This window comes from Spermophilus citellus, assembly GCF_964194105.1.
Source record: "Spermophilus citellus genome assembly, chromosome: 12".
Lineage (NCBI taxonomy): Eukaryota > Metazoa > Chordata > Mammalia > Rodentia > Sciuridae > Spermophilus > Spermophilus citellus.
The window spans coordinates 39057490-39129578 of NC_138198.1; the positions used below are offsets into that span (position 1 = coordinate 39057490).

The 72089-nt window shown below is 44.3% G+C and overlaps 1 protein-coding gene across 1 annotated transcript; it reads left to right on the forward strand.

Annotated features, from left to right (window-relative positions):
* Window positions 1-22063: 22063 nt before the first annotated feature.
* LOC308631612 (forkhead box protein N3-like) lies at window positions 22064-47549 on the forward strand (the record flags this gene model as incomplete). Its single annotated transcript, XM_081262996.1, has 3 exons — window positions 22064-22136; window positions 30775-30880; window positions 46963-47549. Coding segments are annotated over 3 exons (726 nt in total), but the record flags the coding sequence as incomplete, so codon positions are not given.
* Window positions 47550-72089: the final 24540 nt, after the last annotated feature.

Genomic DNA, 72089 nt, shown 5'->3' on the forward strand with positions numbered 1-72089 from the left:
CTGGTGGCTTCCCTAAATAGAATTTCTAAACTGCACCTAATGAAAAGCCTGAATAACCAGTTCGGATTTTGAAAGATAGAAGACCCTACCCATTGCTGACTGTGGTTTAATTACATAATGAACCAGCCAGTCCTGTTTTTGTCTGGTTTAGACACTTTGCAAAATTATTTCCCGTAGAATACACTACCCTCTCGTCACATACCTTCTCTCTCGTGTTATGGTTGTTGTTAATCCTCTGCAATAATTTTTTTAAATTCTGCTTTAAAAAAAAAAAGAGAGATGGCTTGCTTTCCCTTCATTGGTGACAATGTTATCCTCGGCAGCAGTGTCTGCCCTGTGATAGGATCAGAAAATGGAATTGTTTGACTCTCAAGGAGCTAGTTATAGGCTGGGATATTTCCTTTTAAGAAAATACTCTACTTAGATAGAAGGCGTTCACTTTTCTTCGTCCCCACTGGACTGAGGGAAAGACACAAGCTGACAGTGCAGAAAACATGGTTAGTTCCCATCCAAGTCAAACCGAGGCAAATCCATTGAAAGGGAGCTTGATGGGGTGGGTCAGTGTGATATGCCAGCCCCGGAAAGGGTCCTTCCCACTGCTCCATCTTTTCACAGCTGTAATTGAGTGAGGACTGTCCCCAACTTGACTTACAAAAGCTGCTGTTGGCTCTCTCTTTGTGCCAGAAAGCAAACAAAATAGTCAGGTTCCCAATTTGGAGAAGCCTGCATTCAGCCCAGGCCCAGGTAGTAGAGCAAATAGACACAAGAGGGCCCAGAGGGGTGGCCCTTCTGTGCAGCCAGGAACGTGGGTCCCTCTATAGAGAAAGCTGGGGCTGGGTCTCCAGAAGGAACCTCATCCATCCTCTACCTGAATGGGGCTGAGAAAGATGAATGATAGAATCACTGATGAGAGAATCTGTTTTAGAGATTGAATCCACCCCCTTATTTTACTGATAAGCAAACTGCCTTATTTAATAGATAAGGAAACTGAGGCCATTTGTGCTAGGCAAACTGCCGAGACTGGCTGGTAGATAATCATCAAAGTTCAGAGAGGGTGTACATTGATGGATTTGTTAATCTAACTTCTTCAGGAATGTTTCACTACTTTTTAATTTGCATGTTGCCCCAAGAGACTTGACTTTTTTTAAATCTTGAAGGATTCATGAGAAAGCTCATTGTTAAAGACCCAGGTGACAACTTGTGGCAGCAATGTGCATGATAGTATCTCCTTTGTTAAGGCAAATAGAAAATTTAGAAGAAGCAGTAGCCTAATAAATCGTTAGGTGCATCCTTGAGCGACTGTGCCACAATTTTTGGTATTACATGTTTTTATCTAGAAACGTGGCAGTTTCGCTGTGGGTGGCAGTCTTGTTATCTCCCCAAAGACACAGGGAAAGGAGGGGACTGACAGTTTTTCTCTGTTTATCTTTAGACCAGTGCCTTGTCCAAAACAAATTTTGAATGTTATTTATCTATATATTTCACCCATCTAAAAAAAAGGGAATGAATTGTAATCACAAAAGTATAAGAAATAATATCAAAAGTCCTCAGTGCAGAATTTTATTTTTTTAGTTGGACACAATATCTTTATTTTATTTATTATTTATTTTTATGTGGTGCTGAGGATCGAACCCAGCGCCTTGCATGTGCTAGGCGAGCGCTCTGCTGTGAGCCACAATCCCAGCCCAGTGCACAATTTTTTAAATGCAGCTGCGAGGGAAGAACAGGAGAGAGGGCCACGATGTAGGGTCTAAGAAAAAGACAGTGATTAGTTCAAAATCCAGCCCTGAGTTTCCCAGCAGTGAAGGCAAAGAGAGAAATGGAGCCATGCAGCAAGCTCTCGTTTCCAGGATAAGCACACACACCCGTGAGGGTAAACACACACACACACACACACACACACACACGGGTGAGGTGTCTGTTTCTTTAATAGAAATTTAGTTGCTGTTGCAAAGATCTGCTCTCCTTACAAGGCCCTTGGTTTACACTCTTGCATCAGAGGCTGGGTCTCACTCCCAAGTGCATCTAAGGACTATATGCTCTCCCTTTGGTGGCGGGAGAGGTGATTTTGAAATCTCTGCAATGCTAGAGAGATGCATGTGCTACAGGCTGAATGTGTGCGTATGTGTTGGAGTCCTAACCCAGTGACACCTGGGGATAGGCCCTTTGGGAAGTGATTACATTCCAGGAAGGGGACTCTCATGATGGGATTAGTGGCCCCAAGAGAAGTCTCCATGTCTCTCTTTGGCAGCACAGAGGAAAGGACACATTGAAAAAACAGCCAGAGATAGCCATTTTCATGCCAGGAAAGGAGTCTTCTCCAGAAACCAAACCCTGCTGGACCCTGACTCTGGACTTCCATCCTCCAGAACTGTGAGAAGGTACACTTCTTTCTGTCCTTTCAGCCACCCAGCCTGTGGTACTTTGCTATGGGCAGCTGGAGCTGACTCAGATGTGTTACCCTTTCCTTTGTACCCACCCCTAAGAGCTGGTTAAAAGCTAAAACCCTTTTCCAGAAACATGCACAAGATTCCAGCATTTGCCCTTTGGATTCCATTTAAATCTCTCCTCCTTGACCATCTCCTGCTTCATCTGTGTGGTGTGAGGGAGTGATTGTTTCCTTTTTCCTGGAAGGTTTTTGTTTGGGCAGTCATCAAGAAGCCGAGGTGCTGCTGATGCTGATCAGGGCCCAGGGCACTAATGAGATTCACTGTTTGGAGTTGAGAACTGTCCACATACTCAGGGAGAGAAATGGTTTCTGCAGTTGCATACCACTGAAGCTCTGATTAAGATCTTTCCTATTACCTTTAGTTAATAAACATGACCAAGATGACTTGCCCACTTTGGAACATGAAGATTGTGATAAAAAAAGAATTTCTTTGGGAAGCTTAATCTCCCAAATTGCTTTAGGTTTGGGTTCTCATCCCTCCAGAAGTGAAAACAGCAGAGAGCAGAACATGTAGAGTGACCTCAGCTGGCTTGGGTGGGCACCATGTATTGCAGACAAAAAGTAATGAAATGGGGGGGGGGGAGAGTCAGATGAATTAACATTTTTCATGTGAAATAGAATCGATAAAATTAAATCCACTTTGGAATTCATTAGCTTTTCTGTTTTGATTTTTTTGTTGTTGTTGTTGCAAAGTGCTTAGATGGAGAAAACAGGCAGCTAGATGGTGGGGAGAGATGTAAAATTTAATTGTGTTCCAGAGTCCAAACTGTAGTTTCCTCTGAGAATAGAAGGAAGAAAGCAAAACAGAGTGAGCTGAACTTGGTACTCAGCAGATGCTGGGCTTTATGATGTGGTTGGAATGTGGCACTTCTTTAAACTGGCTCTGGAAGAGGATGACCCAGCAGAGCTTCTGTCTTTAACCCTTTCTGCCCAGATGCTGACAGATAACGAAACGAACTGTGTGGTTCAGAACCAAAATTTAATTAAAATAGGAAATGATGGTATTTAATTTGCAGCTTGTTTGTGGAAAGTAATGCAGCCAAGGACACTTAAGAATAAATACAGTGGATGCTGATTTACTGAGCAATGAACCAGAGCCCTAGGGAATAGAGCCATTTATTCGCTCGTTCGTTCATTCATTCACTCATTCATTTTAACAGGATGTTTGAATGACCGAAGTCTGCCAGTTCTAGGACTGTGACTAAGAGGCACACATTTTGCAAAATACTTGTGAAGTGTGGCATTGGGTTTCCTCAAAGTAACTATATGAAATTTTCCACGGAGTAACATAAACTTTAGACTTTTTCCACTGAGAAGTTCCTCCTTATCCAGGACTGTGTTAGGACAACTTTATCAAAGCTGTCCCATTGGTGTGTGGGGCAGGGACTTTGCATTGATATGCAAATGCACTGGTCTCAATTAAGTACCTTTGTTGTGATGAATTTACACTTGTTCCTTTGCTTTCTTTTGCTGAACTAAAAGAAAATAGTAGTAAAGTAGTATTTCTGAGTAGTGACACATCTATAAAAGCAGGAAGGCAATTATTGTACTTAAACTCTAGTTTTGGACATCTCTGAATAGAGGCTAAGTTTTTATTTTCTGAATAAAGAAGATTTTACCAATATAGAGAGCCATCATTCACTTCCAGGCTGCTCTATTCAAGAAAAGTCTACTGGTAAAAACTCTATTTCCCAGGACCATTTATTTGAAGCCCATGCCTCCAAGAGGGAATCACCTTGGGGCTGTGTGAATGTTGTGATGTGATATTGTCTGTTAGCCATTTGCAACAGCTTATATCAAACTTTGGAATGTTCTCTAACTCTTTTCAGCCAGGAAGAGATTAGCGAGCGCTGCCATATCTCTCTGCAATTTTTCAAGAATTGGCTGAGGATTTAAAATACTGTTGGAAAGCAGTTGGCTCTTTGTCAGGACGATTTATGGGCTATTGGTGAAAGCTAAGAGGCAGATGCTCCTAAAAAGTGAAATTCAGGCACAGATGAGCTGCCTGGGCTTCGTGTTGGAAGTAGGGACCAGGATTAGCACTGGCCACCAAAGAAGGCGATGGTCACAATTTGGTCATAAAATGTTTTGGATTTTCTGTCATCTCATTTGCTTTTATCCTATGTATTTCTGGACTATCCAGCGAACTTGAAGTGTTTTAGGGTAACAGAAAGCTTACTCTTCCAAACATCCAGGGATGGCAACAGGTACCCAATTTCACCCTAGAGGGGTTGTCATTGTATGGTTAGAGAGGCATTTGAGAGGACTTGTTTCATCTTGTTTAATACGATGAACTGATAACCGTCCTGTATTACAGGATAGAACCTCTTTGATGCATAAGAGACAGGTAAAGAGGGCAATCAGATGGGGCTAAAGATGGGATCAGGCTTGGTTCCTGTCTCCTGTTTAACCCCCTGCCAGCCCGCAGGCTCAGGGAGAGGTCTTTCACTCCTCCAGGCCTGCCTATCCCTTTCCTTGACAGAGGATCTATCTCAGCTCAAAAAATTCTGGCACTTCATGGGCAGAGCTGCCTGCAGTCTGCCAACAAGAAAGTCCAGGTAGGTTTGACTTCCCTGCCCAAGGATTCATTCTAGATCATGATTTGGGCTAATTGGGAAATATTGCTAGATGGAGCTGATTCTAAGATGTAATAAACAGATAATAAATCAGCGTTTTTAAGTGAAGTAGAGTCCCCATACAACTTAACAAAATGCTCCAGTGGAAAGCTGATCAGAAATTGATCTTTTCAGCTTGGTCATTTCATGAATAATTAGACAGTAGAGGCACAGAATTGCTGGCATATTAATTTGAACTGTTGCATTTCCCATTTCTAAAGAGTGTGAAAGCTCTGACCGGTCTGGGTCTTTAAAGAAATAAAATATTTCTCCGTGAAAAGTGATGCTTAGGAAACCCCAAACTGATAGAAAGTTCCCCAGGGAATAAGTGTGGATGTTTGGCCTTGAAGTTCCGTGGGACCGTAGGCTGCCCATCATGTAAGGCTGTGGAGTGAAGCCTGGGGCCTCCTTTTTTGTACTTCTCAGCGGGTAGGCCAGGCCACCACAAGAGGTCAATTTGGACACTATGGTCACATTTTAAAAAGAGAACTGTAATTATGACCTCTAATTATATACAGTTAGGCCCACAGAGTTAAAGATAATGGCACCTCCTGCTTGGGAGTATAAGTTAATTGCCTGCAGGGGTCAGAAGAGTGTGAACATCTGTCCCCTCCCCCAGCCCTCTCCTGGCCTGCGCCAACTGGCCTTCCTGCCATTGAAGCCTCAGGGTTGACACTGGTTTACACATGAGAGTGGGAGGTCAGATTTAACTGTTCAAGAGGGAAATAAAACTTTAGTGAGTCTAGACCTCATCTGTCTGCCCCAGTGGCCTTGTCACAACCCAAGTCACCTGGAGCTCATGTCACAGGCCCTATTTTTATTGACAAAGGCCACATTCTACCTCGCGTACAGTTACTCTCATGTTTTCTGCCACTATTTTCTTCAAACTATGAAAACTTTTTTTATTATAGAATATCTCAAGTGTACTGCAAAAAGAGAACCCAGAGTCCCAAAATTGCCTTCCTGCTGCTACCACCACACCTTGGCACATCGATTTCATGTGTATTTTCCCTCGGTCCTGCCACCTCTACCACCTCCCCACCCCCCAGTAATGGGGATAATTGTATAATTCCTGCACATGTTGCGGTCTGTTATTTAAAAAAATGTAGAGATTCTTTTTAACACAGCCACAATGTCAATAGCGCATCTTAGAAATTTAATAATTACCTGATACTTCATCAATGTTTACATTTTTCCAATTGTTTATAATTCTTTTAAATCCTTTTTTTTAATCAAAAACCAGGCAGCATTCCATACCTTATAATTACTGATCCATCCCTCCTGGTCCCCTCTTTAGGGTCTCCTTCTGTATTTGTCTCTATTTTGTCCTTTTTTTTCTTGACTGCTGATAACGCTATTGTGTTGTTGTAGTTGTAGGTGGACTTCATACCTTTACTTTATTTTCTCATTTTTATGTGGTGCTGGGTATTGAACCCAGTGCCTCACATGTGCTAGGCAAGCTCTCTGCCACTGAGCCACAGCCCCAGTCCCTGGCACTATTATTTTTTAAGAGATTCGGTTGTTTGGTCTATAGAGTTCCATATCATCTGGATTCTGCTGATTTATCTTGCATCGTCATTCAGCATGTTCCTCAGTCCCCTGAATTTTTTAATAAATCAATAATTAGACTTAGAGAAGGTGGTTTAACTTTGGTACTTGATGTTTGGGGCCAGATAATTCTTTGTTGGGGAACAGGAGGGTCTGTCCTGTGTCTTGTAGAACATGTCCCATCAGCACTATTGGCCTCTACCCACTAGATGCCAGTAGCATACAAGTATGGACACACACACTGTTGCACACTCACCAGCCACAGCAAACATCAGTGACTGCAGACATTGCCAGGTGTTCCCAGGAGTACATAGTCCTGCCTCAGAAACATTGCTGTGGAAGCTTGAGGAGATTCAGATGGAACACTAGAGATTTTTCCTGTAAGATTACTTTTAAGTAGGGTGTCCCACCGCCATCAGGTGGGTGAAACATTGTATCTAAGTGTTTCTTCTTGTCATTAGCAGCTCTTTGTGATCACTGTTAGATAAATTCATTCATTGGGGCTGCAAAGTGGAGGTGCAGTTTCATCATTCCTCCTTGAGGTGACCTTGAATACATCGTAGAGAGAAACTTCCCATCCATCACTTAGCCGCGCCTGGTGTACTAAGGAAAGGCAGAGCAGCTGTTTGCCTCTTCCCTTTAGCAGTTTCCAAAAGAATGAGTCAGTTCCCCAGCACTTTCCAAAGACGACCAATGAGTTTTAGCATTCTTTTAAATATCACTGCAGGGGCTGGGGATGTGACTCAAGCGGTAGCGCACTCGCCTGGCATGCGTGCGGCCCGGATTCGATCCTCAGCACCACATACAAAGATGTTGTGTCCGCCGAAAACTAAAAAATAAATATTAAAAAAATTTTCTCTCTCTTTAAAATAAATAAATAAATAAATAAATATCACTGCAAACTTTTGGGTTAAGTATGTTTGATGCGTTTGAATGCAATGCAGTTGTTCTCCTGGTGGGAGCTCAGTTCACCCCATCTTTGGCCAGTGGTAAGGGCTTCAAAGTAGATTTGAACCCTTAGGACAGTAGACTCTGATGGCATCCTCGTCATCAGGTATGACAAAGTCCTCTGGGCTTATCTTATACGGTTTCTGGGCCATATGGAGTGCTTATTTCTTTAGTGGGAAATGACATTCAGAGATGACAGTCTGTTGCCACCAGTAATTTTAATCACATGGTCTTTTGATTTTGTTACCGATCTCAGGCTCTACCAAATGAATTCTTAGTACCCTGATAACACAGAACTTCTTTAGATGAACCTGTTGCTCAGAAGCACACTACATTTTTATATGCTAAGCCCCTCTGGTAGGTGGTGTTTCTTTGACCCTATGAAGTCACTGTTACAGGATGGACCCAGGATATGGAAATGACCTGCTTGAGTTAACCTCAAGGAGGCCTGTATGGTTGAAGAATGGGGTAGGTTCTGGAAGTGGCAGAGCCTAGAAGCTGGTCAGAGTTGTACAGGACTGAGTGGAATACCCTTCAAAATCCATTCCTTGAGGATCAGAAGATCCTTCCTTGTAAGCTGTCCATCAGGTCCAGGAGGGTGGCCATGCTTGTGTGTTGCAAACCCTGTATGCCAGTTCAACAGACTTCTTCCTCCTCTTCTTCATTCTGTGCAGATACCTGAAACTCTGGCTCACTCTGCCCCAGTGTGGGGCAGCCACCTGTGGCTCTCAGTGCTGCTCCTTCTCTTGACTCTAGCATGCTTCCCAAACCAAGAACTCAGTGGCCCAAGGAACACCTTCTTTTCCCCCAGAATGCAAATAAAAAGCATGCTACCAAATTCTTCAGAGCAGTGATGTTGTTCCAGAGGGTGAATTCTTACCAGCTTCCCACAGGTCTGTGGAGAGGGCTCAGAGACCATCAAGTAAGGTCAACCCCTTGGTGAGACTCTGCATACACAGGGCAGGTGACAGTAGCAAGAGCTGAGAACATCTGGGGAGGGGGACACTGCTGTAGGTGGAGGTTTTCAGGAAGGCTTCCTGCATAGTGGCACTGGGCAGCCCCGTGTTCCTTGCCTCAGTGCGTGCAGGCATGGCCAGCTGTCCCTCTACCCTTAGTCCCTCTGATCTCTCCCCTGATCATAATGGCACCAACTGTCAGGTTCCACAAGGGATTTGGGAGCCTTATTTCGAGGAGGTAGTCTATAGGGTTCTCTGAGGAGGTTTGCTCAGGGGGTGCACCAGGCTCCAGGTGTCACTTCTTAGAACAGTCCATTTTTCTCCTTAGTACCATCAGTGGACATGCCAAGCACAGCAAGAGTATGCTTTACCCCACCCTCTACACACCCCCACAGAGTCACACTCTGGAGCAGTAGTCAACTGGGGGGCATTAGGCTGGCAGCAGTAGGCTCCCCCTGCCCACTTGGCCTAGCAGGGTGGGCCAGATGCCTGTCGCCAAGCATCCCAGGGATAAGAGCTCACTGGAGCATGCTCCCTAGGTTTCCTCAGAACACAATGAGCTGGGAAGATCAATGGGCTTAAAAACACAGGCTGAGCTGTCTATCTGAGCTGTCTCACTCACCCCAAAGCCTTACCCTAAAAGTGCAGTAGCCACGCTGTCCTCTGGCACTGCTGAAGCCTGGAGGTTCCTGGGCAGACATTGGGCTCAGCACAAGCTTGTCAAAAAACATGCCAAAACCCTTTCTAGAAGAATCTTCAAAGGGCGGGTGAAGATGCAGGTACCACCTTGGTAGCACTTGGCTGCAGTGGATTTTTTCCTTCTCCGCTTTCTAATTTTCTTTGTCTGGTTTTGTTTGTACAGTATTTGCTGCCGCTTTTTTTTTTTTTCTTTTCCTCCTCTTGTTGAGTAAGGAAATGTGGGTTCCTGGTGAGAAAGCGGGCCCAGCTGCTCTGGTGAAGTAACCTGGCCCCCAGGCCTGCAGAGCTGCCCTCCAGGTGTCTTGGCCCTTCTGCCGCCCCCCGCCCACACCGTCACCCTTGGCTGATGTTACCTTTCCTTCTGGCTGGGTCTGTTTGTCCTGTTATCTGGTGTTTGTCCAACCCTCTTGGCTTTTCCAAAAGCAGTGTGCCCCAGAGGTAAACTGAAAAACCTTTCCTTGGCTCAACGTTTATAATTCTGAGCCAAATACATGGCGTCGGCAGGAGGAGGTCAGGTTTGGCCTGAACTCACCTTCTAAGCGCCCAGCTTCCAGGCCTGGATGGACTTCATTCCGTGGAAAACTCCCTCGTGCTGGTGCTGCTGTTCTGGATGCTTCCCCACTGTCCTAGACAATCCAGGTGGCGACAGCCAAATTCCACAAACCAGGTAGCTTATAAGCAGCAGAAAATTATTTCTCACAGTTCTGGATGTTGAAAAAGTCAAGTCTCCAGCAGACTCCGTGTCTCATGGAGGCCCAAGTCTGGTTCATAGATGGCACCTCCCTGCCGCATCCTGCCGTGGTGGAAGAGGCAAGCCAGCTCTCTGGAGATGATAATCCCATCACAAGGACTTCACCCTTCTTGAGAGGACCTGGTCACCTCTCCAAGACCCACCTCCTAACACTATCACATTGGTGTTTGCGTATCAACACATGAATTCAGAAGACATAAATATTCAGTCCATAGATACCACATATGCTGTGTGGCTGAAAAAAAAGAAAGTCCTCTCTTTATTCTTCTTCTCCTCCTCCTCTTCCTTTTCCCTCTTCTCCTCTTCCTCTCCCCCCCACCCCCAAACACATCCAAAGAAAGAGGGATCCATCAAAGTAGACCTTATAGGCAAAATTCTTATTCTAGGGATGCAGCTTCTCTCAAAAACCCTTCTAGAGCCGGGTGCAATGGTGTCTGACTGTAATCCCAGCGGCTCAGGAGGCTGAGGCAGGAGGATCGAGAGTTCAAAGCCAACCTCAACAACTTAGCAAAGGCCCTAAGCAACTCAGTGAGACTCTGTGTCTAAATAAAATACAATATAGGGCTGGGGATGTGGCTCAGGGGTTGAGTGCCCCTGAGTTCAATCCCTGGTATACACCCCCCCCCCATTTACAAAAACCTTCTGGAAATGTCTCTGGAGGCTGTCTTCAGAACACATTTCCCATTTGCCTGCCAAAAAGATCAGCTTGTTGTTTTATGGTTAAGCTAAATCTTAAACCCAAACTGTTCATTCTCAACTTCCTTGCCCATTGGCTTCCTGGGATCTTCTGCTTCCAAGATGGCAGGATTGGAAGTATGGTGGGCTCCTTCTCATTTCTCTTCCAACAGCACAGTGTTGTGATTAGATCTTGTCTGGTGAAGCACGGAATCCTTTTATTTCCATGTCCTTTATGTATAGTCTTAATCTTGAATCTGTATATTTCCATACCTAACTGTATCTGAAATGAACTTCTCATGAACAGTTTAATGATAATTTTTGTTTGCAAGGATGACGGGTCGTACCACCATCTCTTTGTATCTAGGGGTATGTGCTGTCCAATGAGAGCTGAATGAGTGACACTTGTTATGATCTCCTCACCTACGGTGTAGCCCCTAAGAGAAACAGGTCCTAAGTGCTTAAATTGAGCCCTGCACAGAGCTCAGTGACCTGTAGTCCTGTTGCTAGAATCAGCAGCCTCAGGTTCACTCCAGAATAACAGTGGAGGAGACATCAAGGGTGTCCAGCACCGCTCCTTAGGAGAATGTACCACCGTCATCCCAAGGGCCTGTGAGGTCTTTAGTGTGGTAGACACAGACTGAAGTGGGATAAGGACCCTGAGTTTCTGATGGGACATATGCTTTCCTCTACTTGGGTCCCTCTTTGTAACTGAAGCTCAGGTCTCTAAGGGAGAAAGAGGGGATGGGTTTTCAGAGGACTTGTTTACCAGCGGAAGCCTGGTTGTACTGGGGGCGGTTGTAGTGGCTGGGTGCCTGTTTGTATGTATGTGGGCACACGGTCCTGGGCATCAGGAAGGAGAGCTGGTTGGATCTGTCCCCTTCTGATCCTTTAGTAAGATGACCCAAACAGGGTTTAAGCAACCAGATTCCAAAGCAAATTCTTGGGTGATCTTGTGACTTTTCCTCTGAGAGGAGGTGTGTCTCGGGGCACCGACACCAGGATTCTGAGCTGTGACACCTGCCAGTGTCACTCCAAGATGGATTCTTGGCTCCTGGAAAAGGGGCTTGGCACATGTCCCCAGACAAAGACAGCTAATGAAGTGCAAGTGGAATTATTTAATTGTCAGCGCTTACCAGCGCTGCTACACCCAGCAGGGGCCAGGCCACCATGGGAACCTCTGTCACCAAGGGAGAGTTGGTGCCAGGTTGCCAGCAACCCCGGCCCTTTACAGAGGAGGATGGAGCCTCTGGGTAGGGACTGAGCAGGGGATGATCTTCCCATAGGAGGGGAGAAGTGATGGTGGGTGGGGAGACCTGGGCTCTGGAGAAGGCAGGCCAACAGCGTGGAATCCAGGCATTGCTGAGCCCCCAGCTCTCCCCGACAGTTATTTGCCAGCCAGCTGATGGTCTGACTATCCCTCTGGGGACACTATCTCCAGTGTCTTTCTGGTTCTGACTCTGGCTTCTGGGCTTGGCACTTGCTTCCTCCTAGACACAAGAGTGGCCAGGTTCTGAGGATCTCGGTGCTCATCTTGTTCCTGCTCCAGGGGAAGCTATTGTGCACCCGGGGCTGGTTCCCATTTCTTCCTGGGTGATAAGCTCTGGCTGTATCGCTAGTTGAAGAAAGAAGAAGGTTTTCAAAGAATTCCAGAGCCTGGAGGGCTGCAGCGTGTCTCCTCTGTTTCTCTTTCTGCATCATCCTCCAGTGTCCCCTCTGTTCATGGCTATCAGTTGCTGCAACCCCAGAGAGGGGTGGCCCAGGAGGCAGAAATCAGAGAATGCAGTGAACAGAGATTTACAACTGGAGGAGCTTCAGAGGGGAAGGGCCTTCTGAGGTCTATAAGTCTCTCTCCTACAGGAAGTTAAAAAATTATTAAAAAAAAAAAAACACCAAAGATAAGTACAGCACACCACATCAAATGAGCCAATCAGGACTAACCAAAGAATCTTGCCTCTAAAATAAAAGTCTTGTCCCATGATACATGGGACAAAGACATAACTTGTTCTGGGTCACCTGTTGCCTGTGCCCTGGTCTTCAAGTTCTAAAATTTTAGTTTTAGCCCATATGGCTCCTCTCAGTTGACTCTCAGGTAGCTTCTAGAAAGACTTCCATCAACTAGTCAAAGGTGGTAAAGGGTAGGCAGTCACCATTAGGAAAATTAGACTACCCAGTTTTGGGGAGTCGGGGTGACTCTTCAGCAAAGGGCTGGAGCCCAAAAACAATAGGAAAAAAATGAGCACGTTACGTGGACCTCTCCTCAGAGATGAACAATTAGAATCAAAGGGCCCAGACATCAGAGTTAAAGCAGCTCTTGTGGGAAGAAAACGGAAGTAGGGGGCACCCAGGTGGGGAGTGTCAGCGTGCTCCCCTGCTGCTCCAGCAGAGATGCAATGGCAATAGAGTGTCAGGGAGGCCCAGGAAAAGTCCCCAGCCCCCACCCTAGTGCCAGGTTAGACTTAGGGCTCCTCCGAGACCTCCGGAGACCACAGACCCGGGCATTTGACTCCCAGCCAGGATGCACTTCCTTCCAGGATCTCTTTCTGCAGGAAATGGTGTTAGGGGTAATAAATGGGCCATTGATCCAAGTTAGAAAGACGCCCTGGGTTGGGAGCTGTAATGCATCCCTCATGCGCAGAGTCGATGGTGACTCCGCTCCTCAGGCCCAGTAAAATCCTCATCTGGAGCTCACTAGTCACTCTTTTTAAGCTGAGAGAAACTCAAAAGACTCATGACTGGGAGCCTGATAGCACCCAGCATGCTGCACATGTGTGTGATCCGCCCTCCTTCACCCCAGCAGGACATGGATCACCTTTCTGGTCCAACAGTCAGCTGTTGGTTCCCATGCACTTGATGGTTGGTTCTCACTCTCCTGGTGCCTTCAGAGCAACAGGGAGTTTCAAGTATTCTTTTGGCTCATTTTTTTGGGGCAGACAGGCCATTTTTGGTATTCTCTATATCCAGCTGTCATCCTGAAGAAGATGTTTAAAGTCACAACTGGGCATCTATTTGTGTTGAGTCTTTCATTCGAGAAAACCCTGGCATGCTGAAGCTGTCCACCGGGCTCTATGGTGTCACTTTCTCCCAGTCTCTCTGAGAACCCACTGGACATTTACACATGCATGGTGAATCCTCGCATTTCCCACCTCATCCCTGTTGCTCCTCACATTACAACTTCTTTCCCTTTGGAAGTAGACAGACTGTTGGTGGCCAATGACATTACTAGAGCTCACTGCAGCTCTCCTTTCTGCTTCCTGATCAGAGACAGCCATTTGAGATGTCTTGATCTACTGCAGCAAGAGCCAAAGGGTATGACTCTTCAGTGGTTTCAAAGCTGCAAGTGTAGATATTCTGTCTGTCTTAACTTGCACCTAGGGATCTTGCAAAAAAAGAAGAGTGAAATTAAAGACATCAGCAAGATGAATGGTATTATCTGTTTGCTCTTGATGGTGTTCTATTTGAGACAGTTGTTCCAGAAGCTGTGTTTGCCAACCCTAGCTCATGGATCTATGAGTGTAGCACAGACAGTGCTTGTCAACCTCATCTCTGGACTGGATAGTGTTTGATGGCGCACTCTCCTGCACCCTGTAGAATGCTGGGCAACATCCCTGGCCTCTCCACCCATGAGGTGCCAGGGCTGCACTTCCCCTCTGGCCTAGTCATGACAATCAAAAATGTTTCCAGACGTGGCCATACATCCTTGTGCTGGAGTGCGGAATTTCCCCCGGCTGAGAAACAGTGGCTTAATAAGGTGATGATGGATGAAACCAAGCAGATGTACTCAGGTCCCCAGGAAATGTGCCGCTTGCTTTGTTTCTTTGTTTCATTTGTTTCTTGTCCCCTTGGCCCTAAATTAATCACTTTTTTTCCCTCTTCATTTTTAAGCAAATACTTTCAGATGTATCACTCTTACATGGAATGGTAGAAAATGGAGAAAGATGTTTCAAAGCAAAGAGATCTATCGAAATCATAAATGAAAAAGGATATCAGAGATGGACTTGTCTTCCTTAGTGGATTTCTTTGGATGGTATTCACAGACCCTTGATTTGCTCTTAAAGGTGGTTCTTCACCTTTCTCATGTATCAGAATTCCCTGAACAATTTTTTTTTAAAAACTCTGTCACCTCAGGTTGATCTTTTTTTTTTTTTTTTAATTTTTTTTTAAAGAGAGAGTGAGAGAGGAGAGAGAGAATTTTTAATATTTATTTATTTTTTTAGTTCTCGGCGGACACAACATCTTTGTTGGTATGTGGTGCTGAGGATCGAACCCGGGCCGCACGCATGCCAGGCGAGCGCGCTACCGCTTGAGCCACATCCCTAGCCCTCGGGTTGATCTTATACCCTGAGGTCATCAAACACTTCTCCCCCAGCTTAGTGCTGAGCTTCAGATAGTTAGATTTAGCTGAGCAGCAGATGGGTTGAGCCACTCATCCATTTATTTAATAGCTATTTATCTGCACCCCATTAGGTCCCTAACACTAGGCTAGGTGCTGGGACTAGGAGGAGAGCAAGGAGGAGACATCCTGGCATAGTTCACTTTCTAGGAGAGAACATGGGAGAGAGTATGAGCATCTTAGTATGTGCATGTGCCCAGTGTACCTATGTTCTTATATCTGAAAATTTCCGTCCAAGTGTGTGTCATTGTTTAGTTATTTTGTTTGTTCCTAAATAACTTTTATTCAGTTACATAATGATCTTTTATCATCCTGTAAAACACTTCCTATGTAAAGGAGAGCAGAAAGAGGAAAAAAAAAAAAGAAACACATCAGCCCTATGGGAAACTAAATGATTTCTAGGAAGTAATGGCTGTTGTCTCAGGCTTTCCATATGGAGAATGTTCTGTCATCATTTTGTTGAGTCAGTCAACTCAGAGATGCCAAGGTCGGTCGTCCCTTACATTCTTTTGAGGCCGGCCTATGAGAATTAAACCAGAGACTCCCTGTTGGCTTTCATATTCTTAGTTTGTTAAAATACATGGCCTCTATGAATCACTTCTCTCTGGTACAAAACCCCAGAGGAAGGGGATGAATGTAGACAGAAATCACACCAGGAACCCACAAAATACCTGCACCAACCTGGATGGATGGGTGGCTCTGGACTGGACCTACAGGTGCCCACCATGACAGGCCACAGCTTTCCAGGGACAGTAGTATATTCTCCCAACCTTTCTGAGAGCGTTTGGTGCCTCCAGAGGCTTTGGAGCAGATGGCTCATTTGGTTGGTGCCTCATGGGGCCCCATAGTCCTGGCAGCCACAGATTAGAAAGGGAAGAAGAAGTCAAGGACCATTAAAGGCAGAGCCAGGAAGAGTGTGGAAGGAAATGAAAAACACCAGTCTGGTGCAGATGTGGGACTGGAACCTCCAGATTCTCCTGCCAGGCTGGTGTTGTTCTCATCCTACACACAGAGGAAAAGCCTCGTCCTTTCCCAGAAAGAACCATCTCCACACCTTGGGAAGATGAGGCTGCATGTTTTTCTTAATCCAAAGAGCTGAATCCCTGATTCTGGAACCTTTGTTACCTGCTTCTCTCACTGTAGCATATGATCGTTGTGTGTGTCCATTCAAGAGGAGAGGATTTGAAAACATCTTTAAGGAGTGGGACTGTTTTTCAGTCTTGGACTCCAGGGAAGATGCAATGTGATAAGACAATTGCATTAAAGATGAAAATTGAAATGGGCCACTGGGAACCAGTCCAGAGGAGAAGGAACATTGTCACTGAAGCATGAGCAGAAGAATTTTTTTTAATACAGGAGTTGATATTGGCTCCGTGTTGATGATGGTCACAATAGCATGCTGCCTGTTGTACTAAATTAACCCATAGTAAGTGACTTGGGTTCCTGGACTAGGATGCCAAGTTGGCTACAGTTGGGCGGAATCACCTATCCAATATGAAAGAGGCAGTGCTTCTTTGTTCCCCTGCTCCCCACTCTGGCTCCCCAGAATACCACATAGAGGTCACTCCTGCCAAGTGGATCTTCTTTCCTACAAAGAGTTCTGGGATGAAATATCCCCTCTTTTTTTAATCCTAAACCAGGTTGAACCATCTGGAGAGGTGGCTGGTGGACCACCCTTTAAGCCAGGAAAAATCCTTCAGTCCATCACTTCACTCCCTAGGTGGATGGCCTTTCAGAATCAGCCATGCCTGTGAGGCACAAGCATCCCCCATGCCCAGACAGCTCCTCTGTCCCCAAAAATGACTCTGGCCAATAAACTGCAAAACAAATATTCTCTGTAAAAGGGAGGCTTCTATCAGAATGTACCCCTTCTACCCAAAGAGGAAAACCTTCTCTAGGCTCTCCTGGTCAGAGAGGTTTTTAGGAATACCCAGAGTGTGCTCATGACAATAGCTTATGACCCAAGGTGGGCAGTGGGACTGAGCCCCAGAGAGAGAGTCAGTGGAGGGCAGAGGAGAGAGCTGGGGCCATGCTGGTCTTCACAGGAGGGATGAAAGAAGCAGCTAGAAGGACTGCGTAGAGCCTCTGTCTTCAGGGGTCCCAGGTCTGTGGGAGGAGCAGTGTATTTGGGTCCCGGTTCTATAACCAGCTCAAATTTTTGTTTCTGCCTTTTGATAAATCCACCATCTAAAGAAAAGAGAGCACCCACACAAACAATGAGGTGTGTTTTTATCCGTAAGGCAGCACCCTAGAAAAACTTTAGATAATTATACTAATATGAAAGGTTTGCCAACATTTGTTGTATATATGTATCAGCACCCCTACCCCCTGCCACCTTTTTTTTCTTTTTTTTTTTTTGACACAGAGTCGCTTGGTTGCTAAGGCTGCCTTCAAACTTGGGATCCTCTTACCTCAGCCTCCCAAGTCACAGAGACTATAGGTGTGTGCTGCTGTGCCAAGCTGAAGTGAAAATGATTTTAAAGAAATTTCAGAAAACTGTTTTCCATATACAGTAGTTTCCCCTTAATCTCAAGGCATCCATGATCCCAAATGGATGACTAAAACCACAGATTTACTGGCTCCTGTATATATTTTCCCCTAAACATACCAACAACAAAATTTAATTTATAAGCTAATCACTATAAAAGATTAACAACAATAGCTAAAACCAAAATGGAATAATTATAAAAATGTACTCTAATAAAAGACATGAATTATTTTCTTCTAGGAATGTCCATTCAGGAATTCCAAATGATGGGAAACCAAAGCTTAGCAAAACCATAGCTGAGGGGGAACTATTGTAAACCTGATTTCTAAAAAATAGATTTGTGTGCCTGAGTATAAATCCATGTGTGCTGGCATTCCAGTGACTATACAGAAATGCTTGTTCTTACATAGACAATTTTTGGACATATATAGAAGAAAATATGAGTCTGGAAGTGGGTCCATAGAGAAGGCATGTGTTTCTCAGGAACCACCAGGAACATATTTCTTTATGTTTAATATGCATTATTTTCATGAGCGTTAAAAGGGGGAGTAGAAACTTAGGCCTTTTAATAATATGTAATAATAAGCATTGTAGCAACTCTGGGTAGGAGAGAAGGGAGGTTGTCTACTCTGAGGACTACGGCACACAGAGGGTGTCAGGGTGGGGACCAGCGTACAGGTATGTCACACTGGGAGCCAAATAAAGGCCTTCTGGTATTGACCTAAACAAATCTAGAAGGTCAGTGCTTAGCTTACTGGTTGAGGAAAGAGGTCTGTTGATTACTCCATTTTCATTTATCTGTAAATGTGGGTATTGAACCCAGATAATATTATATTAAGTTCACTAACAAATGAAAACAAAAGATGCCACATAACACATCTTTGCAATCTTGAGGTAGGCTTGATTCCTTAGTGAAGACCCAAAGACAGTAAGCTATAAAAGCACAAATTGGTAAATTTAACTTCATAAGAATTAATGGTTTCTGCTTACTGAAATGTACTATCAGGAAACTGAATAGATAAGCCATGAATGAATATTTATGTATATCACAAATTATGTATATGTATCACAAGTTTGTATTTATATTCAGAATAGTTAAAGAAATCTTATGGTTGAATATTAAATTGAACAACTTAGTTTAAAAAATGGGCAAAAGTCTTGAGCCAACTTTTCCTGTAAGAAGATACACAAATGACTGCTGAGCACATAAAAAGATGCTCAATATAACTTGTTATCAGGGAAGTACAAACTTAAACACAGTTAATTCTATTGCACATTCACTAGATGGTGAAAATTTTTGAAGATCGAATTTCAAGTGTTAGCAAAAATGTTGAAAAATGTTGAACAACTATAACCTTTGCACAGAACATGGTTTAGCAATTCCCTGCAAACATACTCTCACAACAGTTACTCAAGAAAAATGAAAACATGCCCTGGAATCCTGGTACAAAAATTCATAGCAGCTTTTAAAAATAATACCTATACCTGGAAACAAGTCAAATGTCCATTCATAGGTAGCTGGATAAACCAACTGTGGTATGTCCATTCAGTGAAATACTACTAATGATAATTTAAGAATGAACTAGTGACATTATATCATAGATAAGTAACAGAGAGCAAAATAGTGGTTTTCCTAGAGCAAGGACAGGTGTGTTTGTAGTGGGGTACCAGGAAACTTTTTGGGATGATGGCAATGTGTCTCTTTGTTGTGTTCTTAATCTTGATTATGGTAGCATAAAATCTGTTAGAATTTATCAGCTGTACACTTGAAATGGGTGTATTTTACTGATGTAACTCATCACTAAAGAAAGCTTTTTTTTTTTTTTTCCTTAAGAATGGCCCCTGGGGAAGAGCTGGCAGTTAGGGCAGGCATGCATGATCACACACCACCACATGCAGTTCTCATTTGTCAGTTTGCTTGCCAAGATGTCCAGGGGCAAGAATCCCAAACCCTGCCCTCCATTCCATTCTCTGCCTCAGGCTTCTTAGGACTTGGGTCTTTCAGCATAGAAGGTAGGGCTGTAGGAATGCACCTGTGTGCTCCACTTACCTGTGTGTCTGGAGACTGGCCTGAGTATCATGGCGGCATTAGTATTGTTCTCTGTGGAGCCCTGGGGCATGGCATATCTGGTTAGAAGGAAAGATGGAGTTTATCTTCCAGCAACCTGTACTTGTCTACTTGTGTAACTGCCTGGCTTGGCTTGGGTGGTGCGGGTGACACAGGGAGTTGTTGTGTGGGTCTGACAGGCTCCCCAAGCTTCAGTTCTCCTAAAATCCTGTGAATGTTGATGGTCCTCTTCTTTTAAGGTTCTCTTTCTTGCATCATGACTTCTATTAATCTGTGGCCCTCATACTTCCTCCTGTGGTCCAGTGTGTTTTTGAAGAATACAGAGTTTTCATTTACTAGCAAAATTAATAGGAAAGGTTCCTGACGTCTCTGCATTTCCTCTTAGCTGGGAAACTTCCTGGTCTCCCTGGGAGGTGAGACCATCTACTCAGGCCAATGGCAGGTCACCTGTCGCATTTGAATTCTCAGAGAAGGCACAGAACCATTGTTTGGTGAGAAGCAGCAGCTTGTTCTCTTGGCTCCTTTGTGAAAGGAGGGATAGGAGGAGGAAGCCACAGAGCTTGTCTCTCTGGGCTCATGGGTGCCAGCAACACTACTAATAGCAAGACCTGTAGGGAGATGAAAGGAGCCAGGCAGTGGGAGCCTGGGAGCAGTGAGCAGAACTTGGAGTTTTTCGATTAATCATTCTATGTATGTGTGTATGTGCCTGTACATACATGTATGCATGTGGGGGGTATTTCTTTTAGTCAGGAGGGATGACTATTTTAGGAATTTCACCTAAGGAGTTGCCAAATAAGTTTATTTACCTGTTTCTCATACAATATATACTTATTAAAATGAACTTTTACTGCATTATGGAGTATAACTAACAGGCTTCCTGCAGGCAAAGTTAAAAAAAGAAAAAAAAAAAAGGCCTGCAGAGTAAAGTTCCTTTACTTCTTTTTGAGACATTGTCTTCTGAAACCAGCGTCATCCCTATTATTAATCGCTCGTGGGTCTTTATACTGCATCACATTACTCCCTTGGAATTAAACTGCACATATAAAGTATGAAAAATGTACTTTTTAAAACAGTAAAAAAAAAGTAATTTTCTCACATAATACCCAAAATAAAGTGCCATGGAGCCATTAGTAGTAAATTGAATTTTTTGGTATATAATTTGTACAAAAACTGACAAGCACGAGCCCCCCGTCTCCCCCATCATTAGTCACCGGGTTTAGCGGACATGGAGGCGGTAATCTGCAAGGGCAGGCATTTTGATGTCGACTTCAATTGCACACTTCATTTATTTGTACAGGGCACAGGCGGCAGCTTCTGCGAATTTCGCCCCAGGGCAGCTGGGCTGTGCTGGGGCAGATGTTCTTTTCAGCCTATTCAGTGACCATTCTTGGGGGTTGTTTACTGTTGCCATGGTGACCTTCATTTCCATAGCAGCAGCACTGCTGTTTCTCAGAGGAAAATGAATTTAGTTATAAAAGGATAATATTTTTCTCTGTCTCTGTATAACCTGCCATCTGTCAACTGGGGGATCGGTAAGGATTCAGAAACCTATTAAGAATTATAGCAATAAAATAATGGGTATTGTTTTTGGCCCGTATTAAAAGCAATAATAGATGTAGAAACAAGCACTGAGCCCTCAACATCAGAACTTTACATTTTCTTTATATTTTAAGTGCTTTCTTTTAATGCCTCCACCACCACGGCACACACAAACACCTCGTAAATTGTCATTTGCATTCTGCTGACAGTGGAAATGACCACAAAACAAATGTCTTGTTTGTATCTCAGTTGATGCAGGTGTATTTAATGCTTTCTCTCAATGCTGTGAGCTTTCCCCAGTTCATAAAGATTCCTGTGGCTGAACTTGCCATTGTCACTGACTCCCCTGCTCCTCCACCACAGGGTAAAGGCTGAGGGAAAGCACAGATCAGCAACTTACAGGAGCATACAGTGCAAATGGTGACATTAGCAGAATGAGAAGAGACTGTTCTCATCTGGTTAGTGGGAAAAAGCTACTAACATGCTTCTTAAATCTCCTTCTAGAATATGTTTTCTTCCTCTCAAATCCAAATGGTAAGAAAGTCACCTTTGGGACAGCTCATCTAGTTCCCAGATTTCTTCTTCTTCTTCTTCTTCTTCTTCTTCTTCTTCTTCCTCTTCCTCTTCCTCTTCCTCTTCCTCTTCCTCTTCCTCCTCCTCCTCCTCCTCCTCCTCCTCCCCCTCCCCCTCCTCCCCCTCCCCCCTCCCCCTCCTCCCCCTCCTCCTCCTCCTCCCCCTCCTCCTCCTCCCCCTCCCCCTCCTCCCCCTCCCCCCTCCCCCTCCTCCCCCTCCTCCCCCTCCCCCTCCCCTCCCCCTCCCCCTCCCCCTCCCCCTCCTCCTTTCCTCTGTTGCATTCATAAACGGTAACTTACAGGGATGAAAACACACACACACCACCGGCCCCGTTGTAAATAATGTTATTTATTGGTTGATTTTTCCAGATCCTGACATTGATGCTGCCAGTGCCATGATGCTTTTGAATACTCCCCCTGAGATACAAGCAGGTTGTGAGTAGATATTTCTATAGCCTACAGCACCATAGTTTCTGAACTTACCCTTCTCATTTATATCCCAGGCCATAGGAAGAACTAATGCTGAAGCAGACCCTCCCTTGTCATCAGGTTACAAACTACAGCAGTGCGTGGTTACATGCATAAACATACAGACATGTGGCCACGAGCGTGTGTAGATGAATGCACACATGAGGAAGTTCTGATGATAGAATTTCAGGGCTTACAATATGGGGAGAGATAAACAGGCCCCATCATGAATCCCAGTGGGGAGAACTTCCTTTCTCCTGTAGGAATTGTTGCTCTGAGTCGGTAGGAGAGGCTCCTTGAAGCCAGCTTCCCATGTCGGTGCTAAGCAATACCCATTTTTAGACATTCCTTTCCAGGACCTCATTAATGTCAGGCTGCCATTTTGAAAAGTCTGGCCTGTTCAATCTTGAAAATGAGGCCATGATACTCCTTGATTTAGCCAAGCAGGGTTCTTGTCTTCACCTTCTCTTGGCCACTGAGCAATGTCAAGTTTGAGATAACTCTTTTCTTTACTTGGACTTCACTTCTACCTACCACCCAAGGTTTATTCATATCTTTGGAGCTGGACTACTGAGTTCTGGAAGTCTCCTTCCATGAAAATGACCTTAAGTGAAGATATTGCCCCTTCTTTCTCCTGACTTAGGCCCACATTCCACACCTAGCAGACAGATCTGGTCACTAGGATCTACCCAGCTTGTCATAGGGACCTGTCTCATTCCTGTGACTGGTTCTTCTGCGTCCTGAAGGCCTTGTGGCCTCCTGAGCAATGGGAATGCCCCACTTTTAGAGAACAGTGTTGTCTCAGGAATGGTCCATCCCTAAACCCTTAATAGGTGTCATTATGGACTGATGCAGGGATTCAAACCACCTTTCATCGCTCTCTGCTTCTCCCAGCCTTCCTGACAGCTTTAAGAAATTGGACTCGGTTCTTCTTTGTTCCTTTTTAAAGACCCAAGAGACATAGCCAGGGGTTCTCAGAGAAACCTGGTCTTCTGCCTGGGGTCGCCCTTTTTGGCTCCTAAGGGTGCACAACTCCCATTCTGCCCTTGCTGAATCTGACTGCCAGCATTCCTGTCCCTCTGACCAGCAGACCCCACGTCTAGGCAGATGTGTGACTGACATACTATAGCCATTCACCTGAAACATGGCTTTTGAGTGATGCTTTATGTTTCAGAGAAATATATACTTGAAAACCTCTGTTCTCGGGAGGCTTCGTAGAAAAATTACAGCCCAGATTGTAATCAGGTTACGGGCTGAAATGGTTTCTAACATCAAGTTGCATAACCCATCCTAGGGAAAACATTGATGTCATCAGAATCAGTGTGAGGTTCAGGCCGCTTCCCCCAGCACCCCACCACTCTACTTTAAAGATAAACTCTTGTAATGAACTGCTTGCTGGGAGTGAGAGGTACAATGGAGATTCTGGAAAAAGCAGTGGGATTGAGGGAACATTCTCAGATGCTCAGCATCTTCTGTGAAAGGCCAGTGTTACTGGATTCGTGACTACAGATGGGAAAGGAAAGGGGTACTCCTGGTTAACTGAGGGGTTGAGTGTTGTCTTGGCTAAGGGGCAGTCTTTCCTCAGTAAGTAACCTCCAACTACAGGATTCTCTGTAAGCCATAGGCCTATCTGTGTTGGAATGCTGAATTTGATTTTTAAAGGCTTAGCATTCCTGTTTGAAAGGTTTAGGAACATTCTTAGAAAGCTTTCTTAGAAAGCCTTGGCTATTTCCACTGTGGGAAGAGTCCATATGGCCTCAGCTTTCAGGAAGGCCCAAGGCCCTCTAGACGGGAAGAACCAGGATGCCTGCAAAGGTCATAGCGAGAGATACTCTGCAGAAGCTGCTCAGAGAGCTAGGGACACCACCCTTATATTCACCCTTGTATTCCCAAGTGCAAGCGTGAGGGGTGGACAGATGGACAGTAAAGCTCTTAGAGGTGGGAGCTCATGCTCTGTAGGAAGGGAGTGAAGAGACATCCAGACAGCCAGGTGGCCCCTCCTCAACCTCTCCTAGACACCGCCAGCAGTAACTGGCTTCAGCAATGGACCACAGCTTTTAGCCAGCTCCCCTTTCCTTTGCTGCCTCCTTTGGATCTTGCCTTGAGGCCTGAGGCAGTACTTTGCCTCCTTTAGGTGAAGGGTGACAGAGCTAGAACAACAAAGCCATCATTCCCCACCCTGCCAGTGTTGAACCAGGCCTAGAAAAAGTGAGCCTGGGCAAAATGTGTAGAGGCAGTGGCCAGCTGTGGGGCCCTCTGTGGGGCCCTATGCGTGGCCTGGAATAGAGGCCTTCCCCAAGTGTGGGACTCCTGCCCCTGCCCACAGAGCAGGGAGCATGGCTCTGAGAGCTCCCTGTGTTTCTAGTCCGCCCACAGGCTGCCTGGATCCCCTGGGCTGCGTGGCAGGACTGTCTGTAGAGCCTCCTGATGAAGTGCTATTTATAGCCCCCATTTTCACCTCTCAGCTGCCCCAGGCCCTGTCTGAGTAGGAGCTACCTCATGGTAGCTGCCACGGTTCCCTCCCAGCAGTTGGAGGCCAGCCTGGGTGCCTTGAAAGGTTTTTCCTTTGTCATCACCCTTTGTAGCCACTCCACGTTAGGTCACCAGATGGCAGCCACTTAGAGCTCTCCCTCTCCTCCTTCCCTTGCTCAGCATCTGCAGAGCTAGCTCAGGGATGGCAGGTTGGCCACCGTCCAGGGTCTGAGGCTGAGTAGATCGTACAGAGTGAGCTGCTCAAGAAGCTGGTGAGAACCCCCGTCTGCAAGCTTCTTTCTCTCCCAGGGATCCAAACTGCCCAGGGGAGCCCCCCACATCCTGGAATGTTGGAGCTGAAGTCCCAGAGGGTCCCACCACCCCTCATTGCAGTCTGATGCTTCCCTTTCAATAAGGCAGCAGTGTCGATAATAAAAACTCAGCTCCAACAGTTTGTCCCCCTGGCAGCACCCGCAGCCTGTGTGACATTAGGTTTTTTCAGACTTTGCCAGTTTACAGCATGGGACACATTCTGTAAGGAGAGTCCTCAGAGTCCCACTTGCTCCCTGGGAGGCTCCTTGCAGAAGTCAGGTTCATTATCCTCTGAGCTCTGGATTATGCTTTGAGTCAAATCCACCCACCTATCCCACCTGCCCCCCGGAAAGTGACCATGTAGACTGATTTCAGCTTCCTGCATCTCCTTAAGCACCTGTTTGCAGCTCTCCTGTGACAAACCCTGTGAGTCATCTTGAACCCCCCCCCCCCGTGGAGGAATTGTTATTAAGTAGGAGAAGCCAGATCACCATTACTCATCTTCAAAGGCTTATATAATCCCTGGTTGGAATGTTCCCAGAGACGAACTCTAGATAATGGGGGAGGGAGAGAGGGTGTTCTGTAACCCCTCCTGCACTGGGGTGCAGCACAAAAAAAGCAACCAGGAAACAGACTGTGTCCTGCCACACCAGCTCCCTGCTCCCCAGCCTGCTTCCAAGCCAGTGGGTAGGAAGGGCGCCTTTGGGAAAAGGACAGATTATAGGAGTCACCTGCTGCTCAGCTTATGGCCTCTGCCAGAGCTAGCCAGGGCTGCTCTCCAAGGACAGCCGTAGGAGCTCCCAGGTTAATTTTAGAAGTTGTAAAAAAATGAAGGAAGTTCCATATCAAGAGGGAAGTTAGAGAAGTGCTGAGGGGTGACATCATGTGCAGGGAAGTTTGTCCTGTGCCTCAGACTTTTTTTTAAAAAGATTTCCAAGATTGCATTATCACATTAGATTATTACATCTGTAATGAGCGGTACTGCTCAGTTTGGCTGTTCTTATGTATGAGTGTTGCTTTCTTGCTAAAGTCTGAACATTTTAGAGTCACTCTGTAACTTCAGAGAATATAGTTGGCCAGTGGGTGGTCCTAGGCACCTTATCACAGCAACCTGAGGGCCCTAAACCTGTTTAACTTTCCTCTAAGCAGTGCATATTCATATTGAAACATCAGTCAGCAAGAAGCTGATTTCAAATGTGTGGTTCGTAAGTCTTTGACCTAGCTGGAGTTTGGCAACATTTCAGTACATCAGGTGGGGTGGCTTGGCTGCAAGGCATTGGCCTTGAGGTGTCTTGATATGCTTTGAGGAAAATAGTGAAAGGAAGAGCGAGAGCAGGTGCTGATAGACCAGGGGCTGAGAATGGACTCAGGTTCCTGCTGAGTCCCATCATCTGAAAAGTAGCGAACAGTGAGTCTCAGGGTGCATTTCTCAGGCAGAGCCATTTTGACTGCTGTGATGTGTTTTTCAGAAGCCATGTTCTCGACACTTGGGGATGGGGACAGAAAGGAGGAGAGACGTGGGGAACAGTTAAGTGTCACAGCTGGCTTCTGGCAGTCAATGAGCAAATACAGACACATCCACCATCTCAACATGGAGAAAACTGCCAAGGAGGGGACGAGAAACGCCAGGACTGGCAGAGGCAGCTCGCCATCGCAGCTCATCCGAAAACAAGCCCCGGAATCTGGAGGATGAGCCAGTGCATGTGCCAGAGTCTTGTGGAGCTCAGGAAATAGCTCAGGAGCACGTCTTCCATGAGATTCCCTGGAAAGTGTGTGCAGTTCTTTAATTGGGAAGATATATTAATGGGTGAATCAATAGTTAGAGCTCACTACAAAGAAGATAATAGATGGAGAGAAGTTCCCCATGGACGACCTGACACCTTCATAGATGGTTAATAAGAGGTTGCTGGAGAGGGGATGTGGGAAGGTGGAAGGATGGCGATGGTTATGATGGTTATGGCGGTAATGATGGAGATGGCAGTAATGATGGCAGTGATGTCTGTGAGCATGCACAGGCCGTCCAGCCAAGCAGTTGACCTAGCTTACCTGATTTAAGTCTTCAGAACGATCTTACAAGGTGTTTTAGGTCTGCTTTACTGGTGAGGAAATGGAGGCACAAAGGTTAAAGTGTGAGCCCAAAGCCACAGAGTTGACCGTCCTGCAGTCTTAGAACAAAGGCTGTGCTCCTTTCAGCCATTGCAGTATACCTCTTCCACCTCCAGAAGGAGTCCATGAGACAGGGAGCATCCAACACACTGGATCTCCAGTAGGTGCCAGGTGGGGACTGGCTTCCTTCACACTCCTGCCTGCCGGGGTGCCTCTGGGCATTTGGGCAGAGGACCGGGCACCTGGAGCACCATCCCTAGAGCTGCTTTTCTTCTTTGATTGGCCATGCCAGAATGAAGAAGCATGTGTTTTCTGTGACTTGCTATCCTCCTGTTCCAGGGTTTTCTGGTCTTTTCCAATTTTAAGTGCTTGGAGTGTTTGCACGGCAGAGGTGACTGTGACATAACACAAACCAGGGGAACAGGAGCATCACATCAATGGTTGTTGCTCTTCCAGCCCCTCTGTTACCAGGAAGACAGCTAGACCCTTGCTCCTTGGTCTGGCTTTTATCTCATTCCACTTTTGTGGGTTTTCAGCTCCCGCGAAATGCAGAAAGCACAGGACCTCAGGACCCCGCTGAGGATGATGATGGTGTTAGCAATGATGATGGTGTCATGGTAGCTGACATGCCTTTTATTAACTCAGTTCAGCTCCCCAATACCCTGAAAGGTAAATACCACTTTTTGTCTCCCTGCTTACTTGAGGAGTCAACGTGGCTTTCTCAGAGGACCATGGCAGTGTGATGGGACACAGACTCAGGTTGGCTTGACACCAAGGTCTGGCTCTCAGCCACTTTCCTGCTCCAAACCATTAAGTGGTTTTCCCAGTACCCAGGGGATAAAAATCAAATGCATCTCTTTCCTTCTAGGATTATATGTTGTAGCAAAATAACTTAGTTCCTTGTGTACCTGGAGCATTTTTAAATCATTTTTAGGCCTTTATATGCACTGCTTCTGTGCCTTGGAATTCCCGTGTAGATGGCACTTCCTGCAGAAAGTCTTCCCAGATACCCCTCAGTTTGGGTTGGGTATCTCCAGGCCCAATTCCCTAGAACCTACCTCGCTGGGATTTCATTGTATCCAGTTCATTTGCTTCTCTGCACAAGATCCCTAGTGACAGATATGGCAGAATTAGACAACCCATGGCTATCTGAGCATTTCTAGGGAATACTATACAGCAAAATAATTGAAACCCTCCCACAGTCCCCCAGACAGGCAAACAAAAAGCCTATCTTTTGTAAACTGGAGGCCTTATCTACAAACCCTGGAGTTCTCCCGGCCTTTTGTATCAGTCTGTCTTTGAGAATTACGGATATTTTCCTCCTACATTTTCTTCTAGAAGTTTTGTAGTTCTCGTGTTTAATTCTATGATCCATTCAATTAGCTTTTCATATGTGTTATGAGGGTCAAGGTTAGTTTTTTCCAGATGGATCTCCCGGTTCCGCTTGTTCTAACTCTCTCCTTTCCCCTGCTATGTCATTTCCATACCTTTGTCCAAAATCAGTTGAGCACACATGTGAGGGTCTATCTCTGGATTCCGTTTGGTTCTCTTGGTCTGTATTCTGTACTTCTTTTAACACTACATGGTTTCGTTTCCTGTAATTTCATAGGAAGTCTTGAAATCAGATAATATAAATTTTAGACTTTCTTCCTTACAGAGAACTTGTCGACTAAGCCAGATAGAACTAGCTATACGCCATGTTGTAGCAGCTCTGTGCTTTAAGTCTTCCTGCCCTGGGTGACCTCATCTGTCATCTGAAATAAGGCTGCTCACTGAGATGGTGTGAGTTCCTGGTCTGGTTCCACCTGCTCTCACAGTTAGTTATGGAAAGACACTGGGGACATTCGGGAGCCTACGTGGACTTGATTGATAGTCCTGACTTAGGCAAGGATTTCCATTTTGTTTTCCATCTTGCCTTCTGTAAGACCTTCCACAAACCTGGAAGATAAATGGCAAAAAATATTCACAAAAAGTACAAAAGGCACAAGAAATAAGCAGTCTATACGATATCGTGTATTCAAGAGTGAGCATTCACCTTACATAAAGGACCTTTAAAACTTTGGAATATTTCTGGTAACATTCTTAGAGAACTAAACATTATGTAAGTAAAACATCCATAGAGGTCATTTTTTTTAATTGGATGTTCACAACATTACAAAGCTCATGACAATCATATTTCATAGATTAGAATCAATTGGGTTATGAACTCCCATTTTTACCCCAAATACAGATTGCAGAATCACATCAGTTACACATCACATTTTTACATACTGCCATATTAGTGACTGTTGTATAAAAAGTATTCATTTGTACACAAATATGCTGGCTTTAAAAACTGAACGTGGAGACTGATTCTCACTTTTGAATGTATAATTTCCTAGTCTTTTCAATAGTCTGTAAAAGCATTTGCTTGCATATGATACTGTGCCAGGAGCCCCGGGGGGCAGAAGGGGCCTTGGGAGAACACTGTTTGGAGAAGGAAACAAATTCAAGGAATTGTACAAAGTCACACAAGAAGAACTAAGAGCCAGACACAGTAGCACACACCTGTAATCTCAGGGACTCCAAGCAAGACTTGGCAGGAGTATCCCAAGTTCCAAACCATCCTCAGCAGTTTTGTGAGGCCCTAAGCAACTTAGCCAGACCCTGTCTCAAAATTTAAAAAATGAATAAGATTGGGGATGGAGCTCTGTGGCAAAAGGCCCCTGGGTCCAATCCCCAGCGGGGAAAAAATCTAAAATGAAAACCCAGCAGTGCTTTGCTGTAGCAGTTCTCCCTTGGCCCCACAGACTGACAGAAGGTTGTTAGTAGATGTCAGAAGAGACAGAAGATGAGCCAGATGAAATGGCTGTTTGGGAGGTCAAAAAAGGTCAGCTGTCCCTGAAGTTCCCTGTTATGTAATCCCAGGCAAAGTCAGATTGGTGGGAAGCTACACTGAATATGTGTGGAAAACTGACAGGGTCTGAAGGTCGCTGGTGAATTGGCTTCACAGTTAGGGTTAGGGTTGCTCCAGGGACAGGGGATTTAAAAGAAGGCGGGTGCTGAGGGAACTCTCAGGAGACTCAGGGAATCTTTGGGGAAGGAGGAAGTGGGGTCCTCCACAGCAATCTGTGTGTGACCCTTCCCTCCCATCCACTCTTAGGAGGGGTCTTTCCTCTAATGACAAGGTCGTTGTGAGGGTGGGCTGGGCTGCAGGTGCTTGGGAGGTCCTCTGCTGTTATTCCGGGCTGTACCTTTGCCTTGTTGATGAAGGACACATAGGAAGGTGGTCCCAACTCCTGGCCATGACCAGAGAAGCATGAGGAAATGCCTTTGTCCGGTCACCTCCTGTCCTGCTGTGTCAGTGTTTTTTGAGATGACCTTAGGGTCTGACCAGAGATAAGTGCTTACATTTAACAAGTGCAAGAAAATGATGTTTGAAGCCCACTTTTTAAAAACTCACTTTTTTTTTAACCTAGGCAGCAATAATTTATTTGTAAGCTGTTGGTCTGACTTAGTTACTCACCAAGTTAGCTTTGTAGCTTGCGGTCTTGTTCTTCCAGTATATGTTTCTCTCTCTCTCTCTCTCTCTCTCTCTCTCTCTCTCTCTCTCTCTCTCTCTCTCTCCCTCCCTCCCTCCCTCCCTCCCTCCCTCCCTCATATCCAGAATTTCTGACTTAAAACAATATCTTCACAGCAGGATTCACATGTTGTCTTTCTCCTTTTGATTTTCCAGTTTCTCCAGGAGTGATACAAAATGGAGCGCAGGTTCTGAGCCGAGGGCTGTTTCCTGGCGTCCGGCCATTGCCAATCACTCCCATTGGAATGACGGCAGCCATGAGGTAAGGGAGGAGCTCACCGGCCAGGGCCGGCCTGTGGAGGGGGGAGGGCATCACCCCATGGGGCCCCCACAGAGGATGCAGAGGACCAGCCTCTAGAGACTGAAGACAAACCTAGTTGGAATGTTCAACAAAGTCAAGGTCACGTCCAAAGCCCCTGTCCAAATGACAGGCTCTCCTTCTTGGGCCGTCAGGTGATCCTGGTTTCCGTGCAGATGAGGCAATGCAGACAGGTTACACGGGGTTGGGTATTCATTAGATTCCAGGCTGATGGAGCTACCTCTGGACCTAGCCCCCTGGCTTCCCTGTCTGGCTCTGGGCTGGTGTCTGACTCTACGGAGACTCAGTTCCCTCACCCCCCACCCCTGCCACCTCTCGGCAGGGGTTGCTGTGAAACTCAAATGCAAAAGTCACATGTGAAATGCGCTTTGGTAAGTGGTCTATAAATAGCAAGTGGCCTCATCTCCCTGTTTCCAAGAATCAGGTCAGTTGCCAAACCACATGCCAAGCCAGTCTCCTTGGGAGATTCCATTCCTGTGTCCTCTTCATCCCCACTGACAGTCCTGATGAAGGTCCACCGCTAGCTTAGACCCTCTTGTGCAGCAGTGTGGTGGCCTCTTCCTGTTTATCCTGCCTGTTCCTCAGACCAGCTGTCTGCAGAAGCACCTGAAGATTCCCACTTCACCTTGACATCCCCCGGTCTTCCCTTCTTTCGGAACCAAATGTGCTCATCAAATGTATGTGGAATTTGCCCAGAATTTCTGTACAGATTTCCCCCAGCCTCCATGTGACTCCTTGGTGACACTTTTCTGAAAGTGGCCACCCAGCTTGGGACAGATTTTGCTTTTCCCATCGACCCCATGCTTGGATTGTGACCATTTGGTGTGTGACCCTGTCTATTAGTAATTTTTTGGTGTGTGCCTTCTGTTCTCAGTGATTTGCTTGCTGGGGATGGGGAATAGGTCTCGCTCAGTTGACTGATGGCCAGTTGCTCATTGCTGGTGCAGACAACCCCTCTAGAAGGCCTGTCTGTCTGAGAGCGACCCCTCCCAGCAGCAGCCCTTTCCTTTTGTTTGATTTAGGGATCAGGCTTGCACCTGAGGCCATTTTACTCTCATGGTGTTGCATGTCCCTAAGGAAACTGTCCCAGAATCTGTTTAACTGGGCCTGAGGGAGAAGCATGGTAAAATTTGGCTTGCACAGGTCAACCAGGTGGAGATTCTCCATAAACTGTGTCTTTGAACTTTTGCAGCCAACTAGCTTGCTTTTACCAGGAGGGATGTTGCTTAATCTTTAGGGCCGACTCTGGTTATCTGGGACCTGATATTGCCAGATTTTGGTAGGAATTAGAATAGTGATAGATCGTAAAAAGCATATGTCATTCCGACTAACCTGACAGGGAGGTGCCTTCTAAAATTACATGCTGTGGCGCTTCTTCTTATGCTTCTCTGCAGTCCTTCCTGGTTCCCCTTAGATCATTAATGCGTCTTGAGCTCTGAAGTGATGATCATCTTCCAGGAAAGCCAAAATGGCCTTGCCTTACACTGTGAAAGCCACTTGTTTCACTTTCCATTCTTAAAATCTTTCCCATCTCACCTCCTAGTTTACCATTTTGGCTGAGAAGACTTTGAGACTGTAGGCTATTCTTTTCGTGAAGCAACAATGTATTTCCATTAGCAGGTTCTCATATATGGTCTTCACCTTTGAGTGCCTTCAAGAATAGCTTTCGCTGTGAGTCAGCCATTCCTTCTAGAAGACACAGCGGAGCCCAGCAGACACCAGGGTAGCCTTCAGCTGACCCTGTCTCCTGATTTTAATTATTAACCTCATGGTATATATTATTGCAAATTTTACTGATTAGTCCTCTCTAGAAGTATTTTTTTAAATACTGATGGTTTTCCCCCTTGTCATGTTCTCTTGGGAATAAACTCTGCAGCCAAACAATGATGTCTTGTTTCTGTTCAAAGAGCTGTATCTCAACCAGGTGTGGTGTTCACACCTGTAAGCCCAGCTACCAGGGAAGCCCAGGCAAGAGGATCGCAAGTTCAGGGCCAGCCTGAGCAACTTGGCAAGACTCCATTTCAACATAAAAAGGACCGAGGAATATAGCTCAGTGGTAGAATATAGCTCAGTGGTAGAATGCATGATAGTACTCAAGGCCCTAGGTTCAGTCCCAGTTCCAGGGAAGAAGACGAAAAGCTGCCGCTCTCCCATCTGTGAGCACTGCAGTTAAGTTCCTTCCAGAGAAAGCCCAGAAAATAGCTTCTAGGACTGGACCTGTGTGTCAGCTGAGTTCAGCTAGGAGACAACAATCACACCAGGTGTTTGCACAGAGAGCCTCTAAGATAAAAGAACCATTACCTAAACAGAAAGTTATTAACCTGGTAACCAAAAGGATATAAAAAGCGAACCCAAAGTCTCACGGGGCAGGGGGGCAGAGGGGGGGAGCAGGCTCCGCATCAGGCCCAGGGAACATTTGGGAGAAGCTGGAAATGGTGGCCCCATGGAGCTGATGCTTGGGCTCCTGCCCAGAGGATGGTGTCTAGGACATGAGGTCTGGGCTCCCAGCCTCTGAGGAGTGGGTGCACACTGGTGCCCGCACTTCAGAGGGAATAGGGTTCTGCAAACATCTGGAAAACCGTGCACTGGATTCCCCGGCCTACTACAGAAAGGACTGCTGCTGTTGAGGTGCAGAGACGCTGCTGGGAAGACAGGAGCAGGAAACAGAGACTAGAGTCTGTCCCTTCTCCTCTATCACCTCTGCAGTCTCCAGGGTTCCCCCTGTTGGCGGAAGCTGATGGTCAAGCAAAGTGTGGCTTGCACAGCCCAGCACCAGGCCCAGCCCCATCCCAACCCCTGCCCCAGCCCCAACCCAAGACTTTGAATCACTGTAGAAGGGTGAGTTTGAGGCTGATGACAGTAGCCTTGTATTGGCACAGTTTGCTTAATGTCAGTCCTGGAAGCATTCATAATCTAATTAAAAGGGTGACCTTCCTGAGCATCATAGGAGTTTTGAGCAAACTCATTTTGGTAAAATATGCAACCACAGTTTGCAAAAAAAAAAAAAAAAAAAAAAAAAGAAAAGAAAACAAGTTTTCATTTCCGTAAATAGAGATAACTAGTAAAGAAAGCCATAAGTCATGAGCGGTGCATTGTCTAAGTCAGTTCCATCCCTGACCCTTAGTTTTAAGGGAAATTATGGGGAGAGGGTAGAAAGTTTTATAAGGTTAGAGACACTTGCTTGAGGTATCTCGGCCCTCTTTTTATAAGGCAAAAAATAGGTACTGAGATGCTTTCAGGAAAATGAACATAAACCCAGCCATGTGTACTTTTGCAGAACCAGCAAATTTTTTTTTGTAAATCCCACTGACAGGTGATTGGCCGGGAAATCATGTTTTGCTTTTTCACGCCCATTGTAATTTTTAAATTTTTGAATTTGGCCACATGTCAGTCAAATCTGAGGTTGAGAGGAATGTGAAGGAACAACACAGACCAATGTCTGCCTGGCCCATGGCATTGTGTACCTAGGGATTCCAGCCTGCGGGGTCCCAGTGTTTACAGGGACTGCTGCCCCAGGCCAACAGCTGGGGCCCAGGGAGGGCATTAGCACCCACTAAAGACCAATTTCCTCTTCTCCTTTGTGTGATAGGTTTTCCTGTGAGGCTGAGCACTTCTCCTTAAGTGAAAATATTTGTCTTTCAGGGAATCCCCCCCCCCCCAGCTGAGTGGCAAAGGCCATGTTTGTTTGTCTTAACTCTGAAACTGTTATTGACATAGATGAAGTGTTACTTTTATTAGCTGATCATTACACAGCTTGTATTTGCTGGGTTCCTTTGCATATAATTATGATGTGAAATCTCCTCCTAAGAGTATCTGTCAATAGTGTAATTGACTTTAGCGTGTTGACTCTTTGCTCAATAACCTCAGAGATTGGCCCATCCTTAGACATTGGAAACCTGCTTATTTTTAAATTTGTCTGGGCATAGAGTGCTCAAGAGACATCAGCCTTAAAATAACTGCTCACGCGTCTTAGAGTTTTATGCCAGTGTCTTGTGCTGCTGTCCCAGCGAAATTCCCTGCAGAGACTGTTGAGTTGAACAAACGAAGAACAGACTCTGGCCTTTTTGGGAAAAGGAGGCCAGATTTCTTACATCCCTAGTTTCCTGGGGGTGTAGCAACTCCCCTGGCCCTGGGCCACATTGCTGGGTCGTTATTCTGAGACCTTAGGAGAGCCTCATGGCTTTGAAGAAGGTCTGTCCTATAAATCTAGGCTGCAACATTCATAAAATGGTAAGAAAGTTCCATTTAATCACCATACAAGGCTGCTTGATTTTATTTGCAACTCAGATGAAAACTGAACTTCCCGTGGAACGTGAAGCAAGCTGGCCATTCGGGGTCCTATTACAAAGCAAAAGCATCCATTTTTAACGTTACATTAAAATGGAGTCATCAAGAAAACCCATCTCTCTGCCTCAGATCTGCTGCTCTTTTGGCTTGCCTTGCTTGTCTATCCGCCTTGAGAAGATGTTCACAACAGGATAAGATAGGGTTGTGAGCCAGACGCAATGGCGCACGCCTATAATCCCAGCGGATCGGGAGGCTGAGGCAAGAGGATCGAGAGTTCAAAGCCAGCCTCAGCAAAAGCTAGGCACTAAGCAACCCAGTGAGACCCTGTCTCTAAAATACAAAATAGGGCTGGGGATGTGGCTCAGTGGTCAACTGCCCCTGAGTTCAATACCTGATACCTAGGGTTATAATCTGATTGTGGAACTTTAGGGGGAAATTAAGACACTGATCATTTCCTGTATTGTGTTGTATTTTGTTTTGTTTTTAAAGACAAGGCCCCTATTTGCCTTGGTCTTCTGGGATCACAGCACTCGAAGGAGATTATGGAACTCAGAGTACGCCTGGGTAGGAGAGGAGAGCATGCTGAAGGGCGAGGCTCCAGGGACAAGGGAAACGGAGCAGGGACCTAGTTTCCCCTTGGGCCCCCTTCCCGGGAAAAGTCTTCGCTTTTGTTTTCTTGGTCTAGAAATCTTAGCAGTGAGCAGCAAACTGAGTGGAATCTGAGTGGCTCCTCATACTACAGACTGGTGGCTTTGGTTAAGTCCTGGTGCTTTATATCGGAAAGTCCTCGAAACTAGGGCTTCTGGGCTGAGTACCTATAAGACACCGTATGGAGGGCAGTTTTAGGGTCACCTGTTTTTCTTCTGTGATCTCTTGCACAAAAGAAATCACATTTATCTCAGTGGTTCAAGGAGGCATTTTGCAGCTTGTGGGAGAAAAGTATGGTCCCCTGGCGATAGCCACTCGGAGCTCTGGAACCCGGATGTTTTCCAGGAGGTGCTGGCCACCTGGCCCCTGGACCCCTCACCTTGGCTGCTGTGCATCCACCAGATTGCAGAACTGGGGCTAGGGGTCTTGAAATTCATCTTTATTGGATCACTGAAGCACAGGTGGAATCAGACCAGATTTTATGGAGAATGTAGGGATGACTATAAACTCACAAATTAGATTGACCTAAGTGACATCCCTCTCCTTGGTAGGATTTGACACCTGGTAAACAGTAATTTTACACACAGTTTTTATTAAATAGTTCTCTGCATGTTTTTCCTTGTGTTTTCTATCATTCTAAGTAGGTTAATCTTCATCTCCATTCTGGAGACTGCTTCCTTTTTTAAACATATTTATATGATATTTGATTCACCCACAAGATTAAACATGTAAGACTCACTCAGTGTCTAAGAGACTTATCAAGCCACCGTCCAGCTTTTAAAAAGGAAAACATGATTGACACCCCTTTGCCTTCCCTGAAAGGTAACCCCAACCCCAAGGTTTGTATTTATTATTCCCATGCTTTTAAAAGCATTTTTTTTATTATTTTTAGTTTCCATTGACGAAATATTGTTTAGTTTGGAGTTTTGAAGTCATCAAAATGATACACTCATTATTAAATTTGTTGAGTTGCATATGGCGCTTGGTGAATCTTTTACATTGCTATATAATATTCCATTATGTGAGTATACCACAGTTAACAAAAATAAGAAAAGTATTTGGATCATTAGTTTTTCATATTCCAAGCCTTGCTACTACAAAAATTCTTGTACATGTCTCCAGACATATTTAAGATGTTCAGGAGTGAAACTGCTGGTTTGTAAGGTATCTACATGTTCAGCTTCAGAAGCTAATGTCAAATTGTTTCCTGAAGTGCTTGTATCCATTTATACTCCCAGCAGCAGAGTGTGATAGTCCCCACCTCTGCACATCTTCACATTCATTTGGAATTTTCATACTTCATAATTTTAACCAAGGTAGTGCTGTGGCAGAGTGGTATTTTATTAGGCTTTGTTTTCCCTTCTCTAAAGGTGTTGCACTGTTTTACACAGACTTAATTGGATGTTTGAATGTCTTCTAAGGATTTCCATTTCTACATTTTGCTCATTTTTCTGTTATTTCTTTTTTTTTTCTTTTGTAGGAGACCTTTATATATTCTGGACATCAGTCCTTTGTTCACTATATGTGTTGCAAATTTTCTGTTCGTGGATGGTCTTTTCACTATAATAATGTCTTTTGATGAATAGAAGCTCTTCATTTAATGCTTATTAATCACACTTACCAACCATTTTCTTTATAAAACCCAATGTCTTACTTTAAAAATAAAAATCTCTTTCTTACTCTGGTCATCTTATTTCCACTAGTTTTTTTTTTCCCTCCCTAAATGATTTAAGGTTTTTTTTTTTTTCCTGTAGCATTTAAATCTGAAATTATTACTTCTTATGTGATAGGAAATAATCTTAGGGTTGTTCCTGTGGATTACTACTTACATCTGGAACCCCCCTGGCGTTGTGACGTCAGGGACACTTGCGTCTTTTCCAGGTGGGTATCTGGTATCCCAGCATCATTTATTAGGTAGCGCCTCCTGTCCCCACCCATGGGAAGTGCCATCAGTGACATGTGGCAGGGTTCTCTGTGAGCGTGGATTCACAGGGGCTCTCGGTCCTGTCTGGTCCTTGTCACATTCTAGGGCAGTTCCACACTGTCCCCGTCTCTCAGGGTTGGTAGCACGGTTCTCTCAGCTCAGTTTTCTTTTCAAGTGTCTTGGCCATTCTTGGCTCTTGGTACCTGTATGTAAATTTTGGAATCAGCTTGATCAATAGAACAAGAAAATGGGGAGGGGCAAAAAGAGAGACAATAGCTCCTCTTGTAATTTTTAACTAGGATCGTATTGATCCTGTAGATCAGACTGCAGGGTTGACTCCCCTAGCGGATCAGTCCCTGGATGCTGTTACCTCACCCTCTGTCTAAATCCTGGTGTCTCCTGTTACGGTTTTATAACTTTTTTTTCCCTAATATTCAGTTAGATTTATTCTGCATATCTAGGTTCTTTTTTTTTTCATGCTGTTGTTAATCTTATATACACATATGACATCTTTTCTTTTTAAGTCTTTTATTTCCCCTTTCTGGTGGCACAATTCAGGACCTCTGAATAGAAGTAATATTAATCAACATTTTTTCTGTGTTCCTTATTTTATTTTTTTATTTATATATGACAGCGGAATGCATTATAATTCTTATGACACATATAGAGCACAATTTTTCCTATCTCTGGTCGTATACAAACTGTATTTACACCAATTCGTGTCTTCATAGATGTACTTTGGACAATAATAACCATCACGTTCCACATCATTTCCAACCCCATGCCCCCTCCCTTCCCCTCCCACTCCTCTGCCCTATCTAGAATTAATCTATTCCTCCCATGCTCCCTCTCCCTATCCCACTACAGAGTCATCCTCCTTATATCAGAGAAAACATTCAGTCCTTGGTTTTGGGGGATTGGCTAACTTGACTTAGCATTATCTTTTCTAATGTTCCTTATTTTCAAAGGAGCCACATTATTGACCCATAATTGATAGGGTATTTGTTATTGTATTTTTAGGAAATATATTTTATCATAATAAGTAAAGGCTTTGGGGCTGAGGTTGTGGCTCAGCGGTAGCAAAGCCCTGGGTTCGATCCTCAGCACCACATAAAAATAAATAAATAAAATAAACGTATTGTGTCCAACTACAACTAAAAAATAAATATTTCAAAAAAATAAGTAAAGGCTTTACTTATTCATAATATTTCATTATGAACAATTATCAAATTTCATAAAAAATGTCTGCATCAGCAAGACACTGTCTCTAAATGAAATATAAAAAAGGGGCTAGGGATGTGGCTCAGTGGTTAAACCCTGGTACCCCACACCAAAAAAAAAAAAAAAAAAAAAAGTTTGTATCATTTAAAAGAACTATAAAATTTTTCTTTCACTTTTGTTGGCTGTGGTAAATTGCATTATGAATTTACCAGTTCTGAATAAGACTTGCATTTGTGAAGATACTTGTTTGCAAAACGTTATATGTTTTACATGTTGCTAGAATTAGAATATGTATGAATCTTACATATTTGTTCATGTAGCATGTTTCTCTAGTTCTGTGCTTGTCTATGTCAGTATCAAGATTCCAGTGGGCTGAGGCTGGGGCTCGGTGATAGAGCACTTGCCTAGCATGTGCGAGGCACTGGGTTCAATTCTCAGCACCACATATAAATAAATTAATTAAAGTCCATCAATAACTAAAAAAAAAATCTAAATATTTTTTTTTAAAAAGATTTCATTAGCCCCATATGGGTTGAGAATATTCACTCTTAGACTTTCTGAAAGAGTTTGTATACAGCTGGAATGATATCTTCCTGGATATTTGGTGGAGCTTCAACTTATGTAATGTTTATAGGATAAATTGTGTTTATTTCCTTTTGAATTAATTTTAGTGAACTCTAGGAATTTCCATTTCATGTAGGTTTTCACATATAGATATAAAAGTTAGTTTATATCTTTTATTAACTGTGTCCTATTTGAGTTCTCATTTATACCCTTTTTATCTCCCCACCGCCCCCCCCAGCTTTGATTTCTTCTTTGACCCATGGGTATTTTTTAGAAGTTTGTTTGTTTTTGTTTTTGATTTTTGTTTTTTTGGTTTTAATTTCTAAACCAAAGAGGAAATGCTGTTGCCTTTTTGTTTTGTTTTGTTTGTTTTGTTTTGCTTTGGTCTTGTTACCTCTTCAACATTGACCATTAACCTCAGTGCACTGTGGGCAGAAAATTGTCACAGGCAGTAACTTGGTGAGATAATCTATGCCTCGTCTAAATGATCTACTATGGGGTCGAGTATAAATCAGCTTTTTGAAAAATATTCCATGTGTGCTGCCAAGGAATATGCCTTTTTCATGATTGGCACATATTCTGTGTACGTCTGTCAGGTCAGATCTCCTTGGTAACCTCGGCTGTGTTGTGTGTGAGAGAGAAAGGGCACCGTCGGTTGAATGCTGAGAGTGATTTATTAAAATCTCCCATTACAGAGTGGATTTGGCTGTTTCTCCTTGTGGCTCTTTCCATTTTAAGAGTCTGTGTTTTGAAGCACTTTTATGGGAAGTCTGCTTGTTTTAAACTGTTTTACCTTCCTGGCGAATTGAGCCTCAATGAATGTTTAATGACGCCTCATCGGTAGTAATAATTTTTGCCTTTAAAATCGGTCATTTCTTTTTAATAGCACTACACCAGCGTGATACAACTTTTTTCATCCTTTTAACCTTTCTTTGTCTTTTTATTTTACGCTTGTCTCTTATAAACAATGTATGGCTTTAAAAAAAAAATCCATGCTAATGATATATAGCTTTTAGCTGAAGATTTTAACCCATTTTTATTGACAGAGTTGGATTCGTCTTTGTCATTTTGCATTTTTGTTTGTCCCTGTTTTCCCAGGTATTTTCCCCCCTCTCCAGCACTAGTTTGAATTGATTGAAGTTCACCTACTCCTCCTTCCACTGTTTCCCCCCTTTAACGGTCTGAAAGTCATGCATCCTGTTTGTCATCTTTCAGCCTTGATCCTAGAACTTTTAACATGAATATTTTAAAATGTCTAAAGTTGATCGATATCGTTAACCTCCTGATCAATACAGGGCCTCTGGAATGCTTTAACCTCCGTCTGCTCCACACCCCAAATGATACACTGCATTTGTCCAATACCTTGGTTCTATTTTGCTTTTGTTTGTTTTTTAAAGCCACTTAGTCATTATGATCATTGCATTGTACAGTCAATACTTGCTTGCATTTTCTTTGCTAATCATTTCTTCTTACATCTCAGGCCTTCCCTTTTAGATCATTCCTTGTCCCTGAAATACATCCTTGAGAAGTTGTCAGCCGGGTGTGGTGACACATGGCTGTAGTCCCAGCTGCAGGGGAGGCTGAGGCAGGAGGATCTTGAGCACATGAGTTCAAGATCAGCCTAGGCAAGATAATGAGACCCCATCTCAAAAAAAAAAAAAAAGAAAGAAAGAAAGAAAGAAAAAAATGTTCTTATACTGAGGGTCTGTAGTGAAAGCCTTGAATTTGGGGCTGAAAATAAATGGTGTTTTGCACTCCTTTTTAGAAGAGCGTGGGACTGGGTATAAAATTCTGAAGTTTCACAGTGGCGTGCATAGGTCCGGGTTTTGTTGTATTTATCCTGCGTGAGATTTGTTGGTTTTGGGAATCTTAAAATGGGTACCTTTCATCAAAACCAGAAATCCCCAGCCACTTTCTATTCAAGTATTGATCTGCCCCTCTTTCCATCCACTCTGGGACTCCACCCAGGTTTACATGGGATCCTCTTGGGCTGTTCTCTGTCACCCCGCCTTTCTTTCACAGTCCCCATCTCTTTGTCCCCCTCTGCTGCATTTTGAGTGACATCTTAAGGTACATCAACAATTCACTCATTTTTTTCTCTAACTGAATTGAGGGTTTTGTTTTGTTTTGTTTTGTTTTGGGTACTGGGGATTGAACTCAGGGACACCCAACCATGGAGCCACATCCCCAGCCCTATTGTATTTTATTTAGAGACAGGGTCTCACTGAGTTGCTTAGCACCTCGCTTTTGCGGAGGCTGGCTTTGAACTTGTGATCCTCCTGTCTCAGCCTCCCCAGCCACTGGGATTACAGGGGTGTGCCACCATGCCCAGCTGAATTGAGTTTTTTAATTTCAGGGGTTTTACATCTCATGTGTAGAAGCTCTATTTGGTACTTTCCAAAATCTGCTTAATTGGAATACAGTGTATTCTTCCTTTCCAGGATTTTTCAGTTCTCTCTTGTGTTTCTTGAAACATCCTAACTTTATGTTCTCCATCTATAATGTTTCCACATTAGTAGTCTTAGATTTTATAGTTGCTTTTTTCAATTGTCTCTGGCTTGCAGTAGCTTATTTCCTTTGTGTTTATGATTTTTTAAAACTATTATGAACCTCTGTTCTGTGCCTTCTTATCTGTGGGAATTCTCTGTGACTTGGGGTTCAAGTGTGTTCTTCCAGAGGGTTTGCTTTTAAAACCAGGCCTGGGAGACTGGTGGACACAAGGCCACTTTAACTCCATTGGAGGGTCCACAGTAACCATGAACCTAACAAAATCAGCCTTCCTGCCGCTCCCTGCCCTTTATTGTGCATAAGTCTGGGCTCTCAATCCAGGCCCGGGTGGGCATGTGCTCCAGGGAAACCCCGGCTTCCTTAGTGGCCAGCTGCCCACATTTCAGGTTATGTTGTTCAGTTTTCATTTGTGTGTCTGAGGCTCACTGGGTAAGTCTACGTGGGTGTCAGATTCCCCTCATTTCCTTGTGACTTTACAGTACGTTGCTGTACTTTATTGAGAATCCTTTGTGTTGCCGTCAGGAGCATGGGTTCCAAATGTGTCTTCTGCCACCTGTGTGGGAGCAGAAGGCCCCTCCCTGGTCATCTCTTGCCCAGGGCTTTCTACTTATTGTTGGGTTGGGCAAGAAGCACTATATTCCTATTAATTCTGTCTGGTTTTCCCATCTGACTCAGGATCAGTGCCTTCAAGTCAGTGCTTGAGAGGAGAGTTACCCTGAATGATAACCTGTTAAGCCACCAGTTCCAGACAGAGCCCAAGCACACCAACCAGTAAAGGGCAGAGTCTCCACATGCTGCTTAACTGTAATAGAACAAATAATAAACCTATAGGAAAAAAGGGGGGGGGACAGCAGGAGAGGAGGGCCATGACTAAGCATCAACTTCTACCTTAACTTGCCGTTTGCAAACATTGCTCCCTCTTGGCTGGAACAAGTGGGAGCTCTCTTTGCTGTTTGGTTTTTCTCATCTGGTAGACGAGAGAATGAGTTCCAGGTTTTCCATTTAACAGCACGTGGTTTTGTTGAACTGTGTGCTTTACACTCATAGAGGTCTAGTAAAATCAGGTGGCTTTCATTTATGCTAATGTATGATCATTTGAGTATCATGAATGTAAATTTTACTAACCCTGAAAAAATTACAGGCATCCCACATTCATTTTAATGAATGGTTTTTCGAGGAGGTTAGAGACTCACCTTCCCATGTGTTCAGGATGGCTGGTTTCTTTTAAGCATTCGGTGTCCTGTAATGACAACCCCTGCAGCGGGGAGCATTTGACACCAGCTCTGTGCAGCTGGCTTGCACCATCATGAATCACTTCGAGCCAAGTCATCAATAATTGAAGGAGCTTGTCACTTCCCACTGAGTTGTGTGTGTAATTTATGGATTCTGAGCCCATGCTAAAATCTCAGGGAAAGCTAATTTCATCCAACGAGAAAGGGATACATTTCTGTTTTAATTCTCCCTCCCTGAAGTTATGTCTGCGCCTATTTGCATCTGGACGTGTTGTCAATGGTTATGTTAGTTTCCCATCTCCACCACTGTAGACGTCCTTCTTTGGGGTTGCAGGGAGATATTTCAGGTTCCTGCTTGGATTGTCCTTGAGAACCAGGGAGGCCACTGTGGGCCAGTCTCAGGGTCCTGGGAGTTTCTATGTTCCAAGGTATTTTGTGGAGTCACTGTCAGCAAGCAGCCTGATTCTAAGTGGCCAGAGACCCCACCATCTACAGAATCAGGGGCCCAGGAACAAATTTCTATTCTTTCATCCATGAGATGTCCTTCTGAAGAACGTGTCCATTTGGGTCAAGCGGGTCTTTTTCGCCTCTCTGATGCTGCTTTGTTTAAGAAAGAGAAGGGTTCTCCGACTCAAAGTCTTTCCTCTTGGGGTAGGGTAGAATTTTGGCACCGTTTCGCTTTGGTTATAGTATTTCTCCACCCACCACCCCAAACTTCTTATTTAAAAAAATTTCAAACCTATGGAAAAGAGGAAAGAAAATCACAGTGAACACCACCTGCGCTTTGCCTAGACACACAAGGAAGTCACTTGGTGGAGGCTTCTCCTACCTTGTCGGTCTCAGGGGTTTCTTCTTCTTCTTCCCATGTGTTCAGAGAGGGGTCCTGCCTTCCCCTGAACGGTGGTAGTGAAGTGAGTCCCAAGTGCCAAGTGGTTACAGTGAGAAGAATTCAGAACCGAATTGATTTGTTAAAAGCCAGACAGCCCTGTTCACTCATCCAAATGTAGCTGGATTCAGTAGGAATTGGTTTGGTCTAGTTCAGTGGACAGATTGCTTTTATATTTCACAGTAGTTACCTTAAACAGTGAAGATCAGGAGAGCCATGACATGAGACTTCCATTTTCATTTACTTTAGTAACTGTTAGGACTGGCTGTATGATAAATTCTATTCATTCAAAGTTTTACGTTTCGTAAACACCTCGGCGTAATCCTATCTCAGCCATTTGTATGTACCCAAGAAGTAGCCAGGAAACAGGAAATCTGCAGAAAATGGATATCAAGGAGGCCAGTTAGTTCCCAAAGCCCAGGGACTGTGTCCTCAGGCAAACCCTGGAGGAATTCCTCTGGTTAGTGCTTCTTTACTCTGTGCTGGATTCCTATAAACCGCTTACCCAGGGGAGAAAGAGAAAATGAGTCTTTCCCAGGTGAGCACATCAAGTACCTCTGAGATCCTTCCTCTGTGACTGGGACTTATTCAATCCTCACAGAGCCCTGTGAGGGCATGAGGAAGCGGAGGCCCAAGGCATTAGACAGCCAGCCCTCTTGGTTACTAACACACAACACTGATTCAGAAACACAGGTCTGTCTAGCTTGGCCTACGAGGATTTGGGGCAATCCGGGATCACAGTGTAGGGCTCAAGCTGAGACTCTTCTGGAACCTACTAGGGCTCCTTGTACAAATGCACCCATTTGTGTAATTGTTGACCACGATGATCTTGAGGGCCCTAAGAAAGGTTACATTTTGACAATGGCCATTATACATTTTGTTGATGGGCATTATGATGGGGATTCTCACCATCAGCCCCAATTTAGTAGGACAGGACTTGGAAACTGGATGGCAGGAGATTCCCGGCCTCCCCCCCTCCCCCTCTGTACCATCTGCGTCTGCATTAGAGGCTCTTTACTCCTCCCCTTTCACTTTCTATGTGTGAAAGCTCTCTGAGCCCCAAGGCCCACAGGGAGGGAGGAGGAGGACAGGGGCTCTCTACGGTATCTCCCTGGTGGTCCCAGCCTTTGGACCAGTACAGCCTTTCAACCAGTGCCACATCCTCAGGCTGGGTCTGGTCAGTGTTGGTGGGAGGACCCAGAGCCACTTCCTGTACTCTGTACCACAAAGTGCCATCTAGCTCCTTCATTCCCTGGTCATATTGCTGGGTGTCTGCCAGGTGGGACATGCTGTGACTGGGCGGTGTCTTGTGGAGCTGATAAGCACAGGCATTGAACAGGCCGCTGTACAGTTCTTGGTGATGGTGGGAATGCCCTCCTGAAGGAAAAGTCAGAGTGGGTACAGTCCAGGCAGGAAGAATGTGGCGAGTTCCTTGGGTCTCTTAGAAGGGTCTCAGGAGGTGGAGGAGCTAGCAGGAAGGAGGAGCTAGCAGGAAAAGGGGCGAGCCTGGGGCACCAGGACATGTCTCATCCCTGCGCAAATCCTTGGCCCTCACATCCAAGGTCAGATGCCACTTCTTCCTCAGAAAGTCCCCTGGCACCCTGTCCTTTCTCCCTCCAACTATCAGTAACCTTTCCTGCAAGCATTCGTCCTTCTGATTTCCACCTGTGCTGAACATCTAGCGTGTGCCAGGCACATAAGAAAGACAGCTGCCACCCAGACACTTGGCGCATGTGGCCTGACCAGGAGTAAACATTACAGCTGCCAGTCCTGGCCGGGCACTGCAGGGTTCACTCCTGTGGGCAGCCCAGCTACCCGGGAAGTAGGCAGAGGGAGGTCAGCACACTGCTCAGACACACAGAATAGGCATGATAAGGAGGGCTCCAGGGTCCTGAAGGAAAGCCATGGCAGGGAGCCTTTCCATGGGGAGCCTGCAGGGGGGTGTTGGCAGGTGGCCTGACTCTCTCGAGCTTGGCGGTCAGACGTTGGTTTCAGCCCTGATTCGACTATTTCTCAGTTGGGGACTTTAAATCACCGAGCTTTCCAGACCTCCCCTCTGGTGACTCGACAACTAAGGTGCTCAGGTCTGCTTTATAGAGTTGAACGCAGTCATCTGGGTGGGCTCAGCAGGGCACTTGGGGGTGGCCACTCCAGGAAATGGCAGTGCTCTCTTAGAAACTTGACATGCTTCTTTGTCTGACTGCCGTATCTTCGTGATAGTGTCTGTATGTGACCTCCCTGGGCCCCTCCCTAAGGTCATGCGTTTCTGTCAGGCACACAGTGAATGTTGGTAGATTAAATGAAGGATGGAGTGAATAGCAGTCCCCACGCGGCAGGTGTCTCTTTGCTGAACACTGTATTTAGCCTTCTGATAAAGTCTCCTCATACACTATCTTTGGGAGAAAATGTCTTTTTTTTTCTTCTGAAATGCCCAGGCATGGTACCTGACTCCATGGAGCTGGGGGCTACAAGGAACTAAGTGCAATTTGATTTTTGTGGTTTAATGTAAGGGCCAGAGCTTCCGCTGTAGTCCCTGCTGAACCATGGCTTTAACAGCTCAGCCATTGATGGGAGATAAGCAGGAGAGGCCCAGGTGGCAAGGATGAGGCCTTAGTCTTCAAGCAGATCCGCCCATTGCCCCAGGTTTTTTAATTGCTAACTGGTGTTTGCATGCATTTGGGCACCTGGATCTCCATCAGAGGTCTAATCTGTGTCCCCTCTCTGTCTCATCCCTCCCCATGTCCTCGCCCTGCAGGAATGGCATCACCAGCTGCCTGATGCGGACTGAGAGTGAGCCCTCGTGCGGCTCCCCCGTGGTCAGCGGAGACCCCAAGGAGGATCACAACTATAGCAGTGCCAAGTCCTCAAACGCCCGGAGCACCTCGCCCACCAGCTACTCCGTCTCCTCCTCCTCCTCCTCGGCCGACGACCACTACGAGTTTGCCACCAAGGGGAGCCAGGAGGGCAGCGAGGGCAGCTTCCAGAGCCACGAGAGCCACAGTGAAACGGAGGAGGACGACAGGAAGACCAGCCAGAAGGAGGCCAAGGATGCCCTAGGGGACAGCGGGTACGCATCCCAGCACAAGAAGCGTCAGCACTTTGCCAAGGCCAGGAAGGTCCCCAGCGACACGCTGCCCCTCAAAAAGAGACGCACGGAAAAGCCCCCCGAGAGCGACGACGAGGAGATGAAAGAGGCAGCCGGGTCGCTCCTGCACTTGGCAGGGATTCGGTCCTGTTTGAATAACATCACCAATCGGACAGCAAAGGGGCAGAAGGAGCAGAAGGAAACCACAAAAAATTGAAAACAAGTCATTGATTTGTTTTGAACTTAGGCCATTTGGTTTCAGCATGTCAGGAGATTTCTAATGATTTGTGGCAATATCAGCAATTTTTTTTCTTTTGGTTTGATTTTCTTTCTTTTTTTATTTCTTTTTTTTTTTAAGAGAGAGTGAGAGAGGAGAGAGAGTGAGAGAGAGAGAGAATTTTTTTTTAATATTTATTTTTTAGTTCTCGGCGGACACAACATCTTTGTTGGTATGTGGTGCTGAGGATCGAACCCGGGCCGCACGCATGCCAGGCGAGCGCGCTACCACTTGAGCCACATCCCCAGCCCTCTTTTTTTTTTTTTTTTAATTTGCCCCCCTCTCCTTTGTTTTGGACCCTTAAGAATTTTATTTTTAAAGGAGATTGAAGCCATATAACTCATATTGACACTCAGCTGTTTTACAAAAGCTTTTCATTATCTGACAACAAAACCGAGAAAAAGCCAAAATTACCATTGCTTCCTGCAGCTTGTCAGAAACACGTGGCTGGAACCCCCAGGGATGTCAACGTTAATGCCACATTTGGAGTACACATTTGGCACCTAGAAGGCACGTGTGCAAAGTAGTCGTCATTCAGGCCCAACCCTTAGGTTTAAAAAGAATGTCCTTCCGGGGCTGGGGATGCGGCTCAAGCGGTAGCGCGCTCGCCTGGCATGCATGCGGCCCGGGTTCGATCCTCAGCACCACATACCAACAAAGATGTTGTGTCTGCCGAGAACTAAAAAATAAATATTAAAAAAAAATTCTCTCTCTCTCTCTCTCTCTCTCTCTCTCTCTCTCTCTCTCTCACTCTCCTCACTCTCTCTTTAAAAAAAAAAAAAAAAAAAAAAAGAATGTCCTTCCATTTGGGTTCACTGAGTGGAGAGGCACATACAATAATGGGGGAAAGGAAGAACTCCACGTCCCCTTAGGCACAGACCCAGGCCTGTGCACCCAGCTTCCCACTGGGCAAGGAATGCCCTGGGCATTGCCATACAGCAAGCACGGGCTCTGCCACCAGTCCTCTGTGCTCCGAACCTTGAGGCCTGGTGATGTCTTACAAGCTGAGCACCAGACTGTCAGGTGTCAGTGACCAAGAAGTGGGGTAAATTGTAGTCATATTGGTGATCACTCTGTTCTGTAGCTAAGAATATGTTCCAAAAGCCATAAGCCTGAAGGTTGGTCCTGCACGTGCATACACACACACACACACACACACACACACACACACACACACATGATTGGGACTAAGAGAAAACTCATGAAAAAAAAAAAAACAGGCCATATCTTCTAAACTGCCCAAGTGAAAAGCAATCAAGTCTGAAAATTGACATTAGCTGTTAAGGAAGGAAATAATGGTACAGATTATTTTTCTGTCTATCAAAACTATTTGATCCAAGTGAAATTAAAAAAAAAAGCTACCAAACCTGCCAGTAGTAGTGTGGTATATAAAGGCACATTGATGGACACACTTCCAAAGTAAAACATGGCAAATAATAATAATAATAATAATAATAATAATAATAATAATAATAAGTAACTCCTATACTGCCCTCAAAAAGGAGCCTGCAATTAATGTCAGTCAATATTCATCTTTGCAAAAAAATCTGATTTCCACATTCAGCCAGTGTAGCCAGCAGAAATTTCTGATCCACAATGCATGGATTCCTTTAAAGAAAAAAAGAAAAAAAAATCATAAAAAACAAACTTTTTTTATTCAAAAATAACAAAAGTTATTGTAAGGTAAATAATGTATTTAGCATGAAGCATGAATTATTTTCATATAAATATAGAAAATAGAGAAAAGGCTATGCCTCTAATTTTTAAGCCCTTAGGCTTAGAGGTTCTTTGTTTTCCTCCTTTTTTCTTTATTTCTCTTCCTTTTTTCTTCTTCTTCTTTTTTTTTTTCTTTTCTGGGTTTTTGTTTTGTTTTGTTTTGGTTTTTTGAAGCAGGTGTTTAAGGTTTAATCTTCTTCAGGGACAAATTCTGCCTGTTGGGGAACTTACTCTGCAATATAAAAATCTCTTCATGCTCTGGTAGGGCTAGGATGGTTGACTCTGCACTGCCTTGTCTGCACTCAGCCCGACCCCTTTGATTCTCTACTGGAGAGCGTGTGCTTTCTCTTTGCCTGTACATGTTTAACATGACGCAATAATTCGAGGGCAAACTTCGTAGTGAGTGAGTATGATAGAAATCAAGAGAATTATGGGATGCTTACTTGAGAAAACCATGACCATGAGTTGGTTCTAGGAAAAAGGCAGTGAATATATGCAAATTCACCAGAAGGGGAAACATGCTAATGGGCCTTATTGGGTGAGGGTACGAGATAGAGTACACGTGAGGGAGGAAGTGACAGGAGGGTGAGAAAGGCCAGCCCCAGGTGTTTCATTGGGACAATGCCATTTTAAAGTAAGAGAGAGGGGGCCGGCCATCTCTACCACCTCAGCACACGAACAACCTGGAATTGGACCACCTAGATTGTGAGAGCTGAATTTTGACAACCAGACGATGTCACGCAGACCAGAAATTTATCTTTGCCTAATATATATATATATATATATATATATATATATATATTTTGTTTTGTTTTGTTTTGTTTTTGTTTTTATTTTGGAGATCCAAAGAAAAAAAATCTGAAGAATATCATCTTCCATCCAAATGGAAGGAAGTGTTTAAAACAAAAGCACCTACTATCGTGGCTCAGGATCTGGTGGTCGGGGACAGGGAGGGGACTAAGGGGATCTTGAATTTTTACATCAGGACACTTGTGAGCCAAAGTCAAGCCCATGGGCCAGCACAGGCTACCGTCAGGAACTCCATCAGCCAGAATGCTCCCATCCCTGCCTCTCTCTGGGCTGCTGATGAGAGAACCTGGAAGACGTGTCCACGTCATGGCCCAGGCTCCTTCCCCTGCACTGAGCCTGAGTGCGTGCCCCGTGATGTTCAGGATTAGGTGGGGATGCAAATCTATCTTTGCAGTGCTCCGTCCCCTCGTTCTCCCCAAACATCAAACACCCTAAAAGCCATGCACAGCTATGGAACCTGAGCCACACTTCAATTTGTGTTGTCACCTGATTTAAGCCCAAAAGGCCACCACCTCGATCCCCCAAACCCAAGACGATACAATTCAGACTTCTCTCTGGAAAGGCAGAGGTAGACATCAGCATGGTTTCTGGCAGGGGACTTCTTCCAAGGAAAACCCCACAGTGGGCTGTCTCCCCTCATTTCATTTTTCTAAGGGGGCAGATGCCTCTCTTAGAAAATAATAAAATGCAATGTGTGTGATTTACTTTTCTGATCTCTTTTTGAGAAATAGATAAATATAAGTGTGTTCTTAACTCCAGAACCACTCTTTTTTGCATAAATACCTCATCGGGCAGCTAAGTGTTATTTTCCTGAGTCTCTCTCGGCACCTTCATTGGATCTTCTGGAAGACTTGTTGGGGAAACTTTAGTGAGGGTACTTTTTTCTATTTTTCTTCTGTTTTTGGAGGCATACACATTATGCATAACCAAAACAATGGCTCAATTGTGTTTAACTTTGTATTTTGATTGTTGAGGAAAAAAAATATATATCGATGTGTATGTGGCTGTTTGTAGTGAGTTCACGAGGTTGTCCATGTCCTTAACAAGCCAAGGGGCAGGAGGCACGCTCTCTTACGCCCTCCTCCAAGAGCAGTAGAGAATTTAAGCACAAGCCTATTTGTGAAAGAATATTTTGCTTAAATGTCATTCACTTTAGTCTTGGAATTCCTTCCCAAATGTCAGATGTTCTTTTAGCTTCCAAACTAGCCTATGTATCCATTAGTCTGACCGATCACCTGAGCACCATCATGGGGGTGTGGTGGTGTGCTTTCATTTCTCCTGCCGGGAGAAGTGGTGGTTTGTGTGTCATTCCAGTATCTCACATATGGGGCGGGGGGAGGGGGAGATGGGGAACTATAGCAATATTTCAAGATGCTTTGGAGAACAACCTTGAACCCATCAGCACCGTGACATCTGCAAGTGCTTGCTATTGGCCCTCAGACACATTTAAGAGAAAGAGATCGTAGCTCTTTTTTCTTAAATGCTATGCACATAGACAGTTATTTTTATCCTACTGTGATTGTCTTTTCTCTGTCTAGTACTATGTGGAAAGGGTTTGCATCATAGGATTTTTTCCCAGCCTTACAATATACCACAAGCTCCTATTTCCCCCACCCCAGTCAGTATAGTTCTTTGGCAAGGCCGTCTATCTGAAACTCAAAATGAACCAGACCCGCCCTTAGATGGTGGTTTGAGAAAACCATAGCCAAGACAACTGTCACGGGTTTCAGTCTCGGATCTCAGTGTTTGAGAAGGACTGTGTCAGAGGCCTTTCCCAGGAATGGATTTTTCTCCCAAGAGGCAGTCTGCATGTCTAGTGCTTGCTGGACACAGTGGTCACAACCTGGAGGCTTTCTGGAAGAGACCATTATGTTGAATGGTGCCCCTCCCTGGGGGACAGCCCCAGGCAGTGGACTTGAGTGAAAACCGTGTGCAGATGGCTGTTGGGCCCAGCTTGGAGTCCAGCGCTCCAGGTCTGCTCAGCGACAAGTGCAGGTGATCAGCCTCAATGCCTCCACTCTCCAGGGGCCTCTGGCGCAAGGGCTCTGACAGGAACCGGAGATCTGTGCAAGCCATGGACACGGGAGTGTTTTCCACATGGGATCGGGTTCAGTTTGATGTGATTTCTCTTTCCCTTTCAACTTTATTCAGGTTGGGACTGGTTTCTTTCTGGTGGATCACAGCTGCCCAGATGTTGCAATTTATTTTTATGTTTCTATAGAGAAGTCTTTTTTCTTTTCACTTTCAGAATTGTTTTTTATTTTTATTTTTTTTGCCACCAAAAGAAAACATCAGAACTCTGTGTCCCCTCTCAATTGTGACTTACCAGTGTTGACAGTTAAGTCTTTAGTGTTGTAGCTCCCGGCCCACCAATACTATATCAGACACTTATGCCCATGGTGCAGCACTGTGATCTAATTTAAATAATACTTTTTTTATTATTTATACTACTATATATAATATACATCAACACTTTTGCTATATAACCTAAGTGATAAACCCCTTTTAGTTACCTGCCAAACTCTGGACTTTGGTTTATATTGCAGTTAACACAGTTACAAAGTTGTAATGGCGTCTCTCTCTCTTTCTCTCTTCCTCTGTGTAACAGAATGTGTAAATCAAAAGTGTGTACATTGTGTGGTGTTCCTATTTCCTGGAATCTCATGAGGATTTACACACGGTGTTCAGTGTTCTGTATAGACCTGCCTCCCTTTGTGAACTCCTCTGTGACCTTTGGTCTTGGCGGCTAACCCCATGTGTCTTCTCTCCTGCTGGTTACTCTTGAATTAAGCACAGACTCCTCCTCAGCTTGGTTGCTTTATCATGAATAATGTATGTGACCTTGGCATTCTTCCACAGTTCAGCAAACAAGTGCTAGCTTCACTGACCAAAAAAAATTAAGGAAGGAAAACACCATTTTTAAAATGATCCATCTTTTAACGGCCGAAAAACCTATGTGTCTATGGTGCTGCATCTCTGTTGCGCTTCTGAAATCAGACCGGTGTGAAAGATCCTTTCTGACTTCCTCTGAGATGCTCACAAGTACCCTTACTGTTGTTTTGTTAGTGTTGAAGTTTAAGAAAGATGGGGTTCTGAATAGGTGTTCTGGTTCCGTTGATTCTGGTTTTGTTGTCAATGTGCCCTACCCACAGCTCTTGCTAGCAGCAGTGCCCCCAGTAGAGCTGGTCTCAGCCACCACCCAGCTACAGAGACCCCACGGCCACTGTGTCTTGTCCTAGGGGCTCAGGCTGTATCTCCACCTCCTGTCCTCCTGTATTATCATCGAGGTCCTGGGCCTGCCTCCTGGTGAGCATACATACCCGCATGGTTCCCCCCTGGGCAGGGGTCCCCTGGGCCTCCTGTGTGTTCAGCCATTGTTGCTGCCCTCCCCAGTCTTATTCTTGGAAACACCTTCAAAACCACGCTGTGTCCTCCCCGAGGCCCAGTGGAGGACCAGTCAGTGTTTGAGGAAATGTGATTGGGAGGAAGAACTGAAGTGGTTGAGGGACAATCTGATGAATATGGTAATTGGCCAAACATAAGGGGCCACCAGAAAACAGGACATGCACCCAGTGGGTTTCAGTAAGTGCTTCTCAAAGCGGCTGAAAGGGAGACAGCCCCTAGACTATCAGAATGCCTGAGGCACCTGTCGTAGGGTAGCCCCTGCAGCATTGGAACCGAGGACACCGCCTGTCCTAAGACTTTTCAGAGCAGTGGAAGTGCCTGGCAGCCCCTCAGGGACCATGGAGGCCCCTGGAGACCCCCACACCAACCTGGAAGGGTGGAGGTGAGGGGTGTCGTCGCCCCTCATCAGTCCCTCTGCCATGCCTGATGAAAGTATTCTGAACTAAGAAATCACATCCTTATAGAAAGTTCTGAATAGATGAGGGCATTTTTCAGAGGCTTGAAGGCTTTTGTTTATAAACTGAAAACTCATGAGCTGTCACCGTACTTCTCTGACCCCTAGGGACTAAATGGTCCTATATCTGGTCAAACATAAGTGTTTTGACTTTGTTTTTCATTGATAAGAGATATTTGAAAATTCATGAGATGAATAAGGACAACTTTTCTTCCCCCTCAGTGTGGGGACAATGTTTAAAAAGTAAAAGTGAATAAAGTGGTATATTAAATGTTCGCCCCCTTTGTGTGGCATGAACAGACCTTTCCAGAACAGAGTGAATAATGTCCATCGCAGCCGTACATGAATTTGAAATCATTCATGGGCATTTTAGGATAAAGTGTCCTTAATGACTTGAGAACTGTTTTTATGTTTCTCCATAATAAAGTCCTTTTGGAGTACACGCTAAATCTCTCTCAAATATAGCAATTTATTTGAGAGGGATTAAGAGTTCTGCTTTTTTTTTTTTTCCCATCTGCTACACATTTCAAACTGACTTCTAAAAATATATTACATGGGGAATACCAAATTATGGAGAAAGTCTGAAAAGAGTGGCTGATTTTGTAATCCCCCACCCCAGAGACAATTTCTTCATTAAATGAGTCTGTTCTGCTCACATAAAACTAAAAGGGTGTAATCTAGATCTTAATTTCTTTCCCCCATCCCGCCCACTCTCTAGCATGCTCAGACACCCCGCGTGGGCTCCGCGGGGCTGCCTCCCCTCCCCCAGCCCGCACCCCATCCCCGGGTGTTCTGACGGCCGCACCTGGTCCACGGCCGCCGCCGCCACTTCCTGAGGAGCACCTTAGAGCAGACTCTTCACCGCGCGAGTAAGCCGCCGACCCGCTGAGTAAAATGGAACAGCTGATGAGTGACAATTTAAAATCTAAGTGATCCAACATGGCGGCGGACGCGGAGAGATCAAGTCTCTAACCCCTTCAGCTGCGCGGGCATAGGGAGAAGTAAACTATCAAAATGCTGTTTGCTCAGGACCACTAGGCAATGTAGAGCTGAAATGGATCTGGGGCGAACAGTCTGGCCTTCTCAGAACACACAGAGCCCAGATTGGCTGCATTCTAGCTCCGGTTTGCCTGCTTCTCGTGACTCAGCACTAATGATCCGGCTGAAATAACTAGTCGGCCCACCTGAACTCACAGAGGTAAAGGCCAACTGAGCACGATAGCCAGACCGAGGGAATCTGGAGTGACGTGGGACTAGCGGCGCAGAACTCCCGGCTACTGCTCCCATCAGTGCTGACAACAGAGGTCTCTTACACTAGCTACCAGGGGAGTTGCTACCTGAGGGCAAACAAATTCGCTGGGGGTCCTCAGCCCCAAGCTCTACAAACGTAGGGTCTGAGGGAGGCAAACAGAAAGGGTGTGCCCAGGCATCCATGAAAAAAAGGCTCCCAGGAGCAGCAGACCTGGCGTGTAGCCAGTATTGTGGTGAGTGTCACAGGTGAGCGGGGCCTGGCTTGAGGAAACACAAGAGAAGGCCCTAGGCACTCAGGATTGGAGACCCGCACAGTCTGGGAGAAAGAGCTGATGCACAGTGATTGGATCCCACCTATCAAGAAGAGAAGCTTGGGGGCTGGGGATGTGTCTCAAGTGGTAGCACGCTCACCTGGCATGCGTGTGGCCCGGGTTCGATCCTCAGCACCACATACCAATGAAGATGTTGTGTCCGCCGAGAACTAAAAAATAAATATTAAAAATTCTCTCTCTCTCTCTCCTATCTCACTCTCTCTTAAAAAAAAAAAAAAAAAAAAGAGAAGCTTGGCCCAGTGGGCATAGCTCCACCTACTGGAAGAAAAGTTAATCGAGCTCTATGACTGCATTTATTATTATTAATTTTTTTATGATTATTATTAGTATTTTTTTTAATTTTATTTTCATTTTTTGTTGTTGATGTTGTTGTTCTTTAACTTTTTATTAATGGTTTCAATTTTTTAATTCTTTTTATTTTATTATCATTACTACTATTTTTAAACTTTAATTTCCATTTTTTTATTATCATTATAATTTTTGTTTGTTTTAAATTTTTGGTTTTTTGTTTTTTCTTTCTTTCTTTTCACTTTTTTTTCTTTTGTCTTTTCATTTCTTTTCAATTTTCTTATTCCTCCTTCCTTGAATTCTACCTGCCTACACTCATTCTCTTTAGTGACTTCTTCCCTTCCCTTCTAATATCTCTCCTCCCAAGCATCAAATAAATGTATAAGAGTAACCAGTAACTCAGCAGTCAAACAGAACAAGAAGTAACATGAGCATTAAAAAGCAAGGAAGAAAAGGAGTACAAACAATGAAGGACAGCCTAAATATTCAGGAGGACCTAGAGTCATCAGAAAAATGGCCATATAAAGAATGCAAGGAATACCTTAGACAGATGGAAAGGAACCTTAAAGATCACATTGAAAATGAATTACATAAACAGATAAAAGAAGAAGTTAAGCATCTTTATCAAGAGATAGAGATTATTTAAAAAAATCAAACAATAATTCTAGAAATGAAGGAAACTATAAACCAAATTAAAAACTCAATCGAGAGTATCACTAACAGAGTGAAACAAGTAGAAGCCAGAACATCAGATAATGAAGACAAAATATATCATCTTGAAAAGAGTCTAGCCAACTCAGATAGATTGCTAAAAAATCAGGAGAAAAACATCCAAGAGATTTGGGATAACATAAAAAAACCAAACTTACGAGTCATCGGGATAGAGGAAGGTACAGAGGTTCATACCAAGGGAATGAGTAACCTGCTGAATGAAATAATTACAGAAAACTTTCCAGAAATAAAAAAGGAAACAGATATACAAATTGTAGATGCATACAGGACACCGAGCACACAAAATCACAGTAGACCAACGCAAAGACACATTGTTATGAAGATATCCAATATACAGAACAAAGAGAAAATATTAAAAGCTACAAGAGAAAGGAGGCAGATCACATTTAGGGGTAAAACAATAAGGTTAACAACGGATTTTTCATCACAGACGTTGAAAGCGAGAAGATCCTGGAACAACGTATTTCAAACAATGAAAGACAGTGGATGCCAACCAAGAATTCTGTATCCAGCAAAATTAAGCTTCAGGTATGACAATGAAATAAAAATCTTTCATGATAAACAAAAGCTAAAAGAATTTGTAGCCAGAAAACCAGCATTGCAAAGCGTCTTGAGCAAAACACTACACGAGGAAGAAATGAAAAACAATAACCAAAACCATCAGTGGGAAGTGCCTCGGTCAAGACAGAGGGCGGGGGGAAAGCTAATCATGGAGAAACAAATTAAATTAAAAAAAAGATAAATAATCAAACATGGCTGGAAGTACAAACCATATATCAACAGTAACTCTAAACGTTAATGGCTTAAACTCTCCAATAAAGCGACATAGGCTGGTAACATGGATTAAAAAAACAAATCCAACAATATGCTGCCTCCAGGAGACACATCTGATTGGAAAAGAAATACACAGGCTCAATGTGAAAGGTTGGGAAAAAATACCATGCACACGGTCCTCATAAGCAAGCAGGGGTGGCCATTCTCATATCGAATAAAATCGACTTCAAGACTAAGTTAATCAAAAGGGATAAGGAAGGACATTATATACTGTTAAAGGGAACCATTCACCAACAAGTTATAACAATTATCAATATTTATGCACCAAATAATGGTGCTGCGACATTCATAAAACAAATTCTCCTCAAGTTCAAGAATCAAATAGACGACAACACAATAATTATGGGTGACTTCAACACACCTCTCTCAACATTGGACAGATCCTCCAAACAAAAGTTGAATAAAGAAATTATAGAACTCAATATCACAATCAATAACCTAGACTTAACTGACATATATAGAATCTATCAACCATCATCAAATGGATATACTTTTTTCTCAGCAGCACATGGATCCTTCTCAAAAATAGACCATACATTATGCCATAGGGCAACCCTCAGTAAATATAAAGGGGTGGAGATAATACCATGCATTTTATCAGATCATAATGGAATGAAACTGGAAATCAATGATAAAAGAAGGAAGGAAAAATCCTACATCACATGGAAAATGAACAATATGTTACTGAATGATCAATGGGTTACAGAAGACATAAAGGAGGAATTGAAAAAATTCTTAGAGATAAATGAAAATACAGACACAACATATCGGAATCTATGGGACACAATGAAAGCAGTTTTAAGAGGAAAATTCATCGCCTGGAGGTCATTCCTCAAAAAAAGGGAAAATCAACAAATAAATGAGCTCACACTTCATCTCAAAGCCCTAGAAAAGGAAGAGCAAAACAACAGCAAATGTAGCAGAAGGCAAGAAATAATTAAAATCAGAGCAGAAATCAATGAAATTGAAACAAAAGAAACTATTGAAAAAATTAACAAAACAAAAAGTTGGTTCTTTGAAAAAAATAAATAAGATCGACAGACCCTTAGCCATGCTAACGAAGAGAAGAAGAAAGAGAACTCAAATTACTAACATACGAGATGAAAAAGGCAATATCACAACAGATGCTACAGAAATACAGAAGACAATTAGAAATTATTTTGAAAACCTATATTCCAATAAAATAGAATATAGTGAAGACATTGATAAATTTCTTAGGTCATATGATTTGCCCAGACTGAGTCAGGAGGATACACACAATTTAAACAAACCAATATCAATGGATGAAATAGAAGAAGCAATCAAAAGACTACCAACCAAGAAAAGCCCAGGACCGGATGGGTATACAGCGGAGTTTTACAAAACCTTTAAAGAAGAATTAATACCAATACTTTTCAAGTTATTTCAGGAAATAGAAAAAGTGGGAGTTCTACCAAACTCATTCTATGAGGCCAACATCACCCTGATTCCGAAACCAGACAAAGACACCTCAAAGAAAGGAAACTACAGACCAATATCTCTGATGAACCTAGATGCAGAAATCCTCAATAAAATTCTGGCGAATCGGATACAAAGGCATATCAAAAAAATTGTGCACCATGATCAAGTAGGATTCATCCCTGGGATGCAAGGATGGTTCAATATACGGAAATCAATAAATGTTATTCACCACATCAATAGACTTAAAGATAAGAACCATATGATCATCTCGATAGACACAGAAAAAGCATTTGACAAAGTACAGCATCCCTTTATGTTCAAAACATTAGAAAAACTAGGGATAACAGGAACTTACCTTGACATTGTAAAAGCTATCTGTGCTAAGCCTCAGGCTAGCATCATTCTGAATGGAGAAAAATTGAAGGCATTCCCTCTAAAATCTGGAAAAAGACAGGGATGCCCCCTATCACCACTTCTATTCAATATAGTTCTCAAAACACTGGCCAGAGCAGTTAGACAGACGAAAGAAATTAAAGGCATAAAAATAGGAAAAGAATAACTTAAATTATCACTATTTGCGGATGACATGATTCTATACCTAGAAGACCCAAAAGGGTCTACAAAAAAACTACTAGAACTAATAAATGAATTCAGCAAAGTGGCAGGATATAAAATCAACACACATAAATCAAAGGCATTTCTGTATATCAGCGACAAAACTTCTGAAATGGAAATGAGGAAAAACACTCCATTCACAATATCCTCAAAAAAAAATAAAATAAAATACTTGGGAATCAACCTAACAAAAGAGGTGAAACACTTATACAATGAAAACTACAGAACCCTAAAGAGAGAAATAGAAGAGGATCTTAGAAGATGGAAAAATATACCCTATTCATGGATAGGCAGAACTAACATTATCAAAATGGTGATATTACCAAAAGTTCTCTATAGGTTTAATGCAATGCCAATCAAAATCCCAATGGCATTTCTTGTAGAAATAGATAAAGCAATCATGAAATTCATATGGAAAAATAAAAGACCCAGAAGAGCAAAAACAATTCTAAGCAGGAAGTGTGAATCAGGTGGTATAGCGATACCAGATTTCTAACTATATTACAGAGCAATAGTAACAAAAACAGCATGGTACTGGTACCAAAACAGGAGGGTGGACCAATGGTATAGAATAGAGGACACAGAGACTAATCCACAAAGCTACAACTATCTTATATTTGATAAAGGAGCTAAAAGCATGCAATGGAGGAAGGATAGCATCTTCAACAAATGGTGCTGGGAAAACTGGAAATCCATATGCAACAAAATGAAACTGAATCCCTTTCTCTCTCTATGCACAAAAGTTAACTCAAAGTGGATCAAGGAGCTAGATATCAAATCAGAGACTCTGCGTCTGATAGAAGAAAAAGTTGGCTCCGATCTACATATTGTGGGGTCGGGCTCCAAATTCCTTAATAGGACACCCATAGCACAAGAGTTAATAACAAGAACTAATAAATGGGATTTTCTTAAACTGAAAAGTTTTTTCTCAGCAAGAGAAACAATAAGAGAGGTAAATAGGGAGCCTACATCATGGGAACAAATTTTTACTCCTCACACTTCAGATAGAGCCCTAATATCCAGAGTATACAAAGAACTCAAAAAATTAGACAATAAGAAATCAACAAATGGGCCAAGGACATGAACAAACACTTCACAGAGGAGGACATACAATCAATCAACAAGTACATGAAAAAATGCTCACCATCTCTAGCAGTCAAGGAAATGCAAATCAAAACCACCCTAAGATACCATCTCACCCCAGTAAGATTGGCAGCCATTATGAAGTCAAACAACAACAAGTGCTGGCGAGGATGTGGGGAAAAGGGTACTCTTGTACATTGCTGGTGGGACTGCAAATGGGTGCAGCCAATTTGGAAAGCAGTATGGAGATTCCTGGGAAAGCTGGGAATGGAACCACCATTTGACCCAGGTATTGCCCTTCTCGGACTATTCCCTGAAGACCTTAAAAGAGCGCACTACAGGGATACTGCCACAGCGATGTTCATAGCAGCACAATTCACAATTGCTAGACTGTGGAATCAACCCAGATGCCCTTAAATAGATGAATGGATAAAAAAATGTGGCATTTATACACCATGGAGTATTATGTAGCACTAAAAAATGACACAATCATGGAATTTGCAGGGAAATGGATGGCACTAGAGCAGATTATGCTTAGTGAAGCTAGCCAATCCCTAATAAACAAATACCAAATGTCTTCTTTGATATAATGAGTGCAACTAAGAACAGAGCAGGGAGGAAGAGCAGGAAGAAAAGATTAACATTAAACAGAGACATTAGGTGGGAGGGAAAGGGAGAAAAAAAGGGAAATTGCATGGAAATGGAGGGAGACCCTCATTGTTATACAAAATTACATATAAGAGGTTGTGAGGGGAACGGGATAATAAACATGGAGGGAAATGAATTACAGTAGATGAGGTAGAGAGAGAAGATGGGAGGGGAGGGGAGGGGGGATAGTAGAGGATAGGAAAGTTAGCAGAATACAACAGTCACTTATATGGCAGTATGTAAAAATGTGGATTTGTAACCAATGTGATTCTGCAATCTGTATTTGGGGTAAAAATGGGAATTCATAACCCACTTGATTCTAATGTATGAAATATGATATGTCAAGAGCTTTGTAATGTTGTGAACAACCAATAAAAAAAAAAACTAAAAGGGTGTGCAATTCTTATGTGTCAACAATAAATAAATATTTTAGAAAACAAAATTGGAAGGGTTGTTGGAGAATGTCGAATCCAAACTTCCCAACTCACAGAACAGGCATCTCAGGTGCAGAAAAGTAAAAGGATTCACCCAGATAAATATAGCTAGCCAGGCTGGGCACGGTGGTGCATGCCTGTAATCCCAGCAGCTCGGGAGGCTGAGATAGGAGGATTTTTGAGTTCAAAGCGAGCCTCAGCAAAAGTGATGCACTATGCAACTCACTGAGACCTTGTCTCTAAATACAATACAAAATAGGGCTGAGGAAGTGACTCATTGGTTGTGTGCCCCTGAGTTCGACCCCTAGGACCAACCCCCCCCAAACAAACAAAAAAAACCCCACAGCTAACTAGCAGCAGGATTGGACTTAGAAGAAATTTTTTGTCTTACCTATTGCCACATCCGACTATTTGGAATGTAATTTAATCACTGAATCGTCAGGATGTCATAGCTGGCGATTACCTCACACATATACACACAGCAGGGTAGCGCTTACATTTTGCATGTAGCTATAGTGAAAATGACAATAACATGTAACTGTTGCCTTCCTTTCTCATGATAAAGTAGCTTCCAGTTTCTCCATATAAATAATACTACAGAGAACATCTTCAGGCAACAATTTACATATTCTCAACTAGTCTTGTGCTCAGATGGCCTATCGAACTATTGGAATGACAATACTATCAACAGTGTAGCTTTTCATACACAGGCTTTTCAAGATGCATTACTGCTGACAGCAATGAGTGCAACCTGATTTCATTGCACTCCCCAGCATTGGGTATTATTTTCCTCTTTCATTATTTTTCTACTCACAGACAAAGCTGGTACTTGCTGCCATTTTGATTATTAGCAAAGTTACATTGGTTTTCATATATTTACTGGCCATCATTTTCTCTTTTCTGAATCATCTATACAGACTTTTTGTATTGTATTTAGAGACAGGATCTCTTCCAAGAGCTCAGAAGATGGAAATGAGGTTCGAAGATTTTTTCCACAATGCCTCTGGTACAAGGATGATGAAACTCATCACCTGTTCCCAGGGGAGTCCTTGCATCTTCTGAAACTTCTAATTATCTTTATTTTGAGACAAAAATCCAACTCTAAAACTTTTACCAGAAACTTTTTGAACCATCCTAAAAAATGTGAACAAATCATCTGTACATAGCAACCATTTGTATGTTTGAAAATAACAGTAGCTGCTTCTCTAAGTCTCTTCCAGAACAAATATTCCAAGTTCTGCCTGCTCTTTTTCTCTTTTGGACATGTGCCAGTTTCTGATCAAAACAGAGAGGAACTGAGTATAGAATTCCAGGTGCAGTTTGATGAAAAAAATGTCACAGTCTCCATTTTAGATTCTCTATTTCTATTAATGTAACCAAAACCACTGATTCACATTGAACTTGCTATTAACTAAAACCACCAAGTCCTAGCTATTGGTGTACTGCCTCCAGATATTTATTGTGGATCAAAGTAGAGGAGTCTATGCTTATCTCTATTAAATCTCACCTTAGACTTGGGCCATTGGTCTCAGCCAGTTCCCATTAACAGTGGGGTAGGAGTGTGAAGGTCCTGATTTTGTCATCCAAAAACATTTGTTGTTTTGGTTCATTTTGTTGTTGTTGTTGCACTAAATACCACAGACTAAGTGAGAAAAAAAAGGAGGTCTGTTTTGGCTCACAAATCTGGTCCAAGGTAAAGGGTCTGATGATGGCCTTGTGCTGGCCAAGTCCCACAGTAGCACAGGGCATCACATGGCAAGAGACCTGGCCACATCGGCTTTTAGAGCTGACCCACTCTCGAGATGCCCTACTAAGTCAAGAGTCTGTCAATCACACGAATTAACCCATTCATGAGGGCAGGACCCTAAATCATCTCCTAAAGCCCCCACCCTCTTAATATCTCAAAATGGGGGCTGAATTTCAACACATGCTTCAGAGGGCACAAACTGTCCAAACCATACCATTTGCTTTCCTTCCAGCATCATTCAATCAGAGATTTGAAAATATCTTTTCTGATTCAGACAAAGTTGGATCCATGTGGCACAGTTCTGGAACCTTCCATAGTCGAATTTCATGTCAGCACCCTCAGAGGTCATGCCGCTGGATGTGCATGCATTTGGCTTTCTGGAGATATAACTTTATATTTATTTCTCCATCCAACCAAAATCCTCGATCTCCAAGTATGAGTCCACCAGAGGTCTTCCTTTGTAAGAGAGGAAATAAGGTCACACTCTGAAGTGTGCAAATTTGAAATCAGGCAATGGAAACACAGGCAGTTTCCCATACTGTACAAATTTTAATGTAAGTTCTATTCTATTCCCATAGGGGCGTTAATCTTGATTTATACAGGTATTAAATTAAATGAGTTCTTGGGGAACATAGATCTCACATAAGAAGAAACCGCCATTTGTCATTCATTCACTCACTCACTGTCTGAGCCCAAGTTGGCTTCCTTCCCGAGAGCTTACAAACTATTCTTGTAATTATCAATCCAAGATCCCCCAATCTTGGGGTGGCATTGAGCTCATGGACCCAGAGCCTACAGGCACTGTCTTCTGTTTACAACCAGGAAGTCCCAGCAGAAGGCCTGTAGTATTTCTTTACTCTGTGCAGTTCTATTTAGAGGACTGTCACAACCAGCCTTTCGTTAGCCTCCAAATATAGTTAACTGCACTTGAAATAATTGGCTTCCTTAAGGAAAAAAAAAAAAAAACTCTGAAAGTTGACTTTGGTTACTTCTAGTACTTATTTATTTTTAAATCCTTGGCCCTGCACAGCATATATATTGAAGCATCCAGAGCTTCAAAAATCTGAAAAGACTATCCCCAAACCTGGAAGATAGATAAATTGATAAAGAATAAATAGATGGGTTCATAACCCACTTCAATCTAATGTATGAAATATGATATGTCAAGAGCTTTGTAATGTTATGAACAACCAATAAAAAAATAAAATTAAAAAAAAGAATAAATAGATGGAGACAGTTTTTTTTTATTTAATTTTTGTTCTTTGAAGTGCTGGGGATGGAACCCAGGGCCTTGCACACGCTAGGCAAGTGTCTACCACTAAGCCACATCCCCAACCCTTTTCATTTTTTTTTTTTTTGAGACAGGGTCTGCTAAGTTGATGAGGCTGGCCTGAAACTTGCTGGCCTCCTGCCCCAGCCTCTCAGGTGGCTGGGATTCCAGGTGTGCACCACCTTACCTGGTGGAGGAAGTTTTCAAAATGGGTTCCTTCCTTTGAGTTATAATCAACTTCTTGTTATTGTTTTCTGACAAGTGCTAACTGTCAATCCAAATAGGTCCTGGGGAGGCAGATTAAAAATCTGGCTCCTTCCTTCAGGCATGATCATATTCAAAAATCCAGCTGTGCTAATTAATGAGCATCTCACCAGCAGCTGGTGCTTCACGCCCAGGCTTCCCAATAGATGGTGGTCTTTTCTAGACCTAAGAACATTAGTTGCAAAAATCAAATCGGCCTTGGCCTTCTTCTCCCACCAGCCCTTTCTCTTCTCACTGCTGGCCTTGCTGACCACACATCCTCTATGAGCTATGAGAATTACCCTTCCATACCACCTCTGATTGTCCTTGCTTGGTCCCACCTGCTCGATGGCCAACCTCAGTGGCTCCAGTCACTAAGCCGTTCAGCCTTTTGAGGCTCTGGACTCTTCCCCTCATTTCCTGCTTCCTGGAAAGTGCCACAGACAGCCCCCCTCTGTCTGCCTGAAAAAATTCCTATCAATCCTTTAAGGCCTAAGTGAATTTTTTTTTTAACACCAAAAATCTGTACTACCAAATTCCTGCCCCTACTGGTGACGCAGCACAGGCAATTAGAATTCCCCACCACCTGTTATGTTCCCTGGCTGGTGACAAGCTCCCTGGGCGAAGGCAGGCATCACATCAAATTTCATGCTGAATCCCTAGTGCCGTGCCTGCCCCTTGGATCCTTAAGACATTTTTATTTAATTCAGCATTATCCCTTTTTATCAACTTGATGCTTCCAATGTCCTGCTGTTCGCAGAAGAGCTGGCAGATCATTAAAGCTCATGTGGCACGTCCTATGCTAGAGAAGCATCAACCAGAATGGGGTAACTGGTTGCACCTTCTTGACACCTCCGCAAATGCTGTTTGGTCTTATTTGCTGATCCACAATTATTCATACCATACTTAAAATGGAAAGTTAAACTCTGTCATGTTATGTTGCACTTGAGCTATAATAAAACCAACTCCCTGGTGCTCAGCTGCTTATTTTATGAGAGTTTCTTCCTTGGTGAGTCAGGAAACCAAGTTTTGATTCTACCTCTGCCTGATAATTGCCTTCACAGCTTTGGGGAAGCCACTTACCTTGTGTGGAGTGGCCCCATTTGATGGCGTTGAATGCTGGGTCAGCATCAGCCCCTGAAGAAATGCTTGGTGGCAGGAAAGCTTGAGAATCCTTGGATGAATGAAGTAGGGAAGTTTTCAAAAAATTCCATTCAGAGGAGTAGCAGTTGGTCTAAGACGATACCCCTCCTGCAGTTCTCTACCATTGCACCCAATATCCCTGGGTGGGATATTGGAGTACAGAAGAGGATAAGTGAGCTCTTTCTTAGGCAGTGCCCAACTCCATGCTTGGCTCCACCTACTCAAGGGTGACTCCCATCTCATATCATAAACCGGGCCTCGTTGACAATGACACAGGTGCACGTGGACCCTCGCCGTCCTCTGAAACTCAGCGCAGCATGGTTGGCAGAGGCTTTAGTGGCCTATCCAATGTTATCCACGCTTTCTTTCTTTCTTTACTAAAAAAAACCCCAATTTTGTGGGGAGTATCAGTGTGCCTGCTGAAAGACTGCCAGTCCCCAGGGTCCCTTGCCGATGGATGCCAGTGGATGTAAAGGGAAGTTGTTGGACCAGGCTTTCCAGAAAGTCCCCTGTCCCACACTGGGGACCAAACAGAACTTCACACATGCTAGGCAAATGTTCCCTCCTCGAGCCTCATCCCCAGCCCTCCTGAAAGCTCTTTAAAAGCAGACCACGCATTGGGAGGCATCATCACCTGCCATTACTGACTTCCCCCGTTTTTCTTCCCTCAGTGTGGAATTCTATGTGAAAGCTGGAGGCAGAAGGCATTTTGTGACCATGGACCACAAAAGTGACCTTCAAGATGAAAAACAGGTGAGATGGATGGAGGAGAAGAGAGTGAGCGGAAGCTGGAATGCCTTTCACACCCTCTATTGCCATACAGTCCCAAACCGCCTGACTATAGATTTTCACTTTATGAGCGAAAATAAATTTTGAGGGGTGGGGCTGTGGCTCAGTGGTAGGTGCTTGCCCAGCATGCATGAGGCCATGAGTTCCATCCCCAGTTGCCCTCAAAAATAAATGAAATAAAAAATAAATAAACCCATATCAGTTGCTTACAGTCAAACCGGATTCCTAACTAAGGCAGGACTCATTGTTATCTGGCCCCCAGCCATTCTCCTGACTCCTGTCCTAAATTAGTTCTTTCTGGGTTTCCTATTTTTGTCCACATCACCGTGGTCCTCACGGCCACCCAAACCATTAACTCTGAGGTCAGCAAACTATGTCCTGAAGGCCACTCCCAGCCCACCACCTGCTTTTGCCACCAGCTCCCCTTGCGGGTCACACAGAGGCCTCCGATGGGTGTCCTGGGGCCTCAGCTCTCTGTGGGCTCCTCCGCCTCTTTTCCCATCCTGACCCTCCACTGGGTGCACACCCCACTCCGGCTTCCTCTGGTGGGGCTTTTTACACAGCACACACCTTATTCTTTTGCTAATAGTGGCCACTTAGCAGAGCAGAGGTACCACGCTGTGGGACAGTCTCCTGGCACCTTCCCAATCTTACTGAAGACACCCTTGACCTGAATGGAAAAGGGGTCAAGAGAAGGCGTACCCCATTATCCCTTGATGATAGCAATGACTCACATTTATTGAGCAAGGAAGCCATTGTCCTGACTGTCCTGCCAGTGTCATCTCACTCACAGCCTGTGAAGGGGGGGAGACCATCACCCCCACTGTACAGATGGGACCTTAAGACAGGAAAGGTCATGTAACTTACCCAAGGCCCCGGCTATTCAATGGCAGAGCTCACCCTTGAATCCAGGTCTTTAGGGGCCCCTCAAAAGAAAAGCAGCTGAGTCAGTGTTTAGGGGGAGGAGGAGTCACCCTGGGTGTCACCCCTGCTTCATTGCCTGTGCCCCAGGAAGTTCCCACACAGGTGTCCGCCTGTCTCACCCCCAGGCTCAGCCCTGTCCCCTGCACTGCCGGCGGCTAATTGAGGGGGCCAGTGTTCCTGGGTCTGGGCCCTCTCATTTGGATACACTGTACAGTCACCTCTGGGGTTGGGGATTGCTTGGTGTCTGCACCTTGAGTGATCAGATCTCAAGCCAGGAAGATGTTTTTCCACCCCTCTCTGGAGCCCCCACACCAGAGGGAGGACTGGCTGTGTTCAGCTCCCGGGGTCACACCTGACCAGGCCAAAGATGAGAGGCGAGGTGGCTCAGGACTGGTCCAGGGATCCAGGCCAAATATTCCCTAGCTATTCCCCATTACTGGATGGTCTTTAAAAACTACCCCCAACACCTGTGTTCAAGAGTGATGGAGGACATGGGCAGGACCTCATTCAGGGATCAGGGGTCTGCACTGGATTTGGGAGCAGCCCAGAAGTATCCTCTGGGCCCTGCCCAGAGGCCCTGTTGAGAATCAGCTCTATCCAACTTGCTGAGCTGCTCATTTGGGTACATTCTGTACACTGGTCCTCTAGGGCTGGGGCCTGTGGACACCCAGGCTTCCGTCCCACAGAAGGGCAGCAGGAGCCCTGGCTTTGGAGGATGATGTAGGCAGAACAATATCACGGTGTGGATGTTGGAACTATGGAAGCTACTGGTGTCCCCCAGTGCCTTCATATTTGCATTCCAGTACCTCAAGAGGGGACTGCAAGCCCAGCAGCAACCTGCTTGGGGACCTTCTCCAGGCCAGAAGAACAGGCTAGGTGTCCAGTGGTCCTCAGCCAATGACAAGCTGAGTGGTCCTCAGCTTCAGGTGGAAGCTGAAGTCTAAATATTGCCTCTAACTTCTGGTAGGACACTTTTGACATGTGCTATACCTCTGGTACTCAAAGTGTGGTCCACGACCAGCAGCATTAACATCATTAAGAGATCCTTAAAAAATGCAGAGCTCTGAGCTCTGCCCTGAACTTCAGGATCCGATTCTGCATAACCACTGGACCTCAGGCAACCCAGGTGCATGGTTAAGTTTGAGAATCTGCCTGCTGCTAGTTCCCAAAGGTCCCCAGAGGAACAACATCTTCATTGCCATCCTCACAGCAGCCTGCTCCATGCCACACCTTTTAAAGGTTTCCCACACTTTCATGTTTCTCAACTACCTGCCCACCCTGCCACCAACTCAGGGCTTCCTAGAACCTCCTCCCCATTAAACTACATTGTCTCCAGGGTGCTTTAGGGGGAAAAAAGCTAAATTCCACAGACTCTTTGGGACAGAGAAGATCTATTGCAAAGCCCAATGGACCCCTTCCAAGCTGTGCAATACTAAGCAATTGAAAGGGGAAAACACTCCTATGTTGTTCTCAACATTCCTTAGAGGAAGGAGGGAGGAAGTTCCTGTGGAGGGTTTGCAAAGTGGCTAGTATGTAGAAACCCTTCCAGAAATGTTAGTGAGTACTATACTCCTGCTTCTGCTGCTTCTCCTTCTGAAGCCTCCTCAGTCCCCTGGACCCTGTGAGTATCCAAACATCCTGGTCAAGCAGAAACCATGACATAGGGATTTGAAAAGGGCTTTTAGGAGGGAGAAGAGGGCTTGGATCCAGCTGGGCCACCAGTTGGCAGTGTGAATGGGTCTTCCATCTCACCTCTGGGGCCTTAATTTCTATATGGGTGAAACGAGAATGCACATATCAACCTTACAGGGTTGTTTTGAAAAAGAAATCAGACAATGTGTAGAAAGCACCTGGCTGTGAGACCCGTATGCAGTGGGTACTCGTATGCAGCGGGTACTCGGCAGATGTTTGCTGAAGGGAAAATTAGGGTGGTTGGCGTTCAGAACAACCTGAGGGTTGGGAGTTGTGGCACCTTGCCTGGCCCTGGGCACGCCCTCAGTGTGACTCATCACTCCCAAACATCAAACTTGGACCTGGCCCTCTACCCACTGGCACAACCCACTCTGTGTGTCCCCTGCCTGGGCCTGAGCAAACAGCGAGAGTCAACAGTCAGAAAGGCCTGGCCTGCTGCAGCTCTGAAGGCTGAGCTCTGCCTTTCATGCCCAGCCAGGGAAGAGGATTATTCTGGGAGCCCAAATCCCTTACTGGGTAAGGCCAGCAGGAACAACTGGACCATGTTGTTTTTTGTGAGAGGACTATTACAGGGTGAGCTTCACCAGAGTCGGGAATGTATGGGAGGGAGGCTGTGTTCTCGGGGGTCTTTCCTACACCCAAGGATGAGGGAAGATTCTCGTGGACCCAGAGCTGCTGTCTTGGAAGCAGACTTAAACACAGCATCAGCTGAGCAGGCCTCATGGTCACCACAGAAAGCTGTTTTCTTGCAAGGGACTACAAAACTGAGACAAGACCAGTGGTTTAGCTTTCTCTCACTGACAGATTAACAAGTTATAGTAGGTGTGCTGGTTCGTTCCTATAATTCCCAGAGTCTTGGGAGTCTGAGGCAAAAGGATTGCAAGTTTGAAGGTAGCCTTGGCATCTCACCAAGACATGCCCCCCCAAAGAAAAAAAATAGAAAAGAGCTGAATATATAGCTCATTGGTAGAGTGTTTTCCTGGCCTATGCAAGGCCCTGAGTCAATCTACAATATTAGAGGAAATAAACTTTTTTTTTTTTTTTTTTTTTTTTTTTTTTTTTAGTAGTAGGGTTTTAACCCAGAGGCACTCAACTACTGAACTGTACCCAACATTTTTTTATGTTTTATTTTGTTATGGGATCTTGCTAAGTTGCTTAGAGCCTCCCTAAATTGTCAAGGCTGTCCTTGAACTTGCAATCCTCCTGCCTCAGCCTCCCGAGTTGCTGGGATTATAGGCATGCACCATCACATCCAATGCAAAAACAAAAAAAGAAGGAAAGAGTCTTTTTGACTCACAGATTTAGAGGTCTCAGTCCCTGGTCACTTGGCCTTATTGCTCTGGGCCTGAGGCAGCACAGTGCATCACGGCAGGAGTGCATGGTAGAGGAAGCCTGTTCATTCATGTCCTGCGAGCTGGGAAGCCAAGAGAGTGACGCGAAGGGACCAAGCTCCCTTAAAGGGCACTCCAGTGATCCAACTTCCTTCCACTAGGCCCTGCTTCCTGAAGGTTCCCCCATCTCCCAATACAACCACAGGCTGGAGACCAAGTCTTGAGTATAAGGATTTGAGGGGACATTTCAGATCGAAAATAGAGCAGCTAGCGGGGTTTACATACTGGTATAATTTTACAAAAGGTTTTGTTTTTTTTTATCAATTTATTTTATCTAAAAAAACACCTTGTAAAAGAGGCTGGGAAATATTATACCCTGTTGATAGGTGAGGGAAACTGAGTTCTAGAGAGGAAAATATTTGCCGTCAGTCAATTGCTAGAAACCAAAAGGAGAAATCCCGAATCATGGGTCCTAGCCCTGAGAGTTCTGTGCCTGAAATACAGACTATTTGAAAGGCAGGAGAAAGGGGAACCCTGCTTTCAATTTTAAAGATGTTTTTACATTAAAGGGGAAAGTCTGTTGCATTTCTCCTACCCCCCTAGTGCCAGCCTAGAGTACTTTGCTCTGTTTCTTTCCATCCAGGGCTGTGTTTCCATCTCATATCTTTTTACTCCTGCCCAAATGATGGTCTTTAACATTTCCTATCATGCAGGTTTTCTGGAGAGATTAATTCATTTAGCTTGCAGTCAGCTTTTGGTGTTTTGTTTTGCTTTTTTTTTTGTTGTTGTTGTTATTTGTTTGTTTATTTTTGGTAACAGGGATTGAACCCAAGGACACTTATTCACTGAGCCACATCCCCAGCCTTTTCAAATATTTTATGTAGAGTCGGGGTCTAGAGTTGCTTAGGGCCTCACTAAGTTGCTGAGGCTGGCTTTGAACTTGGGATCATCTTGCCTCATCCTCCCCAGACACTGAGATTATAGGCATGTGCCACTGCACCTGACCAGCTTTTGGGTTTGAAAGATATTGTTGCTGGGTATAGAATTCTAGGTTGACAGCCTTTATCTTTTAAAGTATTTAAAAGCATGTCTCATGGTCTTCCAAGTTCCATTATTTCTGGTGAGGAATCTACAGTCCTACTGACTTTTGCTCCTCTGTATGGATAGTGTACTCTGTTTACCCCTCTGGCTACTTTTTAGATTTTCTCTATTTTGGCTGAATGACTTTAAGCATTCCATTTTTCATAGGCCGTGGGGTCATTTTCTTCATGTTGCCTGTGCCTGAGCTTCTTAAATCTGTGAAAAAATTATATATATATATATATATATATATATATAT